The sequence below is a fragment of the Syzygium oleosum genome, unplaced genomic scaffold, assembly GCF_021117445.2.
Source record: "Syzygium oleosum isolate NSW1041296 unplaced genomic scaffold, Sole_v2.1 Sole_v2.03, whole genome shotgun sequence".
Classification (NCBI taxonomy): domain Eukaryota; kingdom Viridiplantae; phylum Streptophyta; class Magnoliopsida; order Myrtales; family Myrtaceae; genus Syzygium; species Syzygium oleosum.
This window is the reverse complement of record NW_026607487.1, coordinates 17,171,041-17,222,957: the sequence shown is the minus strand read 5'-3', so window position 1 is coordinate 17,222,957 and position 51,917 is coordinate 17,171,041. Positions and strand designations below refer to the sequence as shown.

Here is a 51,917-nt window from a genome sequence, read left to right as displayed (position 1 = left end):
CTCATTCCCCAACCACTGAAATTCACCGAATTCGTTGGGGGGATCGCATCCATGCAATAAAATATTCCCCCACGAGGGAAGGCGATTTCAACCCCCTAACGCACGATCGGGCCTACCAGTACCAATAATAAGGTGCGGCAAACCTTTGACGATGGTGCTCGACACGCAACCCAAAACAAAAGCCGCCACCACTACCACCACCAACAACAACGTCGCTACTTGTCCACACGGACCATTGCGTGTGCAATTACCAACTTTTTGTTCGTCGTCATCATCGTCACAGGCTTGGAGAAAAAAAAGCTTTTTTCTCACACGAGATGGCTCGGAAACGGTTCCCCAATCTCCAATTCGCGTGCACCACGTGGTAATCGTTGCTATCGTCTATGGTCTTCGCTCGAAGTAAAACTTTGGATTTGACAAGATGAAGGTGATTGGAATTTGCTTACCCGTTGGGATTACAACCCACTTTTAAACCTTCGCCTTAAATCTAAAATCGGGAAAAAAAGTATGGATAATACTCGCGTTGAAGTTTGTCCGCGAACAATTCGATGCCAAAAGAACAAGAATTTGGATAAAGAATCTGCACAAGTTGCTCTGATCTTTTCCCCCCAGCAAGAATAGCTCTTGTATGATTTGATTTGGAAGGGTTGACCCTTTTGGATTTACTCGCGTTTTGGCTCGATCTCTCGATTCTATCTTTTTTTGCCAAACTCGTGGACCTCAATGTGCCAAAACAAGAGACTTATGGTGGCGTGGCGTTTAAGCATTAGTGTTTTTTTTTTGGTCGGAATTTAAGCGTTAGTTTACTTAACGCCAAAGGCTCGTGCCTTGTGGAGGACATGGCCACTGGTTAGGGACTCAAACTTTCAAACGGTTTGGTAAGATGGCCATATCCCACAACCCTCTCTAGTCTTTAACGACATAACAACAACTGGCCATGGAGGAGCTGGTAGGCCATTGATTTATCGAGTATATATTCGGAAAAAAAACCGCATCATGATACCTCGAACTCGAAGGCTAGTAACATGTCTGAAATTCTGGGCGATCGTCATAATTATTTACGTGGAAAAATTGCCAGACTATTCTTTGCAAAAAGCCGAGTGTCTGTAGCTGGATGTGAATCGTTCTCGATCTGGCGTTGAGTGTGGAGGTGTCGCCCCGTTGCGTTAAGTACGAGTTTTTAATGGACCGCTCGCATATGTTCTCTTCCTCGACCTCATAACACGACATTGGAGCCGCATAATTTATCGTGCCTTCCTTACTCTTTCTTCCACGCGCGATCATTCTCCACACGTTATTACTAAACACCTTCGTCGTATTCAGAACCGACGCCCCCGTTCTGTTCCCTGATTCGATGTGGACACCCCGCGTCTAGAATTGACGGATGCCACGTGCACGCTCGAGAAGCCGAACCATTCAATACTAAAATGCCATGCTCGAAAATATCTGACCATTAAGCTTATTCGTCGAGTGCCCAATATTCCAAGTCCAATGACAATGACAATGTCCTCTGGTTTAAACGAATTCCCATCTGCTATTCCTTCATAGTCACGCCTCGAGGGGGGGCTTAGCAACAACTGACCGGCAGCGTCCATCCAACGCTCGATTCAACAAAAGACAACACACACGAGAGATCCAAAGCTGACCAGCGATGGAGGAGCATCTCTCGCCATTCGTCGGATCTCCGGAATTCTCTTTTCCCACTTGTATCATTTGTCTGATCCTTCTCTTGACCTCCGAACCTGCAGACCACGGAAAGCCGAGTCGACCCAACGGTGCAGCTTCGGCCGACCACATCGTGATAGGACTAAAATTCGCATCAAAACTCTGCCTATTGTTAATTATATCGATTAGAAATATTAGCCGACGAGAAAAATTCGACGACAATTTATAATTAGCTATTTTCGTGGAAATGAAAATATTATTTATTCATTAAATTCTGTACGCGATGCGAATGATTATTTTTTTGAAAAGTATTTTTCAAACCTTGAGTTGTCCGTGAAATAAACGTACGCTGCGTTTAATGAAGAAAACGGGGGCGGGGGGAAGAATATGAGCTGTTGAGAACGAGAATAGAGTGCGGAAGGAATGGAGAAGGTGGCCCAATAACGTCAGGTCGGAATTTCCCTTCTCGCGCTACATAAAAATTGAGGAAAAAAATAATCCCGAATTTTGTTTTCTCAATCGAGAATTGAGATGATCAACATAAACAGTGTTGGTCACATCGCATGGCGCCCCGATAGGCTCTGTCACAATCAAGGAACGGGATGCTTTTTTTTTTTTTTCAATAACAAGCCCCTTATAAGCTACCGTCCATTTGTGAACCTGCTTCTCATACAACTAAGAAATCAGATTTTCTTTACTTCCGAAGGAATTTGCTTCTCCCCCCCCCCCCCCTTTCTCCCTAAAATCATTCCCTAAATCTGCCACGTTGGATACGAACGATCGGCAATGTCATTTAAAGAATTCCGAGAAGAGGGAAAAGAATTTGCACGTAACCCATGAACCAATTACTGTTGACTTCTTCTTTTTACCTTATGATGCGCGTCCATAATGATGAATCGGGGGTAGCCTTCACGCGGCGGGGGCTAATCAGGCGCCGCCACGTGTGGAGCCATGCTGAGCCCCCGCGCGACACAACTGCGTCTGCCTCGAGTGGGCGAGTCCCTCTTTCTCTCTCGGTCAAAATTGACTTCCGCTTGGCGTTAAATGCCCCCCCCCCTCCGGGAATAAAAAGCTCCGCCCATCCAACGGTAGTTCGTCCGGTTACGAAACACACCCCCTCTCCCTCTCCCTCTCTCTAGAAAAATTATTATTCGCCAGCTGCTGCTGCTCCTGCTGCTGCTCCTCCTCCGGAACCATTTCGTTTCTCTCTCTAGGCCTCGATGTGGTGATCGCGCAGCGGTGATCGCCGCCGGCAGCGCGAGCGCCAGAGGGAGGGAGAGAGACAGCGGGGGGAGAAGACGATGGGGGCGTGCGTGTCGACGCCTCAGGAGTGCGTGGGAGGGCGATCGAGGTCGTCGAGGAAGAAGGCTCGCGTGCGGCGGGCGAAGGTCAAGAGGCGAGTCCCGACGCGCCTGTCCGACGGATCGCTGGACAGGATCGATCGGTCCAGGCCTCGCGATCGCTCTTTCAACAATCCTAGCTTCCAAGGTTGGTCTTCGTCTCCCCGTTTCTCTCTCTCTCTCTCTCTCTTTCTCCTCTTTTTTTTTATTTTTTTTTCCTGGAGTGTTTGAGTTTTGATGTGGATGAGATGAGGTGATTTCTGACCGGAGCAAGCGAGCTCTCGAGTTCGGCATTGCTCTGGAAATCCGGACTGTGGCGATCGGCTTCGCGCTTTCGTGCCGGATTCGGTTTGTTTCGGTCGGCTTGTTGAAGTGGGAAGTGATTTTTGGTTCGGGTTTACGGTCTCGATTAAGAGGAGTGGTTTGGATTGATTGAGCTCTGTTTGTGGAGCTGCTAGGACGCGATCGATGTTTCGCCGTGAATTGTGTGTGCGGTGAAAAGTAAGCGAGTGGCCTCTGGGAGTTGCGATTCGGGCGGCGGGCACCAGTTTAGTGCGTTATTGGCTCCTATTATCATGAGTGAAATCTATTTGCTCGGAGAAGGTTTGCTGGTGTGGGAATGTCGTAGTGATTCGATGGTTTTTGTTTTCCTGACTAGATCCGCATGCAAGTCTAGTAATCAATCGGCGATTAGCTATCGGATAAAATTTGTTCAAGCACGAGTGGATTGTCTCTCAATAATTGGGACTTCCAAGCATCGTCTTCTCATGTATGATAACGGAGAAAATTGGTAAGGACTTCTGGGCAATCGAACATTGTATTTTATGAAAAAAGAAAATGGGTTTATGGGCTAAGTTGGTAGCGTAGGACATCAAGCCACGGATTAATTGATTGTAGAATATTATTCTCCCCTGATGGTGTGAAATTGGACTCGGATTTTCCTAAGAGAATATCAGTGAGCGGCTGGTAGAGTCTTTACTTGCTCATGAATGAAAAGGATGACACAAAAATTATTGTCGAAGTCTCTGCCTGAAGGTTAGCCGAGAACTGATCAGTTCAATCGTCTTCTGCAAATCTTTCGTCTGTCGAATCTGAATGATCTCTCAGCTCTCTGTCAAAACTGCCTGTCGAGTCTTCTATTTGGCCTGAACTTGAATTTGCTATCGCTTGTTGTAATGCCATAAATAGCACAGGAGCTTCTGCTTTCTTGAAAGAGTTTGCTATAATGAAAGTAATGTCTAGAGTCGATTCGCTAAAACTTGGAATGCTTTAGTGCCATCCACTTGCGCTCTTGCTGGCATAATTAAGTACAACTACTGGTTCATAACTCGAAGTATTTTGGTTGTTATAAGCGTAACCTTGAATTATTAAATGGTCATGGTGAGTTCACAGCACTGGGTGGTAACCGGTATGAATTATATGCAAGTTGTTTTCCACTCAGAAGGAAAGACATGGCCCTTTGTTAGGCTAGCAGCAGAAGTCTCGGTCTAAAACTAAAATTGTAGTTCATATTTTGTATGCCAAGTGGGATGTGAATTCCGACCAAAAGAAAGTGGGATGTCAATTGTAAAAGGTAACTAAAAATATAATAGAGATCTTTCAGTAAAAGGGGACAGATAATAAGGAATGATTCTTGAATTTCCCAATGTGAGATCTTAGAGACGGGGAACAAGAGCAAATACAGATGATGTTCCCATCAATCCTTTGGATTGCTCTAATTAGGTCTATGTTGATGACTGGAATTAGTAGAACTTGCTGGCTATTACGCATATCCCAATCTACTTATAAAAGCAAGACGGGGATAGAGGTGGGTCCAAAAATCATTATAAGGAGATTGGAAGTTCCATGGATCTGCATCTGAAAATGATGAGTGTTGTCTTTCTCCACATTTACATTTCAATAGTACTTCGAATGTTGTGTTTTCTCTTAATTATCTCTGTCTTTTCCATCTCCAGCAATACCTCATTTTAGGTTTTATCTCTCTAGTGAATCTGCAAATGCATTATCAATGACGCCATTGAATATTATGTAGTCAGTTTTGTTGTTTACTGTGTCTAAGCTACTTACAACAAAATTTGTCATGAAATCATGATGTTGAAATTTCTTGATCTTAAGGCTAAAGATGTGGAAAGAGGATACGATTTAAAATGCTTTGGATTGATTTATTTCCCTTTAAGTCCTTTTCGTATGAAGCAAATATAACTTTCTTCCATAGTATTAAAGAACTTTTGGAATTTATTTCCCTTTCTTCCCTAGTGTCAAAGCATTTTTGGAAGGACCATTATTGGGTCATCTAAACTACTTTCTTCCCTAGCTATTATTTGAGCATTTTCTTTTCTTCATCTTCTTCTCTGTCTACATTTTTGTTCTTCTACGCTGGGGCACCAGGTGGACTGCGACTTTGTTCGCGTTGTTCGTTTTGATTTATGAGCTAATATTTTTATCGGTCCCTTATCTTATGTCTTTTCATGTCTCATTATAACATTCTCTGCTCTTTGATTGCATGTCTAGTGTTTGTATGCTGGTTTTATATTGATTTCACTGCCTTTCTATGGGGGAAGCAATTTCGGTCCCAGATTTAAGGATTCATTTGTTATTTTTTTTCTCCTTTTTTGGGCTTAGGATTTGATTATTCCTGGGTCTTCTCCTTTATATCATTATCATGATACCTGTGTGGTATCTGCAGGAAGCATTGATGAGGCATGGTATGACTCAGTGGCAGTTTTTGAGTCAGACTGTGATGAAGACTTCAAGAGTGTCGCAGATGGTATGATGCATGGACATGTTTTAGTCGTGTTGTAGCATTCAACATCGTTCTTTCATCCAATGGCCGATGCTCTATCGTTGTGCTTTGCAGATATACTGTCTCTAAGTGGCTTTGAAGGCGTATCTAGACAAAGCACTGTATCACTAAGGGAATGCATGCACGGAGAAAGTAATACCAGCTTACAACATGCGTCTTCTCTAGATCACGTGCATAAACCAGGCGATATGTTAATTGGAAACTCTGCCCACAACTCTGTTGGCGAGGTTGCTAAGAGCTCTGCACATCATGTCCCAAATTCGGATGATGCTGATAGCCATTATAAATCGTGTGAACATCCAAGTGAAGCTAAGAAACCTGTTTTTCTCGACGATATCTCATCTGTGGATGAAAATTCTGGAAAGGAGGAAGGACTCCTGGATAACTGTGGAATCATACCCAACAATTGTCTTCCTTGTTTAGCTTCAACCGCTCCGTCTGTTGAAAAAAGAAGATCACTAAGCTCCAGTCCACCAAGCACGAGAAAAAAGTCTGCATCTAAACTTTCCTTCAAATGGAAGGAAGCACACAATAATGGCACTCTTTGTGAGTACAGATACCTTCTTCTTCTTTTGACATAGCAAAAAATAATCAAGCATTCTGCGCAGTATCTTTAGCATCTTTGTGGAGATTATTCCCTTTTGAAGTTCCTGCTTTTCGGATATAATTTTAAAAAAATCTACTTCAACTGCAATTTCCTATTAAAGGTTTTGCGTTTCCGCTTATAGTGGTCCATAGAGTGACGATAGGTCGTTTTTTTGGCTGTAATGATTATGGGTTTTACTTGTCTCTTTTGACACTGATTATTTTCACCAATTGTGGTTATTGTAATCTTTAGTATATAGAGAAAAATTAAATTATTCGACTTATAACAATTTCTCTTTTGTTTTCAGTTTCGTCAAAGATGCTTCTCCAGAGGCCCATAGCAGGTTCCCAGGTCCCATTTTGCCCAATTGAAAAGAAAATGCTTGATTGTTGGTCACTTATTGAGCCAAGTTCCTTTAAAGTTCGAGGAGAGAATTATTTAAGGTAAGACTTAGAAGTGGAAGGTATCGGATACCATCATCCCGAGGACACTTTCGTTAGTTATTTTATGCCATCCTACTCGCGGTGCAGCAACCTGTCAAGCAATCATCTTGTTGAGGCAAATGCAGTTATTGCTAAAGAAATTTCTTAGATCAATGGGTGATCTTTGGTTTATTTAACTATATTTATATTGATGACTTGTGTGGCAGGGACAAGAAGAAAGAATCTGCTTCAAATCACGCTGCCTATTATCCATTTGGGGTTGATGTATTCTTAACTCAACGCAAAATAGATCATATAGCTCAATGTGTGGAACTCCCTGCTATCAGCTCTTTTGGGAAACTCCCACCCATCCTTGTTGTTAACGTTCAGGTATCCTTACCTTTTCCTAGGGAATGCTCTCACTCCCGCTAATTTTTCCCTAGACCCCCTTGATTACCTCTACCCTTCATATGCATGAGGGTCACTTATATCTACCCCCTTGTTAAGGCTTTGGGGAATGCTTTGTAGCACGGCCATCTTCACCCATTGAGCTATTTGCTCTAGGAAAATATATCTTGGGTTCTATGGTCGTGAGATTGCCATTTCTTTCGTGTGCAAGAACTAATGGAGCCTTTTGAGCACATATTTGCATTGTTGTCCTGCAGTCATAGCATAGCCATTTGTTTCTTGTCAAAGAAGTAACGGAGCTTTTTTTTCAAACAGATACCCTTATACCCAGCCGCAATTTTTCAGAGTGAAACTGATGGGGAAGGAATGAGTTTTGTGTTATACTTTAAGCTTTCGGATAACTATGCAAAGGAGCTTTCACCACAATTTCAAGAAAGTATTATGGTGAGACTCATGCCTGCTCTTTGTTCTCAGTAGGTCTTGCTGGTATAATCTGTTTCTAACTATTATTTCCTTTGAAGTCTGGCTCAGGCATTTATTTCAGCGATATATGCAAAGAAAATATATTTCTGCCTTTTATCTAGTACTTTGGGTAAAACAAAATTCACTGCATAATTAGAGGTATATTAACCCGAAAGTCTTTTGGTGCAGTATAGACATTTATTCTAAATTCAAGTTCAGATAAAATCATCTGGACGCTTCAATTGACTTTCTCTTTTTTGAAAGGTTTAATCGATTTTAACCATTTTCTTTTTTGTCTTATCTCCAATTTCCTCATAGTAGAAGTTAATAGATAATGAGGACGAAAAGGTCAGAAGTTTTCCTGTCGATTCTATCGTCTCTTTCCGGGAAAGATTAAAGATATTGGGTCGTGTTGCAAATGTGGAAGATCTACACCTGAGTGCAGCTGAGAGGAAGCTTATGCAGGCGTACAATGAAAAACCAGTTCTTTCACGCCCGCAGCACGCGTTTTACACCGTAAGTCCTTTCGCAACTAGCTATGCTGATTCTGATATTTAGATGGAACCGTTGGTGTGTTTCTTCAGACACTCTTGTCTGATTGATGTAGAGCAACTGTCCTGAAGTTTTATGTCCTTTCCCCTTAGTTATATCCTCTTCTCAGGTCAGAGCTTAGGTCAAGGTTAGATAGCATTATTGCGTGTCACGGGTAACACATTATATCCAAGGCAGTCTAGGTTATCTGAACTTTATATTGGTATACGTGCATCTTATTATTAGCTGCAGTTTTCTATCTTTCTCTTTCCTCTAAATGAAGTGCATACTCTGGAAGACTCAAACTACACTTCTTCTTTTTGACATGCTCGGTTTCTCCGGGCTGTGTGTACACTACTTTTCATCTTGCTGTCTTTCTTGAAAGCTCGCTCTTAGGAATTAAGCCAGAGAGTTCCATGTGTATGCAATCTCGCGGCAAGCTCTCTACAGCAAATCTAGTGTCCCTGTTCTACAGAATTTAGATGTCTAATGTTTCCCTATTGGGATGCTTTCTCATGCTGTCTGCAAAACGAAATTGTACAGGGAGAAAATTACTTGGAGATCGATCTGGATATGCATAGGTTCAGTTATATCTCTAGGAAAGGTTTTGAAGCGTTCCTAGATAGATTAAAGCTCTGCATCTTGGACGTCGGCCTCACAATTCAGGCAAGTTCATTTCTCTGCAGTAAATTCGCTACTGTGTTATTCCTTCATACTATGTGTTCCATTTCTTTCCGGGTTTCTGAAAACTGTCGGTTATGTGTCCTGAAACAGGGGAACAAGGCTGAAGAGTTGCCAGAGCAGATATTATGCTGTGTCAGACTAAACGGAATTGACTACAAGAATTATCAACGACTGGGGTTAAGTCAAATTCAAGATCCCGTTTAACCCATAAATTTTATTGAATGTCGCGAGACTCTCAGAAGTCTTGTCCCTCCGGCATAAGTTTCCAACTAATAAGAAAAGCTGATTTTCTTAATCTTTCCTGTTTACCGTCTGAGAATCTTCCTCCCCGCTACCAAGTCCCGAGTGAGGTGGCTCGTGTTGTGTTCGCATCTACACCATGTCCAAGTCGAGAAATCTCGAGTTCACAAACGCTTTTTTGCCCCTCGGGAGACTCGAGTCTTTCCGTTCATGGGGTAGAATGAAGGTAAAGGACCGGCAATGCGTTCTCAATCATCAGGAACTCACAACAAGGACTTAGCTTTCTCTCACCCATTTGTTCGCAAGTACTCACAAAGGCGAGGTTATGTGGTCGTGATGCCATGAGCCGCGGACTAGACAGGTTTTTACCATCCAAACAGTGAGTCATGTGACACTATTTGCCTTCGCACTCGTAGCCTTTTTCATAACTTCCTTCTTTACCCTGCAAACACGACCTTAGAGAAACACAAGTAACAACGCCAAGACCGATTGAGGTCATAGGCCACCGATGATACACAATCATCCACATTGTCTTTATTTGTTTACTGATGTATTTTTCATTCCTCTCTCCAACTTCTAGTGCTCTCTACAGAAAATTGTTTCCCGATGACCATTTTACGGGCAGCAAATTCTTGGAAACGTGCCGAGCCCGCAAAACAAACTCTTTATTTTCCCCTCGTCTCGTGCCCCTTGTTCGGCTCCTCGGCTTTATCTACGAAACAATACCGTTCTGTACATCCTTCACTACTTCCTAAGCTGGATCTTATTGTTCGATTCGCTAGTCTCGAAGAAACCGTACGAAATGAACAGAAATGAAGCAGAAAAAGAAAATCTCGCGATGATAGTGAAAAAAATAAAATAAAATAGCCAAAAGATCCAAAACGATGACGAGGCCCATGCATCCTTCCTAATGCTCAAAACTTCGAAGCTTCGATCTTCTTGTTTCTTCTCCGCACCTCGTTCTCCACTTCAAACTTGAGAGTTACCCCTACGAGGAACAAATTCGATATTGTTAAGTGATCTCTTTCTCTCTCTCTCTCTGTAGGAACACGCTTGTCCGCTCATTGCGTGAGACTCTGATATGCATGGGTGATCAAGGCCACTTGATTAGGAGATGAAGCAAAACAAGAAAGCGTGATACCTTGATAGATTGCAGAAGCTAGTTACTTCCATGAGATACAATCGACGAAATTGATTTCGCTGATACAGATGCGCTGGGGCTAGTGACATCTCGATCCACGTTTGCGAAGTTCGCTTTGCCGGTCAACATCTTTATCGCTATCTGAGCGACGTCGGCGAACCACTCATCCTCCGGCAGCACACTATAAAAACAATCACAGTAACTAATGAGAGAGCGATCAAGAGGATAATTCATAAAGATGTTCGGAAAACATGTCAGAAAACCATTTCCATGACTCGGAATGGATTGCAACGATGTTCTGATTGTCAAATACTCTTCGCTAATTGCAGTAAGAGCGTTACCTATACGGATCTAATCCAGTAGAAGCCACTATGTCAATAGCTCTCTCAATTATGTTTTTGATAACTTGATGCAGATTCCGAGATAAATAACGGCCTTGTGATGAAAACAGAATCACGAACTCCATGTCCAAATAAAGCTGCATGACTAGAGCATGGTTACTTTTAACTAATTGGACAAAATGTTAAGGTGCGGGAAACCGTAGTTCTTATACAAACCTGTCGAAGGCCATAAGGACCCAATGTCTTGGGACCCTCTTCTATCTCTTCCCAAAAGCTCCGATCATCAGAGAGCCACAAAATGACTGTCTCTGTGAGTCTCATCAACAATATAGTAGCAAATCTTTCTCGACCCACAAACATTTCGGTTGCAAAGCCAGCCACTCGAGTCAGTTTCGCAAAAAGTTCCTGAACATATTGGGAAAAACCAAAAGACATGTGAACATAGCAAAAGAAACTTTTGATGAAAATCAAACACGGGCCACTCAAACATCAATTACAGATCGGCTACACACCGAATCAAACGGACTGGATGCTTAGATACCAATATACAAGAACTATAGCAATAAGGAAGTTGGTAATGATAGCCATGTCCGCAGGCTGAGAACTCATATGTAGTGATCTTACTTGGTGATGTTATTGCTGCTGTAAGGCTTTGATACAAACATGACCTTAAAATATAAACAAAAGCACGAAGACAATTGCTTCACGAAGCATTTACATGAAGCAGATTTCAAAGTTGCAAAGTGAGATCACAAAGCAAAATCAGAAACAAACAGGTGGCATTCATTTATTAGGTTTTTCAGGTAATAGAGCCTCAGTTTCTGATATACAAATCTAGTTCACTATATTTCAGTGTCAAAGAAATATCAATGGTCTGGCATGGAGTAATGCTCATTGAATCAAATCAGCCACTGAAAATCATGTCCAAGTGGATATCATTAGACAATAAACAAGATATGTCCGTTATTTTCTTATTATGTTTAATGCAAACTCATCCTGGGGCATCAAACCTCAGTTTCACAACACTGATAAGAAGCAAACTGCACTGCATTGCTGCTTCAGTTAAACGACTATCTAAAGGATACAAACTGCACTGCTTTACCTGATATATTGGAGAAGGAAACCATTCAGGTTCTTCCATAAGGTCATCAATCATGATGTACATATGTGCATTGAGACGGATGTCGCCTTCTTCTGAAAAAATTAAATCAAGGGCGTGTTGGCGGCAGAAGCTATCACGCAACCTATCAACTGAACGTTGCAACCGCCTCTTCCAATCCCTTTGTTCAGGATAACGACTTTGCTTATCTGGAGTTCTTCTTGCATGGTCCTCAAGTTTGTTCGTACTATGCAAGGATAATAGCTTCATGGCAGCACGTGGGAGCAACTCGTCCGCCAATAATGATGCATTGGCCAACAAAGCTAACTGTTGGCTTTCAGTCTCCGCCATTTTCACAATTCTACTGCCAGAATGTTCAAGGTTTTCTTCGTGTTCTGCTGACCCTGGTAATGCATTTATCAACAAATGGACATACGAGTTGAATACTTGTAGCAGACCTTCCAACGTGGAACCTTCTAAATGCAAGCTTTCGAGTGGACTGACATCCTCAAGAAATTCCTGTGTGGTAGAGGCAAGACCATCGGAGGCATTTTTATTAAGTAATGGAGACAAAAATCAATGCTTCAATGATGACTTATGATGCAAGGAGTTGATTCATCACTTTCTAATTGAAGCAGAACTCCCGAGAGATGCTACAAGGAGAGGCAATAATAACAATCTGCTGCTGAAGAAAAAAGATAGCACAAGATCCTTTAGCTTTTCAAGCAAATCTAGAAATGTGTAGCACGGTGGGATGGCAAGATGATAAAAAAATACAGGGAAATTGCCTTCAAAGAAAGCAGCCTCTAGACTTGAATGGAAAGAGGAGTTAACCTGAACCATTGTATTTAATTTGTTTGCACTGCTTGAGAGTTTTGGATGCACTGCGACTGTACTACTACTGAGGAGCGTGGAAGAAGAAACACGCATCGGCCGTCCGCCAAGTGGAGAATAATCAAGTGACCAATCATCTGCAGCAGCTAATGCAGCACTGCTCTGCTCTATTCTTCTCAAGTTGGCATTCAAAGCTTGTTCGACACAAGGCTTAAAGAATCTGAGTAGAACAGGAGAAAGGGCCAGACCACGAGCCTCTAAAACAGAACAATGACCCAGACATATCTTAACACACTCAGCAGCAGCTCTTAAGCCACCTGCAGCTGCCGATGAGGCAAGGACATGCCTCTTTAGAAGAAGAGCCATGGCTTCGGTTTCCTTGACAGCCCAAGTCACAAGCTCAGATGCAAATGCAGGTTCCTCACCAAAAACAACCGAGGCATCACTAGCTGCTTGGGCAATGGTTGAAAAGACAAGCTGAGAAAGGGCAGCCGTGTAAGCTCCTCCGTATGGAGCATTAGATGAGCGAAGACTTTGCATTCTGCACTGCATTTTCTGTTGGTGAGAGTTCAATAGCAGTGTATGGGCACGAGGACCATCCCCAAGTTTTTTCAGAGCCAGAATTGTCGAACGCAGTTCAACTCCTTGTGTTGAAAGCTGGGAAGTCATTTCTGCTAGTTGATCAGCTAGTTTTTGTCTCTGTTCTGTTATGGCGGTCTCCAGCGATAATAGTGCAGCTGGACTCAATGTCCTCCTACTATTAGCTTCTTCTTTGATCCTTTCTCCTTCATTCACGGCAGCCAAGGCTTCTTCCACCCTCCTCTCAGCTAATAGAATTTCGAGGGTATCCACAAAATCTATTAACCAGTTCTCCATGTTGGAAGGTCGCGTGTCTTCCAAATTGTGCATATCCTCTGCAGTTGAATCTTCAGAACCAGTGTCTAGAGAATCGACACGAACCCCCTCGACCAATTCCTGGACTAAAGCTGCTTGAGAGGATAGAAGATTCCTCATGGACAGGAGCTGCCCCTCAAGGTCTGATATCTCCTGGGATGTGCTGCATATAGAAGAAATCAAACAAGCAAATGAAATGTCGAATGCCTTAAAATGATAACTCCGGTACATGTCGTGCCGCATCAACATATCCGTTCCATTCATTTTCAACAAACTACGACCACATTCCAGTTTCTGATGCATGGATTGCAACAATGCACTGTAAATGACTGAGGAAACATAGCGTTTCAGTCGTTATTAGCGTACAGAATATCAGAGAGGAAAGCCGAATACAAGCGAGCACGAACGCGAGATCGTCTTCAAAAAAAAAAAAAGCGAGAAAGCTGACTCTCGGCATCTAAGTTACGACGTTTTCCTCATGGAACTCAGAACGTACAAATTCAAACGAAACTCCACTAACCGTATGAAATCTGCATAGTTAGCATAAACACTCTTACGCATTTCCTCCGCCGATGCCGTCTTCAAATCCACCAGGTAAGCGCACAGATGCCTAATCTCCTACAAAAAAACAATGCACGCGGCGCTCAAAAAAAAAAATTCGCGATCGGCGGAGATCGCCGTCACATCGATCTCCAAAAGTTTCGCCGCCGATCGATCGGTCCGCACACGTTCGCGCACGGGGAGGGGGGAAGAAAGCGACCGGTACCTTCTCGTTCATGGTCTGGCACTTGGAGGTGAAGTAGGCGTGGGGATCGAAGCGCGAGGACTTGAAGGCCTTGAGCCTGTCGTTCAGGGTCAGGTCGGCGTCGAAATCCGCCGAGTCGCCGCCCCGGCTGGAGGAGAAGGACGCCGCGGAGAGGGAGGAGGACATGGTCGCTTCCCCGGAGCCGGATCGTTCCTTCCGGTGCTCGGGCGGGCGGTCGGGATTCTCAGATGGCTCGGCGAGGGAGGCGTGCTCTCCCGATCGTCATCGCCATGGATGGTCCTGGATCGAGCTTTCGAAACGCAGAGAGAGAGAGAGAGGCGGAGAAGCGCGGGGAAGACGACGGGGGCGTGCGCGCGCGGAGAGGGGGAGGGAGAGGGAGAGATGGGAAGAATATTTCAGGTACTTCATGCAGTTTGAAACAGAGAGGAACAAAAAAAAAAAAAACTTAAAAGTCTTAATATTTCTTTAAGGTTAATACTATGAAAAATCTCAAATTAATACATCCGCGATAAATTTACTCGAGACAAATTTTTTGATTACCAAAATTCCCAAACGAGTAAATCCGTGTGCAAATTTACCCCAAACTAATTTTCTGGACCATCAAAAATCATAAACCGGTACATTTGTGACAAATTAACCCTCCGTTATATTTCGTTAAATTAGATTAATATCACGAAAAATCCCAGACCGGTACACCTGCGACAAATAGAGGGGTAATACCCTAAATCGATACATCCGTCAACTGTCACGTGCCATCAAGCTCGGCAATTTGACAGTAAAATTTAACAAAAACTAACGGAGGGTAAATTCGTCACAGGTGTACCGGTTTGGGGTTTTTGATGGTCAAAAAATTAGTCCGGGGTAAATTTGTCACGGGTGACCAATTTTAAGTTTCTTTTATGGTATTAACCTTATTTTTTTTAAAATAAAAATATGATTTTTTAATTCATTCTATTTATATAAGTTCTTTTTTTTTTTAAATTTTTTTACCGGCTAGGGAACGGACGCGGAGGTCCTCATTATCCAGAACTAACAATAAGCATCTCAACTGACATATCGAAAGCAAAATATTAGCAATATATTGTCATGTAACCAAAGATAAAAAAGAGTAATATTCGCAATCGCCTCGAATTCTAAGAATGTCTTTGGAGATTTCTCCCTAACATTTTATTCCAAGCTTTCCGGGTAAACAGAACACTGCAATCGAAACTTCGAACTAGAAATAACGGGTCCATCGTGACCCGGTCGGTAAAAGCTGAAATGCATCGGTTTCCTTGCTTGCTCTTTGATATCAGAAGTGAGATTGTCTTAGTGGGGAGAGTAATAAGTCAGCACCCCATGACTTTGTTCGCAGGGAGCTTCGGCTTCTCGGCGACCGTTCCGTCGTTGCCGGCGAGCGCGCGGTACTTGTCCTTCCGGGTGAAGCTGGTGCACTCGTACGAGAGCGTCGCGGCGATCGTCCTCTGGATGTAATTGGCCACTTCGTGGCTGGTCTTCCCGGCTGTGCAGGTCAGCTCAATTGGCAACTTGTTCAAGAAGGTCACCTCATAGGCCGGGCTCGGGTTCATGAAGAAGTAGAACGGGTCCATCCCTTTCCATCCGCGGGCGGTCGTCCCGTGGAACATGCTCATCCGGTTCACCATCGCCACCGGCACGAGCTGGTCGGTCAGTTCGGCAAACAAGGCTGAGAACCTGAGAAGGAACGGCTCGCGGCAGGTGGTCCCCTCGGGGCATAGCGCCAGGTCGCCTTCCTCCAGGAGCTTCTTGATCATGGCCGCGTCGGTGGCCCGGTCCCGGCTGAGCCTGACGGTCTTGATGGGCGAGATGACCTCGGAAAGCCTGGACACTGAGTAGGTGACAGCAGGGATCGGGCGGCCAAGTGCCGTGGAGAGGAAGATCGGATCGAGGAGCGTCCTGTGGGAGCAGATGAACAGCACGCCCGTCTGGCCGGTTGACTTCTTGGCCGGCGGTGGAGGCGTGCCCTTGACAGTGACGCGGACGCCGAGCGCCCAGAACGCATAGTAGACGAGGGGCATCGGGAGGAGCGACCCGGCGGCAATCCTCAGGCAGGCAAGGGGGAAGCCGATGGGGATCCACAGGATGGTGAGGAGGGCCAGGAGAGGGGTTGGCTTCTGGACGAGCCGCCCGTCGTGGAATACAATTGACTTCGGAAGCTTGTCGTTCGTCACAGCCTTGACCTCCGGCTTGGGTGGCACAATGAATCCTTCCTGCAATTTTTTTTGGTTCCATCGGTATTCAAGACTTGTCGCGCAAGGTATCTTCGATTAGGCTAATGAAGCAGCCAGTACAGATAATTCGCCGCCCCAATTTCGCCATCTAAACATTTTAACTAATTTCTGTCTGTGTTTTTGCCATGAAATTAACAACGAGATTTCCATTTCTATCTGAAGCTGTGGTGACCAATACTGTCTTTCTGTTTTAGTACTTGTGCCTAGCTTATAGATCAATTGGGTGGACCTTGAAAGTTTAGTCTCTAGCTTCCTACCTCTCGTTTTGATACGTCAAACCACAACGAGAATGATTGTGGATTTCTTTCTCTCATTGCAATTTTGCTTCTGAAATGATCTTGGGAAAAAGCTAAGGAATCTGTTTATTACTGCTTCTGAAGACTAATGATACCATAGATCCTTCAGGTAGGTGAAAACGATGATCACTGCTATAGCATGTTTTGGCCAAAAATAACTACTATCCCTAACTGTATCATACTGACCTTGCACAAGGCCATGAAGGGGACATCGGTTTGTCGATCGCCGAGGCCGATCTCTGGTTGCTCATCCGTGAACGCTTTGCGAAGAGCGGCCGCCTTCTTCTTCCCCACGAGCACTCCCGGCGGGCTCACGAACCCCGTGGCCCTCCCCTTGTAGGTCCGTATCTCGGTCCCCAAAACCATGTCGGCCCCCAAGAAGTCCTTGAGGAACCCCTCGACCATGATCCTCGGGTTCGCAGTCAGCACGCACCTCCTCCCGCAGGCGGAGAACACCCGCCACGACTCCGGGTGGAGGTCGCTAGCATAGAACTTGGGCAGCACGGCGCGAGCCACGGACTCAATGTCGGCCACCCTCATCCCGGCAAATGTCGCGAAGATGAGGACCTGGATCCCCGCAGACTCGGACAAGTAGTAGTAGAGGAGGGCGGCGAGCGGGGAGGCCAGGAGCAGGAGGAGGAGCCTCAGGGCCCCGCCGACCTCAAAGGCGATGAGGGCGAAGTACGGGAAGGAACTCCGGCCGCGGAGCAGGGTCCCGTCCAGGTCGGCCACCACAGTGTCCTTCTCGCGCCCGATCGACGCGCACCGATCGACCGTCGGGAACGCAGGCTCCACCATGATTGATTGATTGCCGAAGAAAGACCCCCAAAGTCCCAAAGTCCTCGAGGCTCTATGCTAATCTCTGCTTGGGGCTGGTTCAATGGTGCGAATGCTAATGTATATATATGTATGAAGACACAGCCTATGAATTACATTTAGTATGTTGAGACAAGAATGACATGCGGGGATTTCCAATGGTTGAGGACAAAACAAAATGGTGTAACCGAGGATGGAGGAGAAGGAACAAAAGGGTAATGAGCAAATCTAGTGTCTTTGTAGGAATCGCCAGTGGCTTGTCCTGTTTTGAGCTCTGCGATGTCTCTCATCTGCTTCTCTATGCATGATTCACATAAAAGGGAATATTACGTTTTGATGTTTGGGAGTTGCGGTATTGGTTTTTAACCCTCCTTTTCTTAAATGGTTTTTGTCGTGCTCGAAAAAAGCAGAGCTTTTCACATCATTTTTCTGTGCCTTTGCCTTGACACAGGTCCCCTGTTTTGCCTTTAATTCAACTTCGGAGCTCCCATCATCAATTGGTGGTCTCAAGAAAACGTTGTCCCACTTTCAACTTATCAAATCAATTGCTACTTAAGGCATTGAATTGAGGATGAGCCATTTCAGCCCTCGTGCCGATCCAGTGTCGGTGCCCGATTTCGAAGGATCAAACCACATGTCGGGCATCAAATCCGATTCGACCCGCCAAGATTTTTGAAAACATTGGCTTTAACGAAGCGTCGCAACTCGAATCGAGACGAGGCCATTTTGAGAAAGAGCATGAATTCAGCATGTCTCATGTACAGTGAACGGGATACTTTTTGCAAGCACCTAGTTCATGTCGGTTCCAAATAGGAGCAATCAATTCGTGGGAGTCTCATGCGAATCACATTGAATCTAACGACCCTCACGCATTAGATTAACATGAATCAAACGCGCGCTGTAACAATAAGATGAGTGATTGACCGTGTTCATAAACGAGTGAATTTATGCGGAACATCTCCCGGCAAACCCAAAAGGAAACTTCCCTACCTTCTCGTGGGGGGGGGTCCATGGCGCCGTACCTGATACGGGCCGATCGGTGGGCACGACCAGAATGTCGACGGGGGACGGTGACGATCGTGACGATCGGGCCAGTGTTGTGTTAGTTGTTGCTCGGATCATGCAAGGAGGCTCCCCGAGGCCAAGTCCCAATCGATTACCTAGCTTCACGTGGCAAAACTAAGGTAGTTATTCGTTGGAGACAACTTTCGTCTCTCGCACTTAAAACACCGCCAACTGCTGCCATAATGCCCTCCTCGCTGTCGGCTCGAACGTCCCTCTCCATCGTCGGCCCCCGCTGGTAAATTGGCCGCGCGAGCGCTTCCTTATCAAGTGTGAACCCAGCCCAATCGATCGAGTCCGACGATCGGTGTAACCCGATTCGCGGACTGCGGATGCACATGTTCGAGCTCCCCCGCCGGCGACGGCTGAAATCGCCCGACTTAGAGAGTGCAAGCTGTAATAATGGGCCCAGCCCCGCCCAAGCCAACCCCCTTTTATTTCCTCTTCAACAGATGAAGCATTGAAGCCAGCGGAGAAAACAAGGGAAAAATTTCACGCGTGATCGTTTTGGACGTCTTGATAAACCGAACCCAACTCCGTTTTGTGACGCTTGGTTAGTATTCGAGTCCATTTTTCGTCTGATCGGAGTGATTTCCGGAATTAGGCCATGCGATTGAGGAGTTATTGAGTTGTGGAGTTATGTGGAAATAGTGGCTTAGGACGTTGTGGATCCGTAGGGTTTGACGAAATTCAATTATGAAGTATAGTTTTGTCGGAACGAATTTTCGAGGTTTCGCGTGTGAGTTATACGTAACGGACAATACGCATAATAGACAAAGATGAACGTTTGTTATAAACAAGTTTCTTCATTAGCGCGTAGGAGTCGATTGGTCAACGAATACCGGGGAAAATTACCAAAATAGTTCTAAACCTATTGCAATTGTGCCAATTCAGTCATAAACATTTTCAGTCCATCCGGCCAATTTTGGCTAATCCGTGTTGGCCGTCTAGCCAACGCTGACGTGGCAATTTTTTTAATATTATTATTTTTTTCCTTTCCTTTGCTTTTTCCCTTTCTTTTTGTTTTTTCCTTCATCTTCATCTTCAACCTCTGGCCAGCGAGGTTGACCCCACCAGCCGCTGGCGAGACTCGACCTCGCCAGATCGGGCGAGCTCGAACTCGCCGGCAATTGGCGAGGTCGGCCTCGCCCGGCAACGGCGAGGTCGAACCTCGCTAGGGGCCAGCGAGGCCGACCTCTCCAGATCGGGCAAGTTCGGCCTTACACAACGACGGCGAGGTCGAGCCTTGCCAACGACCGGCGAGCCTTGCTAACGACCGGCCAGAGGTTGAAGATAAAGATGAAGGAAAAAACAAAAAGAAAGGGAAAAAGCAAAGGAAAGGAAAATGAAAAGAAAAGAAAAATTAATAAAAAATTCCAAAAAAAAAAATACTATTAAAAAGTTGTCATGTCAGTATTGGCTAGACGGCGTCCACGTCAGTGCCAGTTGGCCAAAATTGGCCGGGTGGACTAAATTGGCACAAATGCAAAATATTTAGGACTAAACTGACACAAAAAAAATGTTTATGACTGAATTAGAACAATTACAATAGGTTTAGGACTGCTTTGGTAATTTTTCCACGAATACCCGTGTGATACATTTATCCTCCGTCAAAGTTCTGTCAATGATGACCATTAAAAATCTGCCTACATAAATGCCAGAAAGCACACGGTGTTGACATGGCATCTATGTGACTTAAGTGAAATAAAAACGACGTTTTGGTTAGAAAAATCATCTAACGGAACCTTGGCAGAGAATAAATGCATCACATAGGTACAAATTTGGGGTTTTTTATATCACAAGAAAAAGTTTAGGGTAAATGTGTCACAGTGGGCATAATTTGAGATTTTTGATGTTACAAAAAAAAAAGTACAAGATAAATATATTATAATGGACATAATTTGAGATTTTTTCGTAAGTTCTAGAAAAGTCGCTGCTTCTACACAATAAACATGTAGGTCCGTCCCAGGTCATGTGAGAGATATTCTCTACGACACGTAATCAAGGTATTAATCAATGAAAGAGCTAGCTAATATGGGGCAAAATGCTATTTTCTTGGCCCTAGGCGAACCTCTAGAATGAAAGTGATTCCGTTTTCAGTGGGCATGAAGCGTAACGCCTCCCAATTCCCGGAATCATGTTCGATGGGATATCATATTGCTCTCTCTAAGTGGCCTAGGAGAATTCTTTGATACTGTCTAGCTTTAGAAGCCGGTTAGCTTTAACTAGAATAAATTCAGCTTTGAAACAACGGCCGATAGTGCCCCTAGAAGTCCTGGATTCCGGGCTGGTTTTACCCCGAAACCGGCCGTGTTAGAGCCGGTCTCTGGGCACCATTCGAGGCCAGTCCCAAAGCTCTCAGAAAAGGGGAAGCGAATCGGCTCTCTCACGAACTGGATCGGATCGGATCATACCAACCACGCCGGTTCCGGGCCCATTCTTGACCCTACCTCGAGGAGTTGTCCACCCGGGCCACCCCTTCTAACTAATTTGTAGTTACAATGCCGATGCGAGACTCGAAAGAGATGAGATAGGAAAGCTTTACGTTTTCCTTTCGTTTCGAGGGTAGAAATCAACGACCGAGGTGACTCCGGTTTGCGAATCGTGTATGGAAGTAGAAAACCATTTCCAGCTCCTTGGCCATGCGGAGATCATTGTAGGTAGGGAGGAAGAAGAAAAAGAGGGAATAGAGAGGCTATCGCTTGTCTTTCCATAGTTCATTTATCAGTGAGCGATTAACTTGGTTTTCTTTACACGATTCATCGCGGGAGCAAACATCAGTTTCTTGCGATCGAAGAATCATGAGCTTCTCCACGTGAAGCATAAGCCGAGATCGGATGCCTTATTATGAGCTCCTCCGATGGTTTTATGGCGCTCTGATCATGACCAGCGACAAAATGGAGACCACTGAGCGAAGCGAAGCCCATGTTCCTGAAGCCGAAGTTAGCAGATATCAAGAACCTGTTTAAACAACAGCCGAATCGAAAAAAGAAAAGATATACTGTAGAAATACTACGTTTTTTTTTTTTGATCGGATAGAAATACTACGTTTGCTAAGTCTGGTTTCCAAAATTTCATATTCTGAACGAAGCAGCAAACTGTTATAAGTCGTTGAATATGACCCATTTATTTAATCGACCACTTGTAGAATTGTCACATCATTAGTATACAAACTTTGTAAACTAGATTTAGATTCCAAGCATTGCTCATCGACTATAATCATCTAGCAAACGAGTGCGATCAATCTCTTTTTGAGGGAATCATTCTAGCGGAGACCCATTTTATAAATTTTGTGTGAGGTCAGTTTGTCTATTTCTCCGAGGAGAAAATTCCCCCTATACTAAAGTTAATTTATAAAACATTGTGTCACCATCAATTTAGGTGTTCAATATATCTCATCACCTCATGTAAATTTGCTCTAATCCATATCCCATGGTAAATTAGTTCAGTAGACCGGCCGTCGTTTTACTAAAATAAGTTCCGATGAGGTTTAGTTTGCGCTGCGCTAACCTGTGTGCGGAGCAGGAATGTGCCCGGAAGTTTCACTCCAGGACGCGCCGAAGAAGCAATCTGAGGTGGTGTTCAGCCCGCCGTCGGGGCAACTGCACACGAACGTGCCATAAGCCCCGCCATAGCCGCAAGCTCCGCCGCTCCTCTCGCACTTGGCGCACGAGCTTGGGTACTCGTTGTACACGTTGAACTTGTACTTGAGCGCAACCCCGTACTTCCACCGGTCGGGGTCCACCTCCTGCCCGTCGAAGCTGTAGAACCCCGAGTACGAGCTGCACTTGAGCTTGCCGAGGTCCATCTCATAGGCTGGCCCGAGGTCGACGGGCGTGTACACGCAGCACGTGGAGATAGGCTGGTTCATCATGCTTATGGCGTGGCACGAGTAGAGGAAGCTGCATATGGAAGTGCCCGCAGCGTCGCAGAGCGGGGAGGAGGAGAAGGAGGAATTCCCCGGGGCGGCGGGGCTGTATATGGGGGAGGCGGAGGTGGAGCAGTCGAGGAGGGCGAAGATCGTGTTCTCGTGGATGGAGAAGGGGGCATCCCAGTCAAGGCCGAAGCCGCGGCTGCTTTGGGAGCACACGCACGTGGACATGGTTGGGTCGGAGATGTAGATGACCTGCGCGGCGTAGTCGATGGCGGTGATGGGGTAGCACCCCGTGTGGGTGGTTAGGGTGAGCATCTGCTGCGCCTCGTCGCACGTGATGCGGCCCTGGAAGCGGGGGTCGCCACAGCCCGGGCCACTCCCGAAGGGGTAGCGGATGGGCTGGTTTCCACAGGCGGTCCGGCAGGTCTGGGCGGAGGTCGAGGGGATGAGGAAGAGGGCGGAGATGGTGAAGAAGGGGATGATCAGTTTAGTAAGAGAGGGATTTAGTTGCTTCATGTTCTTTTTTGGTGTATGCTTTGAATGTGTGAGAGTGAGAGGAGGGAGAGGAGTTGGGAGTGCTGCTTCTATTTAAGGGAATTGGAAGGAGCTTAAAAGCGCAATCGAGCAATCCTGTCTCGTAATGAACTTTCGAGAAATGATTAAGTGATCGTCCTTAGTCTACTGCGAGATCATAAAAGATGTTCTATGAAACGAGAGAGTACTAAAGCCCAAGAACTGAGGCTGGAGAGGACATACCGGAGCCGCGAGTTGCGTGTGGGCAAAGCCCAATTCATCAGCTGGTGTGGAATTCTATGGGATTTGCCCTTTTCTTTCGTCTGAACTTCGCTGGATCCAAGGATCGGTTTGCACGGATTTGCCAATCGTTCTTGGCTTTTGTTAGGGAAGTCCGAGGGGAAGGAGCATGTGCTCTCCTCTCTTTGTTGTGTGGATTCCTTCGTTTTTTGGGTTATACTTTCGGTAGGTTGGCTCTCTTTTTCTATATTCCCCGATGGATGCTTTGTAATCTGGTCTCGTCTCCCTACTTTTCTTTGTCTAATATCGTGATGCACTAAAACCTTACCCCTTTACTAATTCATGCGAATGCTTGCAAGTTACCTTATTCATATGTGATTGTAAGTATCAATTTACATGAATCTATTTTGATCGGGAGACGCGGTTATTCAAATGAAAGACGCGTTCCATCCGATTCAAACGGTCGATTACTTAATTAATTTCTTGAGGGTCGGAACTACTATTCTTCCTAAAATTTATACCGGATAAAGTAGCGAGCCTATGTAAATGATGGTTTTTTTTTTGCGTGTACTTTCATATCATAATCTCAAGAGCAACTATTTAGCACAAGATAATTTCACGTGCCATGGCATTCCAGTGTACCCTTCAACATCTAGCGTTGTTCACGAGAGCGTATAAGATCCACTAATTGCGGAAAGCTGAATATAACTACTTACGATATTGTACAACCGTGTAAGGAGCTATGGGAGGCTATCCTCAATGAGTTGATCTTTTACAATACTTTAATCAGGGAAATCTTAGGATTTCAAAAGCATTAAATACTTAACGAGTCCCATGTTAACATATGCATGCAGCTTTGATCCAGAACGGTCCGCACGCATTTGGCGCGACTCGAACATGTGATCTCCATTTTCTGAATTGGAAATCCCATGACATGCCATTAAATCGCGCTGGCACTCGAGGCTAATAATTACGATTAGTACATTAAAACTTGTAGCTTCCCTTATTTGATTGCGTAATGAGTAATCAAACCCCGAGAAAGATTTAAACCGTTCCATGTGATCATGCTGTGAACTCTTAATGACACATATTGTCAAAAATCACAGAGACGTACCTTCTTCTTGAAATTCGCTGTGTGTTCGAAGAATTGCAGGCCACGCTGTCGTAGGTGTGAATGAGGATCGAATGCATTGCACCCGCGAACGTGCATTGTTTGATTCCATACGCCTCGGTAATGTCGAAACAATGCATAGGATCATGATAATGACACCCCTCGTAAATAATTACTCTAATTTTAAGCTAACTCGTAATTCGAGAAAAGCTAGACGCTTTGCGAGCACGTGGACGATTAAATGCCACGGTTAGTTTTTACTTTAACATGGGGTGATTTGCTTTCGTAATTCTTTTGTAAAAAAACATTATGGTCATTGCTCAAAAAGATATATGAGAAGTACATAAATTTCAAGGCAAAGCAAATCGAAACGGAGGAAAGTCTAGAATACTGCAAAACAAAGCCAAATCCAAAAAATGAGGAGGATTCACGGAGCACCTGCAGAGCTAATTACACACTCACTCCATAAAAACGAATCTGTCAAGCCAAATTAATTGGTGGCCGATCACTTATTGTCGTACCTTCGTGAGTGATGAGCACATGCCGGAAATTCATTCTCCAATGATTGTAGCGTTGCCAGTTGGCGGTGCACGGTTCAAATAGAATAGTTGAAGGATTTAATCAAACCAATTGAAAGTTCAAAAAACGATTTTGCACGTTAAACCAAACTTCAAGAATCTAATTCAATCAATTAACATATACTTTAGAAATGACATTGCGCATTACATAAAAGTCCAGAGACCGGTAGCGTTGGTCCCTGCGGATGATGATTATCGCCGAGTAGAATTTGCCATCAAAAGCATCCGAACAGATTCCTTGAGTTCTGGAAAAGAGAAACCGGACCAACGTGATCTTCCACCAGAATAAAAGGCGATCGAGCCACAGAAATTTGAAAGCATCAAGACATGAGTGGAGCACTTGGAATCATAAAAGAGCTTTTCCACGACAATTGTTTTGCTGCTCGCGCCGTTGAATGTGGAATGATGATGTTGGTACCATGGTGGAGAATTAGATTTGCATAACTTCAGATTTCAGAGCAATCTTTCCTCATTCCAGAGAGTAAATAGATATTTGCATTGAAGCGAAAAGAGGAAAAGTACACCAAGTGAATTCTTATATTTACCAAACAGCTTTGGCGTACTAAATTGTGCTTCGATCAGACAATTCGATACGCTAATTCAATTGTATCATGATTAGGGTCTGTTCCGGTGTCTAGAATACCGAGTGATTCGTGTTGGGGAGAAAGGGTAACAATTTACTGCTTATACCTGTTTAGGATCAATATCTTCCCCAAAATTCAACCAACTAATATCAAATTGAATCCAACAACAACCAGTCACAATATTTCGGCGATATCAAGCTTGAAGTGGCAAATGTAGTGCTTCAAATTAAAGTAAGGCAAAAACAATACACACAAATTTTACATGAAAAACCTAACGCGAGAAAAAACAGGGGTCACTAAAAAAAAACTTCCTCTAATCATCGAGAATACACTATAGTTCATCTCTAGTCACATAGCTAGAGGCTCTTCACATCAGCAAAACAATAATATATCATTCCTACAAAGGTGGATTAACTCAAGGAAGCAAGAAAGCTCTAATCTCTGCTAGAGAAATTGAAAGACAATAATATAGATGATTTGAAAATATTTTTTTAAAATAAATGATGCATGTATCTACCTTTTGATTTTTCCCCAACAATTTAAAGAACTCGTGGGTTGCAAATTACCTGCGAAAAGCCGTTTGTGGTCCACAACTCACCGTCATTGACGATATTGTTATCTTAGGTTTCGTTTATTTCGCGAAAAATATTTTTAAAAAAATTGATTACTTATATCTTTTGAAATAATTAGTTAATAGAAAATATTTTTATTATTGACAACAATTTATGTTTGAATATTTTCGTGAACGATGAAAATATTTTTCGTTTAATCATTTTCTAAGAGATATACATAATCATTTTTAGAAAAAACATTTTTAAAATTATTGATTTTTCGCAAAATAAACGAAATCTTATTTAAATTCTTTTTTTTTTTGGTTACTTTTCGACGTTCCACTGATAGTTTTCTTTCCCTCCCAGTTCTTGTTATTTCCAACGCTAATAATAACAACCCATGAACCCCATTTAGATTGAGTATGGATTTAAAGACGGCGTGACGATTCCAATTAGAGAGTCCCGATTTTGACATCAAGTTCAGATTGAGTTCCCAATTTATTCTAAAAACTCAAAATGTTACGCGCCGTGAAATACATTTTAAGATCATGGGTACTCATTATTCATACTAAATTTGGAACAGCCCAATTTTCAAAGTAGTATCTCATAATTACGCATTGCACGAGAATAATTTGGACACTAAAAATCGCGAAACCTCCTTTATTGGTTGCTTAATCAATGCCTCCAAGACACTTATTGAGTAAATCCTATATTTTATAGCTTGATCATGGTAGAGATATTGCCTGGGGATGTGCAATCCCTAATTGAACGTGACGTGACGCAATTGCACAATGCGCAGTCAACATTTCTAGCAAAGGGGTAGCAAAGGATCCTTAGAAAACTTTCATGGCCGTCCGATAAAAAAAAAAAGAAGAAGAAAGATAAATCTTGTCGTTCGATCGTAAAACCCGTTGGATTTAAGCGTCCTATGCCATTCCATACAGAAATTAATGAGCAAAGCAATCAAATTAGCCAATAGGATAATGTCCAAAAGCAAGAAGCGATGCTTTCAGGAGAGAGAGAGAGAGAGAGAGAGAGAGAACCGAGCTGAAACGGACAGATGGCGCTGTAGCGATCGACGAAATCTCGTTCGACACTTGACACGTACATTTCCACGGGATGATAGCGTGACAATCCCACGAGGAACTTCCAATAAATCCCAGGACAACTTTTGTCCGAATCCGGAGCGATAAGGCTCAGGCAAGCAGCTTTCGTTGGAGAATCCGACACGCTCGGGACTATTCCTTTCGTCGCAGGATACGATCCTGTCCCCTCTTTCTTCTTCGCGAGCTCACTTCCCGGCTCGCACCCACCGGCGACGAGGCCCTTTCGGCGATAGGATCAGGTAGGAGGAGGAGGAGGAGAAAAAGCGGCGAATGGGAGGAGAGGGCGCGAAGTTCGACGCGTGGGGATACGGAGTCAACACCTCGTCGGACGACTGCGTATCCGCCATCAACGCCTACTACCAGCAGGTTCGTGTCCTACTAGGGGTTCTCTTTTTCTTGATGCGTACCATGCGTTTGATGTAATTCTGACGCGAGCTTTTTTGGGGTCCGTGAAGGTGTTAAGTTACGGTAGGAAGAGATCGGTGATTCTTGAAGCGGTGGACCATGATGGGGATTGCGTTTTAGCTAACATTTTGGCCGCTCATTTTCTCTGTTCTGCTGATCCTTCTCGTTTGCCTTCGCGTATTCAAGCTGCTAAGTCTCGTTTGGTTAGATTCTCTCTCTCTCTCTCTCTCTCTCTCTCTCTCTCTTTTTTGGGTTCTCTCTTGTTATCTTGAATTCCTACGGAAGGTAGGGGAAAATTTAGACTTTTAGTGTGTTAATAAATTTGCCAATTGGGCAGGAACAAGCTACGCTATATGAAAAAGCTGTTTTCAATGCTGTCAGCAGTTTGATTTCAGATAACAGAGACGACGAGGTCGCTTTCGAGCTGCATCAAAAGGTTTTTTTTTAGTTCTTTCTTTTCTTTTTTGTGGGAAAAAGGTGTCTCAGTTTCTTCCGTATGGATTTACGTCATCGATACTGGTTTGTCATAATTGCAAACTTGTCTCTGTTGTTCTTTTTATTGCTTGTTTTGCTAGTGAGAAGATGTTTTCATCCTAACGATTTAGTTTACCACTCAGACATTTGCATTATGAAGTTTGTTTTGCCTTGTCGAAATGGGTCTTTCATGTTCTTTTGTAAGCCATAATAGCATGATATGCCGGATTATTATTTAGATTGACGCACCTTGTTAATATTGCATCTGAGAACACGTTAATTTGTGACTGGTCAAAAGACCTCATGTCAGTTAATATGGGACCTCACGACCCATCAATGCATTGTGTTCTTTGTCTCATCCTTACTCTAGATGGTGAAGATGTTATTGACTGTCAACCAATATTGAGTTATTTACACAAAGGAATGGAAAAAATTGCAAAAAATTGAACAGTTATACTTATCTGCTTTATGTAAGGTGTTGGGATTATTCAGCTACATGTTCACAGAAGCATTAACTGTAAATGAACCGAAACAGTTGGGGAATATTCAAGTACCTAACAGAGCCAGTTATATAAGAGTAAATTTGTCAGAGTTGAGTTGTATAGGTAGCCAAAAGGGTCATGTATGGAATGCTCATTGAAGCGGAAGAAAAACCTCCATAGATGTGTCCTCGCCTTTGCTTTCCAACTTGTTTATGTGAACAGTGCTTATGGAGAAATTTGATCTGTTGAGGATCTAATGAGCAGAGCCATGTAAAGAAGTGGAGTATTGTGTGTGTGTGTGTGTGTGTGTGTGGACACGCACAAAAGATGTTAATAATATTTCTGAAATAATTGCTCAAGTGCTTGTTGCTAAACAAGATATTGTGTTGGTTTATTCCTTCCTGTAAGTTGTCTTGGTACTTAAAGCAAGCTCCCATTTTCATGCAATTTGGTATTTAGTGTGGCTCCAAAGTCCAGATGCAACATCTTCTCTTTTGTGTTCTGCAGCTCTTAAAAGATTTCCCTCTAGATTTGGTATCTTTGAAGAGGGCTCAAATATTATGCTTCTACATGGGTCGAGCAGATCTTTCCCTGAATCTTGTTGAACAGGTTGCTGGTTCTCTTTCACCCTTCTTCTTCTTTGGCTTTAAGTTGAAGTTGCATTAGTAAAAGAAACAGACTTTGGTCAGCACAATGCCAGATGTACTAGTCCAGCAAGGAAGCAAAAAGCAGTAGACAAATATGAAGGAACAGAAATATATAAAGTGTCAATCCTCTGTCAATGTTTTTTTTTTGTCAATCATTCCAAGTTTCTTAGAAACATGTTAATATCGATATTTTTCTGTGCCAGCTAGTATAACTGCAGCTGTTATTTTTTCTTGAACAAGCAAAGCATTCGATTGGTCACGTTCTTTTTATTTCATTTATAATCACATCCTTAGTTGCTGATATGATGATTTCTTTAATTCAACAGGTTTTACCAGATAATCAACAAGAAAATTACGTATATGGGATGCTTGCTTTTCCTTTACTGGAGCTTGGTCGAATGGCTGATGCTGAGAAAGCAGCAAAAAAGGGTTTTGAGATAAACAATGAAGATTGTTGGGCACAGCATGCCGTGAGTATGATAACATACTCCTTCTCTGCTTAGCGATTGGAATCTGGGATAAATCGTTGAGTTTATTTTCAGCTAATGGTTTTTTGAACAATTGCCTCCTTATCTTGCAAGTAGTTCTGTAGGCTTCAAATACGATAACTATTTCTTTTCTTGTTGTACTATTTCGAAGTGATATTGTCTATGTCCTTGTGCAGTTGTGCCATGTTTTCCAGTACGAATGCCATTTTAAAGAAGCAGTAGAGTTCATGGAAGAATGTTCACCATCATGGATCTCTTGTTCATCATTCATGTATGAGTATCGATCGATGAGAATTATGATGAATTCCAATATTCTCGCTTATAATGTAACTTTACATTTTCAGGTTAACTCACAATTGGTGGCATGTAGCACTCTGCTACTTGGAAGGTCATTCTCCAATGAGAAAAGTCCTTGATATATATGATAATTGTATATGGAAGGAACTGGAAAGACCTGATGCTGTGCCTGCCGAGGTCAATGTCTATGCTTTTAGTTGACTTGGTGCATTGATCATCTTTGACAATGAATTGACTGTGTATACTGTGGATCCAGGTGTACTTAAATGCTTTAGGTCTGCTGTTGCGGGTTCACGTGCGTGGTCACATAAATTTTTTTGAGGAACGCCTAAAAGTTCTAGTCAGCTGTTTGACAGATCAGGTGAGTCATATCTTACCCTTGTTGTCCAAGAATTTAGTGCCTGATCAGACTGCATAATTAAGGACATAAAGCTAATTTTTCCTATCAGTACCTCATCTATAAAGAAAGATGTGCACACATATCAGAATAACATAGCAATTGATGTGAAACCATATTTTGCTTGTTTTGCCATGGAAAGAAAGCAATGTGAGCAGCACCCTCCAAGATTGCTAACCCTTGGCATCTTTGAGTGCGCAAAGAGAATACTTGCTTTTCTTGCTGCCTCTTCTGCCTTCTCTTCCTTTCGTGTCTGTTTCAGAAACTTTTAGTGGGATCAAACATATGGTCTTTTCTTTCGTTCCCATTTCTTTCCTTTCTGCCTCCTATTGAATTTGGTTGAATTTTTTGGACGTCATGAACTGTTGACGAATTGGTGGTAATTACACAAAATATTGTTGTATCAATGGTAAATCAGAAACTTCTCATTTGCCTTGTATAAGTCTGCTGTGAGTACATCGGGATTTTCCCTCAAATATTCCGCTTTGGTCCTCCATTTGACAAGGATTGGGAAGCAATCGAATGGCCTGCATGTGCATTGCCAATACCGAATGCCTTCTGAGTGTTGCTGGCTTTTGTGAGATGAGTGTAGTTGTCTAAGTGTTTGACAGAGACTGTTCTCATGGAAATAAAGTAAATTGACACATTGAGCAACCATATACTTCTCCCCCCACACAACCCCCCCCGGTTAAGCGTTACATAAGTGTGAAATATTATGTCTTAATGATTTCTTTATGAAAAAGGATTCTCTTATTTTTGGCACTTGTGATTATGAAATCACTTGAACATTCTATTCCACATCATAATTCACGATCTTAATAGTTCTGTTATGTATGAAATTTTGTTAAATTGTTCAGAAGACTTGGTACATCGAATGGCATCTTGATTTGTTGACTTTATGGGCCTTGGCATACTCGGGAGAACTTTCTAAAGCAGAAGAACTATTCAGTGGCCTGAAATCCAGGTTACGAGGATTTTTCCTTTCTTGCAACTGCACTTTTTTATTTCACAGCAGCCATTTGCTTATTATATTTTATTTATTGATGTAGATTTTCTAGGATGAGCAAGAAGAAGCAATCATCTATGCATAGGGGGATCCTGGTTTGTTGAATACTACTTTGCACTTCAATGCATGGCAACTTCATTATTTAGGAGAATTAGACTTTTACTCTCTTGTAGTGCACTTAAATATACTTTTTAAACTTTATTTCACTTGAACCTGCATTCTATATTATTCCGCATTTTTTTTCACCAACAACCTTTCTAATCTAGAGGCATGCGTGAGTTTAAACACTTGATTTTGATCGGCTATTTCCGGTCATCAACCAAATCTTGGTTCTTAAACTTCAAGGCATCATTTATTCTGTTATTGATTCTGCATAAGTTTTCTTTCAATTTTCTTGTGCCATCGAAAAGATTGCTTTATTTGAATTCGAATATCCTTTATTTCCACTGCTCTCAGCTTGCAGAAGCTATGTTTGATTACGGGAGTGGTAAGTATGAACAAGCATTGAAAGTGCTGGGTCCAGATTTTGATGCCAACAACTGTAAGGTGCTCTTATGAACCGTCAGCTTGTGCGACTGAGGTCTTCTTTAGACTATACTGTGCCGAGGATCGACTAATACACTTTCATTATGCTAGATGATCGGGGCATCGGACGAGCAGCTAGATGTATTTAATGAAGTATGGTTCATTATGCTACTAAGTACTGGACAAGCTACAAAAGGTATATCATTTCGCTTGCTTATTTGCGATCCAAGCATTATGTGGGTCTTCTTCTGATTCCCAACTATGAATGCTGCAGCGACTGAAGCAATCCAGGAGCGGATTAAGAAAAGGGAGGGCGCTCCTTTCTTGTGGCAGTTGCAGGTACTGCACTCGACCTTGCGAAAAACACTCGATACAAACAATCTCATGCACCTCATAACTTTTCGGCATTTGTCGAGTCTCATTTCAGGAAAGAGGCTACAAGCTGATGGGCAAACCGGAAGTGGCGGCCATGAGCGAAAGGGTCCGAGCCCTGGAAAGCGCATATTTCAAGTAGCTGGCAACATTACCGACATTTTCCTCCTCTCTTTCCCTGTAATGAGAAGAATGCAGTTGCTGTAAATTCCATGCTCGCTTGGAGCACCACCGATAAAAATCTTTGGTAAATGTAGCCCGTCCTGCAATTCCGCAAAAAAATTCTTCCGTACTCTCTTGAACCTCAAAAATCTACTGGGCTATACAGTCTCCTCGGAAAGTGTCCTCTTTTGCTTTTTTCCCCTTTTGACTTTCTTACAAGAAAAGGAGAAAACTACTCATGCATTGTTGAAAAGGAGAAGCGGGGGGGAATTGATGTTAATTCATCAGCGATTTTGAAGAGCAAAACCAAAAAGGAAACCAACACGGCCGAAATCAATCTTTGCATTGATGACCATGATCACACATCTGTGCATTCATTAAGCATTAATGACAGGCATGGCTCTCTCTCTCTCTCTTTCACACCTCGCTTGTCTTTTCGGCGGTGAAAACGCAGAGCCAATCAAAATCTCAGGAGGGTTCAAAAAATCTGCGTAGCCAAAAGCCAAAAGCCAAAAGAAGAACAGAACAGAACAGAGGCGTGTTACGAAGACAAAATGCTTAATGAACAACAACTCTCTCTTCTGACAGCAACCTCATCATCACTCATCGCCAGTCAAACTTTCTCCCACCCATGCTTTTACCCCACTTCTTAAATTCGTTTGCCTCCACATGATTCTCAAAATATATAACAAAAAATACCCCACCAAATTCATTCCCTTGAAACCTCGGCGGGGACCACTGACGATGCGACATTCAAACCGGGGCCCCCGCGCGCGCTCGACCCCTGATCCGCCTGAGCTCCTCCGCCACCTCCCGCGCGTCGGGCCGGTCGTCCTTGTCCGCGGCGACGCACCGGAATGCCAGCTCGGCCACGGCGGAGACGCCCTCCTCCATCGCCGCCGCCTCCCCTTCGCCGCCGCCGCCGACCGCCATCGCCGGGTCCACCACCTGGTGGAGCATTCCCGTCTGTATCCGCGACACCACCAGGTCGGCCAGCGCCACCTCCGCCTTGGCCCGCTCCTGATCCACCGCCTTCATCCCCGACACCAGCTCCAGCAGCACCACCCCGAAACTGTACACGTCGCTCTTGTCCGTCAGCCGGAATGAGCGGTGGTAGTCCGGATCCAAGTAACCTGGCGTCCCCTGAGGACCGGTCCATATGTACTCCGAACCGGTCGTCGATGATGGGTTCCCCGTCCTGTCGAACACCAACAGCCTTGAGAGCCCGAAGTCACCGACCTTGATCCTCATGTCCTTCTCGACAAATATGTTGGACGACGTTATGTCTCTGTGCACGATCGGCGGAGTCACCGAGAAGTGCAAGTACTCGATGGCCGTGGCGATCTGCAACGCCATGTCAAGCCTCACCGGCCACGTCAGCGAGCCTTTCTTGTGCGAGCTCTTGCAACCGTGGAGGTGGTCGGCGAGAGTCCCGTTAGGGACATAGTCGTAGACCAAGAGGAGCCCTCTCGGGTCGGAGCAGTACCCGTGGAGCTTGACAAGATTCGGGTGGTCGATCGACGACAGTATCAAGATCTCGTTGCAGAACAACTTGGTGGAGAACGCGCGCGCCGCCGCCGCCGCGGCGTTGTGGTGCTTGTGCAGGTGCTTGACGGCGACGGTCCGGCCGTCTCGTAGCCTCCCCAGGAAGACCGACCCGAACCCGCCGTCGCCGATCTTCCGTCTCGGGTCGAACCGGTCTGTGGATTCCTCGAGCTCGTCGTAAGTGAACACCGGCGGGAGGAGGCTCGCCGAGCGGTGGCGGCGGAGGAAGACGACGGTCGGATCTTCCTCCGAGGAAGAGGAGGCCTCGAGCCGCCTCGACCGGAAGATCGCGACGATCACCGAAAACAGAAGCAGCGCGCACGTCAAGGCGAGCAACAGCACGGCAACGCGGTTCGGGTCGCCGCGCCGGATCCACGGCGGCGAGAACCGGGACTGCGCGCCGAAGCAGACGAACTGCTTTCCCGGGTCGTCGAAGTTGAAGCCGCAGACGCCGCCATCGGCCCGACAAGCCCGGCAGCTGGCGAAGTAGGAGTCCTGAGCCAAGTCGAACTCGACCTCGATCCCAAAATTCAAGACATTGTCGAGAAAGCCAAGAACGTCAGCCTGACAGCCCTGCTCGGAGCTGAGACGGTGCGCATTGGACCCGCAGTCGCTGAGCAGACGGACAGGGCTCTTGATGAGCTTACACTCCCACGGGCAGCGACTGCAGTTGGGGAGGTTAGGCGGGGAGCAGGGGCGGAGCACGGAGAGGCGGGAGCAAGAGGAGTCGGAGACGCGGAACGGGGATCCGGAGAGCGAGATGGCGCGGCTCGGGATGGCGGAGGGGCGCGACGACGGCGTCGTCGTCGTCGGCGGCGGCGAGGAGGAGGAGGAGCAGTTGCCGTCGGGGGGAGGGGCGGGGCGGGGGGAGAGGGTGAGGGAGGAGGAGTTGGGGTCGTAGCGGAGGAGGGAGAAGGGGAGGCCGTTGATGGAGAGGAGGGAGTGGGGGGAGGCGCAGCGGATCTGGAAGGAGGGGTGGCCGCAGCCGGGGGAGGCGGAGAAGGGGTAGGGAGGAGGGGAGGAGGAGGGGAAGGGCGGGCAGGGGCCGCCGGGCGGGGCGGAGCAGAGGTGGGAGAGGGCGAGGGGAGGGGCGAGGACGAGCACGGCGGCGGCGAGGGCGAGGTGGAGGGAGAGGGGAGGCATGGCGGTGGGGGTCGAGCGGAGAGAGAGTGGGGGGGAGAGTTGTCTAGCGAGAGAGGGAAGATGGTGGAGTGAAGATCTGCATCTCCTCTTCTTCTTCTTCTTCACCCAGAAATAGAAAGGGAGAGAGAGAGAGAGAGTAGGGAGAGTATTTTTACTTGGGGGGAGCGTGAGAGTTTGTGGGGGGAGACTCCTCAGAGAGAGAGAGAGTCACGTGCAGAGGGAGAGAGGTGACGTGAAGACAAAGCTCGAGGAAATATGGTGGACGTTGGAGGAGGAGGAGGAGACCGACGCTGCGCATCCCACCGTCGGTCTTGACTTTTTTTTTTGAGTTTGAGCCCCGTACACGCTAAAATTTTGCAATAGCCTTTTCTTTCTCTTTTATCTTCGTATTATAATTTAAAGGAAAAATTCTAAATATAAACTTAGGCTCGGTTCGTTTCACGAAAAATAACTTTCAGAAAAATATTTTTTGGGTTTTCCGGCATTTGTTTCACGGAAAATAAACTAGTCATGGAAAATATTTTTCCTCGATGGACAAAACACATTCAAAAGTATGAAAAATGTTTTCCTCACACTTCCTTCTTTCACCATTCATTTTAATTATTTTAATTTCCTTTTTTCAAAAATTCTAATTTTTAATTTTTTTCTTTTTTCTTTTTCTTTGACCTTCTTCTTCGGCCGATCGTCGGCCACGGCGAAGGACGGCAACTGGCCACAGGCGACGCTAAGCGTCGCTTAAGGGCGGCGAGGCTTGGGCCCGCCAGATCGGCGCTGCTCGAGCATCGCTTGAGGGCGGCGAGGCTCAGGCCTCGCCAGATCGGCGACACTCGAGCGTTGCCAAAGGCGAACGAGCTCAAGGCCTTGTCAATCTGGCGAGGCCCAAGCCTTGTGATCTGGCCAGGCCTGAGCCTTGCCGCCCTCAAGCCACGCTTGAGCTCGCTTGTGGGCGGTCGTCAGCCTTCGCCGTAGTAGGCAATTGGCAGGAGAAAAAGATCAAAAAAATAATAATAATAATAATAAAAAGAAAAGAAAAAAGTTAATTAAAAATCAATTTTAAAAAAATTATTAAAAGTAGTGTATGGAAGATCTGATTTTCATACCAAACGGCGGAAAATATTTTTCGAGTCTTTTTTAGATTTCAGCCAAACATTGGAAAATCGGGTCATTTTCCTGGAAAATGGCTTCTTGGAACGTTATATTTTTCACGAAATGAACAGAGCCTTAAGCTCCGTTCATTTGGCGGAAAATATTGTGTTTTTGGAAAATGTTTTCCCGGAAATCATTTTCCTAGAAAATGTTTTTCCGGAACACAATTTTCCGGTGTTCGGCTGAAATATGAAAAAGTTTCGAAAAATATTTTCCGGCGTTCGGCAACGATCGCCGCCGGCTGTGTTCTTTTTCCTTCTTTTACTCCGGCAGGTCGCCGGCCACGGCCACGGCCGACGTCCGGCGACCGGCCAGAGGCGAGCTCGAGCCTCGCCACAGGCCGGCGAGACCCAAGCTCGCCCGGCCAGCGAGCTCGGGCCTCGCAAGATCGGCCTCGCCCGAGGTCGAGCTCGCCCGAGGTCGCCCGATTCGGCGACCTGGGCGAGCTCGACCTCGCCCAGGTCGCCGGACGTCAGCGAACCTCGCCCGAGGTCACCGGCGAGGCTCTGGCGAGGCCGAGCTCGCCGGTCTCCGGCCGCTAACTGGCTGAGGTAGAAGAAGCAGAAGCAACAAAAAAAAAAAAAAGGGAAGTCCGAAGCAAAGCAGAGCTTAGGACTTCGGAAAATGACTTCGCTTCTCGTGCTAAGTCATTTTCCTCAAAACAATGAAGGATTTGGGGGTGGGGAAGGAAAATGCTTTTCCACGGAAAACATTTTCTGCCCCCGAACACCGGAAAACGCGGAAAATATTTTCTGGAAAAATATTTTTCCGGAAACGAGCACAGCCTTAAAGTGCCGTCATTTTCTTAAATAATGATTTGAGTTGTTTCAAATAAGGGCTCGATGTGGCTATGTAGTTTCAAAGAAGGGCCTAACTTTCCAGATGGTTAAGGGTATTTTTCGTCCTTTGCCCTTTTTTGAATTTTTTTCTCTTCTTTTTCCCTTTTTTTTTGGTTTTTTCTCGGCTGCTGGCGACTGCCCGGAGAGGGTTGGATGAGGGACAGCCTCGCCAAATCTGGGTGAGGGTCGCCTCGCCAGCGGGTGGCGAGACCCTTGCCTGTGGCTTTCGAGGGCGGCCTCACTCAAGGCGAGGGTCACCTATGGCCGGCAAGGGCGGCCTCGCCCAAAGCAAGGGTCGCCCATCGGCGAAGAAGAAAGAAAGAAAAACCGGAAAAAATGAATGAAAAAAATTGACGAAAATGCTCTTAACAGGTCAGAATATTTAACCAGCCTGTGACCAGAAAGGTCGGGTCCTAATTTGAAACTGTCATGGCCACTTTATGCTCTTATTTGATACAGGGTCCACTTCAAGTGCTCATTTGAAATTTTCTCTAATTTAAATATATATACCTGATTAACAACTGTTTCTGAAATAACAAAATTTACTTTATTTATAAATATTTTAACAATTCACTTTTCTTTAATACTCAGTCAACAAAATCCTTTTCTCCCGGCGCACTCCACTGCGTCCGTCGCTTTACTTTCGCGCTCTGTGCGCGGGGGCTCACTAACTCAGTAACAACTGTTGACTCGCATCTGACTTTTCCAGCATATGGTCTTCCTTTCAGATTTCTAGGTGGTCTTCCTTTCACATCGCGCACCTTTTCCGCCATTGCTTCGCGGACGAGCAACTTCGCTTCGGTGTGATGCCGGTCGATGGCGAAAGATGGCGGCGACGTCACTGGGCACGGACAAGAATTAGTCCAGGACAACGAGTTCATCTTCCCCGACTTCTCTTTCTATGAAAAGATGTCGACGACCGTAACAGCAATAGCATTGCGGCCGATCGCGGCAATAATGTGGTAGCAGCAGCTACTGTGTCATGCAATGCCGGAAAGGAGAGGCAGAGAGTAGAGAAATGAATGAAAAAAAGGAAAAATGTTCTGCGAGTACTTTTTTATTTGAACTTATTGTACTAGATTACCCTAATAGCTTTCTATAAAATAATAACTATAATTTCAAGAAATGAAGATCGATCCTCTATTAATGATTTATCCATAAAATCTAATGGTTTTTTATTTGAAATTTCTTTCCAATCTCAACTAAGCTTTAATCGTCGCTCAAAGTTCATAGCCCGTTTGACAAGTTATTAGATGTTACTCGATGGGAAAAAAACTTTTCTTCATTTCCGGGAAAAGTCTAAAAAATACCCCTCAATCATTTTCGCAAGTCGCCTCAATGTGCCCCCTGCGTAGGACACTATTGTCTCGACACAAAGCCTCTCTCTCCAGCTCATCGGCAGGCCAAACATATTGGCCGGACGATGAACACGTGACCAGCACTTGACCATTCGAGACAAATGCGTCCGGTGTAGGAGGCAAATCGAGAGGGGGCGATTTGCCAAAGCAATCGCCATTTGGAGATTTCCAGAAATTTCATTTCTCTTCTTGTTCTTTTTTTTCGGCCAGAGGAAATTTACTGACCTTTCTGGCCTAGCATAAGAGTCTTCACAAGATCAAAAATATTTCGCGGAAAAAAGTCACAAAAAAAAAAACATCAAACTATGCTCACGGTGATATATTTACCATAAACTTCTTTTTGTAACATAAAAAACCCCAAACTATACTCATTGTAATACATTTACCCTAAACTTTTTCAAAACCCCAAACTTGTACCTTTGTGATACATATACTCTCTGTTAAGGTCCCGTCAAATGATTTTAAGGCCAAAATAACATCGTTTTTATTTCAGTTAAGCCATGTGAGGCGCCATATCAACATCATTTGCTTTCCGGCATCTATGTAGGTAAATTTTTAACGGTGCTTATTAAATATGCCATACAGTCATAAATTTGGGATTTTTTTATATCACAAGAAAAATTGTACAGCAATTACAATGACCATAATTTGAAACTTTTGGTGGCTTTTGCCCGATTTTTTGTTGCAATCACGGCTACTCAGCATCATCTCGGCCATCCAAAAACAGACGGTGCTTGGGTCTCGAGATGGGACTCTGAACCAGCAAAGGCTTCGGAAACAGTTGAAAATGCGAGGAAAGAGGGAAGGGGAAGGGGAAGAGGACAGGGGGGCAGAGCAGCCGTCGCAGTAGAGGGTGGGGGCCTGCGCGCTGCTCAAGGCGGGGGGCCACGAGCAACGAGTCCCTCCTCGGTCAACTGCGAATTGCAGTGTTGTGTCCCGTCCCCACCGCTCATCATCCTCCGTGACTTGTGGCTTAAACTGTGCACGTGTCGTTGTTCGATGGATACGTCGTCCCTTTCGGGCTTTCAAACTGCATGTCCCGAATGGCGCAGGTGCCTTCGAACTTATTATCTCCTCCAGCCAAAAAAATTGACACGGTAGCAACCGCTTTTGATCTTTATTATTAGTCAATCGCCGCTTAACCCCCCATCCGAAGATGGAAATTTTCTCTCGTTGATTTTTGGAATCGGACGTGAAAGCAGGAGGGGCTTCTTTTCTATGTTGGGCGAGGCATGCGCTTTGAATTATCGGCGATTCGATATATGAAATCGATGATAAATTTATTACCTTAGCGTTTTTAACCGTCGTGTTACGTTAAAGACGAAGTTCTTATCAAAAGTAACGTGCTGCACCTGCATAGAATTAGTCATTGGAGCAACAGAAATTCGACGTATCGATTTGCAAATCTCTTGCGCATACCAATCTTCAGATTATTTTTTGTAGGCATACCGTTATTCAAGTAACATAGAAGCCCAACACCGTTATCACTATATGCTACACGTTCAATTAAAAACGGACCATTTCTCTAGTTAAGAAAGGGAATTACATCCTAGAGAAAAGACAACATCTTTATGCATTTGTAGCTCATGCGTTCCGATTTAACACTCGAAAACCTCTGACTAATTGCAAATATTTAACTCAAACACCTGGGCAACAGGGCATCCGGCTCTTTGCTTAGCGAACCTGTTTGCACAGTTCGAATCTCCCCCGCACGCAAGTCCTCGGACTTAACCCGGCGCCGGAGGCGGGGGGCTCCCCCGCCACCTTGTGGAGTTTACCCGCCCAACCGGCGCAAGAAAGAACGGCCCGCGGGCGTCCGCGGTCATCAAAAAAAGAGATTTGTTTAACTCGGCCCACCCTTAATCATGGGTATAAGTGTTGAACTCAGCCCAGCTTTCGCCAAACCCCTAGGAAAAGCGAAAACGGCCCAATGAAACTTGGACTATTCTTGCAATTTATCCTTTTTCTTTCTTCGGTAATAGGCTTTTGTTCTCTGTCTCGTGCAATATGAAGACATTTCTTCAGCATGGCTCCTCTTGTGTGGCTGGAAGTTCAAAATCGTCTCCAGCATGGCTACAAAATGTAACTGTTTGTCGCCTCTGGTTGTTTTGTGGCCTCGGGTACAAAAGGCGACCAAATAAAAAAAGAATTTCTCGCTATAGATGAGGGCGACGGAGCAAACGCAACAAAGGGTTCGCGACAAAGAAAGTTTGGTCACCTTAGCCCATTTCTGTTTTGCGTTGTTCGGGTCGGGGCCTTGTATGGTGAGGTGGCCTCACTGTAAGGTGAGGTCATCGACTTTGGGTAGCAAATCAAAAGCTTATGCCTAGGGAATCATCGACATCAAAAGTAAAGTAGACCTCATTTTTAGTAAATCTTCTTTTGAAAAATGAAATGTCTCATGCAGTAAAGTGTGGTTATCATTGGAACCATCATCAATTTGCAGGATACAACATTCAACAAGAGTACAGTGAGTCTATTTGTCTATACAAATTAGTCGTTCGTAGTAAAGATTACTTATTCACGGTAAAGCTTATATTGCTCGTAATAAACTTTATTTGTTCGGTTTACCCCTACTAATGGTAAATTTAATTTGTTCTTGGTAAATGCAAGTTGTTTTAGGTAAATAGAAGTTATTCTCAGTGAATATAAGTTGTTTGTGGCAACTGTTAATTTTTATAAAAGCATGTTCGTTTTAGTAAATGCAATTTGATCTTGGTAAATACTAGTTGTTTTTCATGAATATAAGTTGTTTATTTGTGGTAAAAGCTACTTGTTCTTGGTAAATTATATGATGAGATTTACCTCAGTGAATTTTTATCAGATAAGGTTACCGCTACTTACTTACGATGATATAAATTATCATCAATAAATGCAAGTCGTTCAAGGTTTACCGGAGTTGTTCTTCTTATCTACGTACAAGTTGTTCATGCTAACTGGAAGCTTTATAAAAGATGATTCGATGGTAAATGCAAACTTAGATCTTGATGCCAACTTATTTTTCATAAGCATTTCCCTTTTGAAGGGGTAATTCTTTTTCGTTTTTGTGTATTTCAGTAGATTGGCTCTCGATTTGGTCAACGAAGCGAATATAATTAATGCTATGAATTTAAAATTGTTACTACCGATAAGTTGTTTTACCTCCATTTTTTTTACAAGAAAAAGCCATATATACTATGTATTAAATGTTTTTATCAGGTTAAAAGATTGTTTGACATGAAATCGGGATGACTGGGAGTGCAACTCAATTAAGCGAACCTTGAAAAAGAGGTATTCGGTTCATCGGGGTAAAAGAACGGAGGTTCTCATGCGATTAATGGAGAGAAAATGACACAAATAGTCCACGAACTTTAGTTCAATGTGCAATATGATCCCTGAATTTTTAATTTGTTCAATATGGTCCATGAACTTTAATCCAATATGCAATATGGTCCATGAACTTTTGGTACATGTTCAATTTAGTCTCCATTGAACATTTTCATGGATCACATTGAACATTAATCTAAAGTTTAGAAACTACATTAAATAAATTAAAAATTTATGGATCATATTACATATTAAATTAAAGTTCAGGAACTGTTTATATCATTATTCCGTTAATGAACTTTATAACTAACAACCCCATAATTCAACGAATCTAATCCACTATCCAAAAATTGCTTCCCCCCAAAGTACCACGATTACAGCCCAAGGAAAAAAGGAGAATTATAGAGGGAAAGTTCCAGAAGAGGACCCCTTGTTAGACACGCCAACTTAGAAAAAGTCTCTTGCTTCGTGCCAGCCATGTGCAGAATTTCCATGGCATTACGGAGTCGTACCTCCTCTTCTTCTTCTTCTTCCTCCTCAGTCCATCGTCAAATTTACAGAAAAAAAATACTCAGTCAAACTCTCTCTCTCTCTCTCTCGCTCTCGCTCAAAGGATTCAATAAAACGCGTCGTCGTCCCTCCCCTCGCAAACCATTCAACCCCGTAAGAAGCTTCACGCACAGGGACCTTCACCCAAAAGTCTTCCATGGATGCTTCCTCCTCATCTTCTCCTCCTCCTCCTCCTCTTACGTCCCAATGTCATTCCTCCAATTAATTTAAATACCAACAAGAACGAACAGACAAGTCCGATCTTTCCACCGTGTTTACTCCGGATAAAAAAGGGACGAGCAGGCAGTCCCACGTATAAACGACGCAAACTCTCTACTCCCACCCCGCATCAGGAGAAAACCCAGAGCGACCATCGATCGGCTTCTCATGGATTTCTTCACCAAAACGGCGGCTGTCAAGCTCCGGAGCCACCTCGACAAGTACCTCGTCCCCGGCGCCGGCGAGGGCGAGCCCGTCCGGCAGAGCCGCAGCGGCGGGCGCTCGCGGGCCTCGACGTGGGCGGTCGAGCGGGTGGAGGGGAAGAGCCACGTCATCCGGCTCCGGAGCTGCCAGGGCGGGTACCTGGCCGCCACCGAGGACGCGTTCCTGCTGGGGATGACGGGGAACAAGGTGGCGGTCGCGTCGCCGACGGGGGGCGAGGAGCTCGACCAGTGGAACACGGAGTGGGAGCCGATCAGGGACGGGTTCCAGGTGAGGCTGAAGTCGTGGTGCGGGAAGTTCCTGAGGGCCAACGGCGGGACGCCGCCGTGGAGGAACAGCGTGACGCACGACGAGCCGTACACGGGGGGCACGAGGAAGTGGATACTGTGGGACGTGGAGGCGGTGGAGGCGGAGGCGGCGGCCGAGGGAGGGGCGTTGGAGAAGTATCTGGCGTCCATGTCGAGCATGTCGTCGGTGGCGGAGGACGCGCTGAGCGTCCTCGGGTCGGAGAGCGGAGGATCGCCCAGGAAGTCCGACGTATCGAACTTGTCCTCCCACCACGATCAGGTCAGCCTCGTTATAAGCACGAAAATAAGAGCATGAAATTCATTAGAACTCAATACTTACAAATCCCAAAGCACACGGCGATGCTGAATTAGTCATTCCAATTTGCTTTTACGAAGGAAAATTTGATCAATTCACATTACTCACTTTGCATAATATGGGAATTCTTGATAGTAAGCAGAGGCAATTCACGTACCATGTAAATATCACTAGCACTTATTACATGTAGATTGGACCATCGTTCTACTGATTATCTATTATGAAATTACATTTATACTATTAAGAAAGTGTTATTTATGCTTGAAATCCGGTGTGTCGATATGAAAAAACATGGATTGTTAACAAGATTATGATTGAGAAAGGATAAGTGTCTTCTAACGAAAGACCCCAATAAGTAAATATAAGAAAAAAAATGAATCAAAAGAAATTTCACGAAGCCCCTACTCATGCCCATCTAGTTCTTAGCGTAATATTTATGAAATTTCACCTTGCAAGCTAGCTAATTGGTCTCATTTTTATTATTTAATCAAATTCAAAACGCGAGAAGATAAGGGATGATGTTAGCTTGCTTTGCCCCGCATGCGCCGTCTCTCGCGACTCGAGCCTTCGGATCGAGAGCGTACGTTGGGCATGCGCTATCCGCAACTTCGTATGTCAACAGTCCAAGCGTCCTTAATCAGCTCAATTAACGATCTCTAAATTTCGTGATATTCTAAGTAGTAAGTACTAACTTAGACATCGTTTGTGCAAATCCAATGAAATAATAAAAAAACTTGCCCTCGCTCGAATTAACAAATCCTTCGTCATTTTGAAGGGGAGAGGACCCCGTCATGCTTGAGCTACGTTTTAAAAATTAAGATATACTCAAAGCTCTAAACTTTGCTTTTCCTCTGTTCGCGACTTCTACTAAACACATTGTCTTATTACGCAAATGTGAATCAGCATAGGTTTGCTCATATCCCGTTCGCATTCGCTTACTGGTTCTGCTTCTCTTCCTACACAGTTCTCGTACCACAGCTCCAACAAGCACCGCTCGGGAATGGACTTCTTCCACAGGGCCAAGGCGGTCCGCCTCCGGAGCCACCACCACAAATACCTCCTCGCCAACGAGGATGAGGAGTCCGTCTCGCAAGACCGGAAAGGATCCTCCAAGAACGCCAAGTGGACCGTCGAGCGTGTGAACTCCAACGACGATGAAAACGGCTGCATTTTCATCAGGCTCAAGGGCTGCTATGGCCGCTACCTCACCGCGTCCAACAAGCCCTTCTTGCTCGGCATCTCCGGCTGCAAGGTCCTGCAGACATTGCCCAGGCGGCTCGACTCGTCGGTCGAGTGGGAGCCGATCCAAGAGGGGAACCGGATCAAACTCCGGACGCGGTACGGGAATTTCCTGAGGGCTAATAAGGGTTTGCCGCCGTTGAGGGACTCGGTGACGCACGATATCCCCCAAAGGACCACGACGCAGGATTGGATACTCTGGGAAGTCGACATAATGGAGATCGAGGTTGATTCTCCGAGCGCTAGCGATCAGCTGGGGCAAGCGCCGCCTATTGACCGTGATGCGGATTTATCGATGGTGTCTGAGAACAGCTTCTCTTCTTCGGTTTCGGAGATTTCTGGGAACCTTTCCAGGCAAGAGGTGTGCGACTCTTATCCAAATTCGTAACTATCCCCAGTCGTTTTGTTTTCGAGATTATGAAACTAAACATGATATTACTTTTACAGTCGAGCGAATCATTAGTGGCTTCGCTGCCTCCGCCACCTGCGTCGCCGCCCCCAACTCGTGTGACAGAAGGCAGGATCATATACTACCACATAGCGGACGAGAACGGCGAAGTGGTGGGAGAGGACATGGAAGGCTATTGCCTCAATAATTTCAAGGGGAATAGCGTGGAGGAACTGAGTCGTAAGCTGTCGGAAGAGACCGGAATCGACAGCCTTGTCGTGTGTTCTCACAATCCATTGAATGGGAGGCTCTTCCCTCTTCGCTTACGCCTTCCTCCGAACATTATCATGCGCGTTGTCGTAGTCCCCTCGTTCTCATCAGGTAAGACTCAGAGTGCTTTCTACTTCATCATCATTTTTGCCATAAAAGGATTGTCTTCGGTTCTCTATTATGTTTGAGCTGATGAATCCAAAGCAGTTGCACACATTTGTGAAATTTAATCTTCCATTAGCTGCAGAAAGTCCCCAGATAGAATTAAAAATGATTGGACAAGTTTCTGGTAGAGAGTTGGTGCGGGTAGTTAATTGAACAGTAGATTCGTTCCATTTTACAGTGCACTGATCTCATTATCAAGTGAAAACAGTCGTTGATGAGGCCATGGCTTGTGCACTAGTTCTAAGTTTTAGGTAAACGTTGACTTCACAGCGACACCACTTGCACGTACTTTTTGGTAAACTGCAACTAATTTGGACCAACTTTTGAATTTCCAGCTCTACTCTGCTTTGTTTAGGTTGTCTCGTCTTGTCATCTGTGCTCAATGCTCTGTAGCTTCTCCTTCTAAGCTAATATCATTTGTTTACAAGTCTTATAAGCAAATATCAAGATTACCTCACCCCATGCCTTTCTTTTGGTGTTTTCAGCGGCATCAGACCTCGCAAATCAAGGAATCCTATAGCATGCATCGAGGTGGGCATCTCAGTTTTGATAGGCACAAACTCGGTTAAGCATTGTATATTCTGATCCCAGCCCTAGGCTCCTGGTTATCCTCATGTTGATATAGAGCACCTGGGGGTGACCTGCTATTCATTCGTTTCATGCTCCGCCGGTGTTTTTCAAGTTTTCTGGAGCTCGATTTAGGTATTTAATTTATTTTTGGCTCTGCGATTGATCGTCCGCAAGTGGGAGATGTATAATCATACGGGCTCATGGTCATTGCTTCTTCCCCTATCTCCCTATTTGTTTGTATGTGAATATGATATAGTTCTTCTGTATATTCTTCTATACTAGTCAAGCTCAAGCAGATTGACTTGTGCATTTCCTCTTAATGAAAATACCCTTATAAAGCAAGCAGGCATCCTGGAATGCAAATATTTATATCGAAGCATAAAGTTTACCAATTCAAAGCTTCAGAAGCACCATAATGTTTTCTCCATTATCTTGCTAGCTGCTTATTAAGAAATTTAAGGGCGATTCTGAACTGGAGAAAGGGCCTTAACTAGATTTTCACGCATGGAGATTGAGGGCACTACAGAGACATAGGGCTCCGCATTACAAGAACAGCAATATGTCTGTCCCTAAACAATATCATGGACACTGAAGTCACAGAGAAACAATATCAGTGCCTTTGTGCTAGAGAGTATGTGTATCCTCAGGAATTCACAATATCAAGGAGAATGCATATAACACAGACTCTAGTATAAAAATGCATGCTATAACAAAATTCACATACCCGAACTGGAGAATCAAATAGTGAAATATAGTATGCACCACAAAAGACTTGAGTGATGCTGCACCTGCATAGAGGCTGGGATGTAGATTAAGATCTGGTGGTCATAATATAGATGGGACTCCTGCCATGCAACAAACCCGAAAGCTTATTTACAGTTCCTATCCAGTTGGACTCAAGATGAATTGCAACAAATGGACCCACTCTCTCAAGGTAGTCTTTGGTTAGGAACAATTGGTTTCCACCCTCTTTCACTGCAATACTGGAGGTCCAGCACCAGATTATCAGTTGAGAGGAACATGTTGCCAGATATATATGTGCAAATTTTCTTGTTTCAGAATATTCCCAGCAATTACACTTTTCAATTGAGAAAAGTTCAACGAAACAATTTTGAAACACAATTGAAGCGTGGACCATCACCAATAGTCCCTGCAAGAACAGAGGCCATCCTTGAAGTGATGAAATCGAGCACGATCTCTCACAATGATCTCCACATTAAAGATCCTGGAGATTAATTTGGTGACCTTGTGACAGTCATTGCACACTCGGAGATTTTTAATTATGCGAATAGGAGTGCCCTGTTTCCTGTTTAATAATCCAAATGCAATGGCAAGTCTCTCGCTATGCAACCTGAGAGACTGCTCCTTCTCCTCACTATGCTCATCATCGATCATAGTCGCTTGTGAGACATCTGGTACATAGCCAGATGACTCTAATTTCTCTTCTATTTCCTTCAAGGCCCGGTATATATCTTCAGTTTGAGGATGCGTTGTGTCCCCAGCAAAAAACTCATGGGAGATACCATCTATTTCCACTAAACTGCACCCTGGCTCTTTTGTTACACCTCTATCAGTCATTAATTTTCTAATCAGCGCAACATCGTCCCACCTGCTAGCCGACGCATAAACCCTAGATAAAAGCACATAAACACCACTACAAGAATCCCCTCCGGATGCGAGGATCTGCATAGCCACTTCTTCGCTCAGCTCAATTCCTACATTTTTCTTACAACACGCATCCAGAATACTCCTCCATATTACAGCGTCCGGCTTAAATGGCATACTAGATACAAGATCTAGCGCTTCATCAATAAGCCCAGCACGAGCAAGAAGATCGACCAAGCATCCATAGTGCTCCAATTGTGGTTCAATACTATACTCATTTATCATCTTATCAAAGTAGCTACGGCCTTCATCAACCATACCTTTGTGATTACAAGCACTCAGAACACCAACAAACGTTACAGAATTCGGCATTAAACCTTCTTCCATAACCATCTGGACAAAGTAATCCAACGCTGCTTCGGCCTGTCCATGCATAGCAAATCCTAAAATCATGGAATTCCAAGAATTCACGTTGTGCTTTTCCATCCTCTGAAAAATCTGCTCGGCCATCCCCAATGAGCCGCACCTGCAATACATGTCCACCAATGAAGATTGGACAAGAACATCATCAACCACGTCCTCATCACACTTCCTCAAAATGTAAGCATGAGCCCACATCCCTAAAGACAGAGAACCCAGACCAGCGCAAGCACTCAACACGCTCTGCATGGTGTACCCATCCGGCTCAAACAACATCTGCATCTCATGGAACGATTCCATCGCAGCATTGAACTCACCAAACCGAACCAAGGCATCGATGACGGCATTCCACGAAACCGCACTCCTCTCAGGCATCTTCTCGAACACCTTCTTCGCATCCTCCAAGACGCCGCAGGAGGCATAAAAATGGACCAAGCTGTTGTTAACATAAACATCCGGCCCCAACCCATGCTTCCAAGCCTGGGCGTGCACTTGTTTCCCTTCGGACAGAGCGAACAGATACGCGCACGCCTTGAGAGCGAACGGGAACGTGTACTGATCCGGAGAAACACTCCCATCTTCCAGCATCCCGCGGAGCAGCGAGATGGCCTCCTCCTTGCGGTCGCCGCTCTGCGCGCAGGCCCTTATGAGAGCGTTCCACATGAACGCGTTCGGGCTCTCGACATGCCGGAACACCCGGCGAGCGTAGTCGATGCTCAACGAGGACGAGACGTAGACGATTCTGCTGTGGAGGAAGTGGGCCTGCGGGTCGTGGGCCGTTGCCGCGGTGCGCAGAGCTTGAGCGTGGATTTGCTTGAGGTGGGCGATGTCGGAGCAGTCGTTCACCAGCTGAAGAAGACGGCCGTGATGGTGGTAAGGGTCGGCGAGATTGGGCTTGGTCGGGACGGAGAGAGAGTGCGGAGGGGGCTGTGGCGAGGTTGTGAGAGCCATCATCCCACTCCCGACGCGAGGTTGTCGTTACTTGTTAGCACGTACTAACACGCTTTATGCTAGCACGAACTCGGGTACGGGCGGGGTGTGTTGCATGGGGCCGCACCGATTCTGTAATCGTGAAATTTGGATATATTTCGATGAACCGTACATGACTAATATTGCAATATCGATTACGATTATTCAGGGTTGCAATGCCGAGAGATAAATAGAATCAAGGGTATGTATCTCTAACGCTATTCGTGTGCCTAGAGTACATTACCCTAAGTGACATGAGAACTCCGGTCCCTTTTTTGTGTTTCCAACGATATCTCGTTCGTCTGCAAATAAGGATAGTTTCTATTTATATACTATCGTAGTATATTTTGACTCGTCAAACTTCCACTAATCAAATTAGACATGTTTATCGACCGAAAATTGTATGGTTTAGTTATATTCGGTAAACGCGTCATAAATTGGTTTAGAATGCTACAGCCCAAAATTATATGGATGTTAAATTGGTTCACAACTTATTTAGATCCTACCCATGTCTATGACTCTCGCCTTCACTCGATCTCGCTCTCATCTTAGGATGGGTATGAGTTTTCATAAATTGGATTAAATATAAAAGTGTTTTAGTAATATAGGTCATGAGTTGAGTACGGGTCATTAGATTTTTATTGCATGAAAATTGATCAAAAATGGTTAAATGGGTTAATTTGGATCAGACCATATTCGATCCAACCCAATCCACTCGTTTGATAGGTTTTTTAACTTGTTAGATAAAAACGCCAAGTATGAGAGGTATTTGGGCAATTCACCAAAAAAAAAAAAGGCCTGAAAAAGCTTGTTCTTAAGCATAGAAAAAGTGGTTGCTGGTGCCGGTTGTCCACTTCCTATCCTTTTACTTGTTAAGGGAAAAAAAAGGAAAATTAGCTTTTCCTCAGTGGTGGGGCTTGGGTATGCAATTTTTGCTAATTGAGCGTGACCAAAGTCCAATGCTAGCGCTAGGGGTGGGTGGGCTGGCCGAAACATATGGCTCCTGTCTAAGCCCCGATTCAAGAAGCCTAACAATGCTAAGCATGTGGCTTTGTTGATAAAGGGGTTAAGAGCTAGAGTGGGAGAGTACCAGGTCTAGGGTTCAATCCTCTTGAACACCGCACACGCGCACATATATACATGTAGAAGAGAAGAGGAAGATCTAATAAATAAATAAGCCCAACAATAAGATCTAGTATCGCAATCACATTTGTCCCCATTCAAACGAGGCCTCTTCAAGAAAGACAAGTTACTACGATCTAAAAATCTATTAAGACATCATGCTCCGGTGATATGAGACTCCAAAGGTCTTGCTATCTCAGCTTAACTAAACCTGATTCGTTTAAGCTTGTAATTGCTTACTGTATTCAATGATTAAACATGTCTTGATTCTAAGTAAAAATTTTGTTTCGAACGGAAATATGTTTCTTTTTTGCAATCATGAGTTCGTTGATTGTTGAAGATCTAATGTTTTGTTAAATTTAAGTTGTTAGAAAGTTGTTCATTTGTTCTTTTGTCTAATAAGTGATTTTGATGAAAGTCAAAATCTAGCTAGTTATAGTTTCTTCGCATTCAATCTTATGCACTAGAAGTTTTAGCAAAAAGAAAAAAATCTTATTCACTAGATTTTTTTTTTTTTGGAAGCATTGTTCAGGGGCAATATTAATAACTTCTTTCTTATTAAACAATAAGAAAAGTGTAGTCTTGATCTGTCTTTTTTTCCTAATTTTTTTCAGTCTTCATGGTTTTAAAATTGGAAGGAACAAAAGAAATAGGATCCCGAATATTAGGCTGCGAATGATAACCATTTTATTTCTCTATTTCTGGAACAGGAATAGGTTTGGAATAGAAATTCGTTTGGTAACGCAATTTCATTTTCTATTTCTGGAACGAATTTTTGAAACAGAAATAGGTTTGGAACAGAAATCAGAAGTAAAAATTTTGTGCTTTTCTATTTCTGGAATAGAAATGAGAAGTTAAAATTCTTCTCATCGTTCGCCCTCGCTACTAGCCGATCGCCCACTTGCCGCCCATCGCCGCCCACTTGTCGGCGGCCGCCGGTCGCCATCACCCGCTGCCGCCCACCGTCGCCACCCGCCTTCGGCCACCGCCCACCTCCCATTGCCGCCCGTCGTGGGCTGCCGCCCGCTGTCTACTTGTCACCGTTTCCCACCGCCGGCCGCCCTCCTCCCTGCCCCACCCGCCTCCCATCGCCGGTCACCGTCTCTCGTCGTCGGCCTCCCTCCTCCCGCCGCCACCCGGTGCCCTCCTCTCGCCGTCGCCCGGTGCCCACCTCCCACCGCTGGCTGCTGGCTGCCATCCATCGGCCACTGCTTCCGCCTCCGACCGCCCTTCTCCCGCCCCTGCCCGCCTCCCACTGCTAGCCACCGTCTCCCACTGCTGCCCACCTTCGGTCGTCGCCCATCTCCCATCGCCAGCCGCCGGCCGCCGTGGGCGGCCGCCCACCGTCCACCAGCCATCGCTCCCACCTCCGGTCGCCCTCCTCCCGCCGTCCACTAGTCGGCCACTCGAGAGGAAGAAATTTTGTGCTATTATCAAACAAATTTCTGTTTCTGGAACGGAAATTTTGTATCGTTATCAAACGTGTTTTTTTTGCTGAGAAACTCCTCTAGGAACAGAAATAGAAAAATCAAATTTTGACTAGAAATTGATTTCTAAAACAGAATGGTTGTCATTCGCAGCCTTATTTTCTGCTATTTTAGAGGGAAAAGTAAATTGTTCTCTTCAATCTAAATACAAAAGGAATAAAATAAAAAAGTTTTGAATTAACCGAGATAGGAAAGTAGCAACCCATAAATCATTGAATTTCCTTGAGGAGGTGATATTAAATATCAATATATGCTTAACAAAGTCGAAGGCGAATTCGATTATTTTCTTGACCAGAAAAAA

General features: G+C 44.7%; 8 protein-coding genes across 8 annotated transcripts; 3 read left to right on the top strand and 5 right to left on the bottom strand.

Annotated features, from left to right (window-relative positions):
• Positions 1-2,951: 2,951 nt before the first annotated feature.
• On the top strand, positions 2,952-9,196 carry LOC115671878 (uncharacterized). The gene is made up of 9 exons (XM_030593545.2): positions 2,952-3,153; positions 5,692-5,772; positions 5,863-6,354; positions 6,702-6,837; positions 7,044-7,206; positions 7,540-7,668; positions 8,008-8,202; positions 8,761-8,883; positions 8,992-9,196. Exons 1-9 carry the CDS (start codon positions 2,967-2,969, stop codon positions 9,103-9,105), a joined length of 1,620 nt encoding a protein of 539 aa, XP_030449405.1. The 5' UTR covers positions 2,952-2,966; the 3' UTR covers positions 9,106-9,196.
• A 598-nt stretch (positions 9,197-9,794) lies between these two features.
• Positions 9,795-14,579, bottom strand: LOC115671876 (exocyst complex component EXO84A). Its single transcript, XM_030593543.2, has 8 exons — positions 14,217-14,579; positions 13,971-14,068; positions 12,557-13,613; positions 11,726-12,241; positions 10,840-11,028; positions 10,624-10,760; positions 10,283-10,463; positions 9,795-10,129 (listed from the first exon to the last, which is right to left on the bottom strand). The coding sequence occupies exons 1-7, from the start codon at positions 14,379-14,381 to the stop codon at positions 10,301-10,303; spliced, it is 2,325 nt and encodes a 774-aa protein (XP_030449403.1). The 5' UTR covers positions 14,382-14,579; the 3' UTR covers positions 9,795-10,129; positions 10,283-10,300.
• A 693-nt stretch (positions 14,580-15,272) lies between these two features.
• Positions 15,273-17,963, bottom strand: LOC115671738 (glycerol-3-phosphate acyltransferase RAM2-like). Its single transcript, XM_030593369.2, has 2 exons — positions 16,948-17,963; positions 15,273-16,444 (listed from the first exon to the last, which is right to left on the bottom strand). The coding sequence occupies exons 1-2, from the start codon at positions 17,557-17,559 to the stop codon at positions 15,545-15,547; spliced, it is 1,512 nt and encodes a 503-aa protein (XP_030449229.1). The 5' UTR covers positions 17,560-17,963; the 3' UTR covers positions 15,273-15,544.
• A 3,348-nt stretch (positions 17,964-21,311) lies between these two features.
• LOC115671746 (LEAF RUST 10 DISEASE-RESISTANCE LOCUS RECEPTOR-LIKE PROTEIN KINASE-like 1.2) lies at positions 21,312-23,148 on the bottom strand. Its single transcript, XM_030593376.2, has 2 exons — positions 22,150-23,148; positions 21,312-21,570 (listed from the first exon to the last, which is right to left on the bottom strand). The coding sequence occupies exons 1-2, from the start codon at positions 23,027-23,029 to the stop codon at positions 21,506-21,508; spliced, it is 945 nt and encodes a 314-aa protein (XP_030449236.1). The 5' UTR covers positions 23,030-23,148; the 3' UTR covers positions 21,312-21,505.
• Positions 23,149-27,238: 4,090 nt separating this feature from the next.
• LOC115671702 (uncharacterized) lies at positions 27,239-32,600 on the top strand. The gene is made up of 14 exons (XM_056309510.1): positions 27,239-27,562; positions 27,652-27,804; positions 27,939-28,037; positions 29,065-29,166; positions 29,531-29,674; positions 29,869-29,963; positions 30,037-30,166; positions 30,246-30,350; positions 31,244-31,350; positions 31,436-31,487; positions 31,849-31,938; positions 32,029-32,113; positions 32,192-32,256; positions 32,345-32,600. Exons 1-14 carry the CDS (start codon positions 27,467-27,469, stop codon positions 32,429-32,431), a joined length of 1,410 nt encoding a protein of 469 aa, XP_056165485.1. The 5' UTR covers positions 27,239-27,466; the 3' UTR covers positions 32,432-32,600.
• A 563-nt stretch (positions 32,601-33,163) lies between these two features.
• On the bottom strand, positions 33,164-35,144 carry LOC115668038 (LEAF RUST 10 DISEASE-RESISTANCE LOCUS RECEPTOR-LIKE PROTEIN KINASE-like 1.5). Its single transcript, XM_030589547.2, has one exon. The coding sequence runs from the start codon at positions 35,137-35,139 to the stop codon at positions 33,205-33,207; it is 1,935 nt and encodes a 644-aa protein (XP_030445407.2). The 5' UTR covers positions 35,140-35,144; the 3' UTR covers positions 33,164-33,204.
• A 7,155-nt stretch (positions 35,145-42,299) lies between these two features.
• Positions 42,300-46,355, top strand: LOC115672085 (uncharacterized). The gene is made up of 4 exons (XM_030593846.2): positions 42,300-43,345; positions 44,346-44,981; positions 45,068-45,389; positions 45,929-46,355. Exons 1-4 carry the CDS (start codon positions 42,725-42,727, stop codon positions 45,961-45,963), a joined length of 1,614 nt encoding a protein of 537 aa, XP_030449706.1. The 5' UTR covers positions 42,300-42,724; the 3' UTR covers positions 45,964-46,355.
• Positions 46,356-47,036: 681 nt separating this feature from the next.
• LOC115672083 (pentatricopeptide repeat-containing protein At1g59720, chloroplastic/mitochondrial) lies at positions 47,037-49,047 on the bottom strand. The gene has a single exon (XM_030593845.2). It carries the CDS (start codon positions 48,990-48,992, stop codon positions 47,151-47,153), a length of 1,842 nt encoding a protein of 613 aa, XP_030449705.1. The 5' UTR covers positions 48,993-49,047; the 3' UTR covers positions 47,037-47,150.
• Positions 49,048-51,917: the final 2,870 nt, after the last annotated feature.

Excerpts from the sequence above, each read along its gene's own strand:
- LOC115668038 (XM_030589547.2), bottom strand. The coding sequence starts at position 35,139 with ATGCCTCCCCTCTCCCTCCACCTCGCCCTCGCCGCCGCCGTGCTCGTC.
- LOC115671702 (XM_056309510.1), top strand. The coding sequence starts at position 27,467 with ATGGGAGGAGAGGGCGCGAAGTTCGACGCGTGGGGATACGGAGTCAAC. Across the intron at positions 27,805-27,938 it reads AAGCTGCTAAGTCTCGTTTG|GAACAAGCTACGCTATATGA; the intron begins GTTAGATTCTCT and ends CCAATTGGGCAG. Across the intron at positions 32,257-32,344 it reads CTTTCTTGTGGCAGTTGCAG|GAAAGAGGCTACAAGCTGAT; the intron begins GTACTGCACTCG and ends GTCTCATTTCAG.
- LOC115671878 (XM_030593545.2), top strand. The coding sequence starts at position 2,967 with ATGGGGGCGTGCGTGTCGACGCCTCAGGAGTGCGTGGGAGGGCGATCG. Across the intron at positions 6,838-7,043 it reads CGAGGAGAGAATTATTTAAG|GGACAAGAAGAAAGAATCTG; the intron begins GTAAGACTTAGA and ends CTTGTGTGGCAG. Across the intron at positions 8,203-8,760 it reads CGCAGCACGCGTTTTACACC|GGAGAAAATTACTTGGAGAT; the intron begins GTAAGTCCTTTC and ends GAAATTGTACAG.
- LOC115671876 (XM_030593543.2), bottom strand. The coding sequence starts at position 14,381 with ATGTCCTCCTCCCTCTCCGCGGCGTCCTTCTCCTCCAGCCGGGGCGGC. Across the intron at positions 14,069-14,216 it reads GCCAGACCATGAACGAGAAG|GAGATTAGGCATCTGTGCGC; the intron begins GTACCGGTCGCT and ends GTTTTTTTGTAG. Across the intron at positions 12,242-12,556 it reads AATTAAATACAATGGTTCAG|GAATTTCTTGAGGATGTCAG; the intron begins GTTAACTCCTCT and ends TCTACCACACAG.
- LOC115672083 (XM_030593845.2), bottom strand. The coding sequence starts at position 48,992 with ATGATGGCTCTCACAACCTCGCCACAGCCCCCTCCGCACTCTCTCTCC.
- LOC115671746 (XM_030593376.2), bottom strand. The coding sequence starts at position 23,029 with ATGAAGCAACTAAATCCCTCTCTTACTAAACTGATCATCCCCTTCTTC. Across the intron at positions 21,571-22,149 it reads CATTCCTGCTCCGCACACAG|GAACATGGGCTTCGCTTCGC; the intron begins GTTAGCGCAGCG and ends CTTCGGCTTCAG.
- LOC115671738 (XM_030593369.2), bottom strand. The coding sequence starts at position 17,559 with ATGGTGGAGCCTGCGTTCCCGACGGTCGATCGGTGCGCGTCGATCGGG. Across the intron at positions 16,445-16,947 it reads CCTTCATGGCCTTGTGCAAG|GAAGGATTCATTGTGCCACC; the intron begins GTCAGTATGATA and ends AAAAAATTGCAG.
- LOC115672085 (XM_030593846.2), top strand. The coding sequence starts at position 42,725 with ATGGATTTCTTCACCAAAACGGCGGCTGTCAAGCTCCGGAGCCACCTC. Across the intron at positions 43,346-44,345 it reads TGTCCTCCCACCACGATCAG|TTCTCGTACCACAGCTCCAA; the intron begins GTCAGCCTCGTT and ends CTTCCTACACAG. Across the intron at positions 44,982-45,067 it reads GGAACCTTTCCAGGCAAGAG|TCGAGCGAATCATTAGTGGC; the intron begins GTGTGCGACTCT and ends TTACTTTTACAG.